Raw genomic sequence first — 60,948 nt, forward strand, 5'->3', positions numbered from 1 at the left:
TCAGCCAGGCATCACTGTTTCCTCACACAGGGAAGTTCATCATGATCTCCTTCACAGAAAAAGGAAGTGGAAGAGGACTCTGCACAATCCTGGAAAGCTGTGAGCAAGGGCTCTTGCCCTTGGTCTTGGAGCAGTCACTGCTGCATTCCCTTGGCATTTTCCCTTTACCAGGCTTGATGTTATATTCTCTAGCCACAGCTCTCAAGAGGCACTGAACACCTTTAGGTGAGTTATTTGGTGAGTTATCTTCAGCCTGTGGAAAATCAGATCATAGATCTTAGGAAATTGGGAAGGGATTTAAGGAGATAAAGTCCCTTTTTTCTCTTCACTGGCTTCCCTGGAAATACAGTGAGAACCTTCAGCATTTTAGCCAGCTGCAAGCCTTTTTATTTTTTCTGTTTCATTCTCTATGGGTACTTCTGGTTTCTGGTCAAGGGACAGACATTCCAATTCACTTTTTCCTCTGAAACAGAACAAAGTATATGCAAACTAATGAGATTGAAAACATGTCAGTCACTTTCAGGGAGGTTGAGCAAAGTTTCCTGAAATCTAACAGGATGTGAAAGCAGCAGCAGCATTTTCAGCAGAATTGTTCGAGCCTTTTCAGCAGCAGCAGTGCATCTTGCTGAAATGCCAGGCTGCCTGGGGAACTACTGTTCATGTAACACACCGCTTCCAGTGACACCTTACTTTGATTCATTGCTTTGAAGTTGTTGCTTCTTTATTGGGTGACCAAACACAAGTGGCTCCCCAGGGCTCAGTGTTGAGACAAGCCCTGTTCCATATCTTTATTAATGTATGAGGGGATTGAGTGCACCCTCAGCAATCTTGCAGACACCAGGCTGGGCAAGGAACGTTGATCTGCCAGAGGGTAGGAAGGCTCTGTGGGGGAATCAGGACAGGCTGGATCAATGGGCCAAGGCTATGACATGTGACAGGGTGAAATGCTGAGTCCTGAACTTGGGTCACAGCAACCCCAGACAGTGTTACAGGCTGAAGGCAAGTGACTGAAAAACTGCCTGGCAGAAAAGGACCTGGTGGTGCTGGTTGACAGCAGCTGAACATGTGCTGTCAGTGTGCCCAGGTGGCCAAGACCAGTGGCAGCTTGGCCAGTGGCAGCAATAATGTAGCTAGTAGGACCAGAACAATGATTGTCCCCCTATGCCTGGCACTGGTAAACCACACTTCTAATCCTGTGTTCAGCTTCAGACTCCTTTCTTCAAGAAAGACATTGAGGTGCTGGAGAGTGTCCAGAGAAGGGCAAAGGAGCTGGGGAAGGGTCTGAAGCACAAGTCTTACAAGGAGTGACTGAAGGAGCTGGGGCTGTTTAGCCTGGACACTCAGAGACTCAGGGAGACCTTATTGATCTCTACAACTGCCTGAAAGGAGGTTGAAACAAAGTACATGTCGGTCTCTTCCCCCAAGTAACAAAGAAAGAGGAAATACCTCACTGGTGGAGGTTTAGATTGGACATTAAGAAATATTTCTTCACCAAAAAGGTTGTGAGGCACTGGAACAGGTTGAGCAGGGAAGTGGCTGAGTCACCACACCTGGAGGTATTTAAAAGACATGTAGATGTGGTACCTGGGGACATGGTTTAGTGGTGGACTTGGCAGCTGGGTTAACCCTTGGACTTGATGATCTTAAAGGTCTTTTCCAACCTAAATGATTCTACATTTCTCTGATGCTCTGACATCCAATCTTTGGCAAGGTAGTCTAAAGTGGAAAAAAACCATCCCATCTGTTTGTTCTTCCGTTCATATTTAGGATATTTGGAAATTTCACAATTGCCAAATTTCATTCACATTTCGCCCACCTTCCTGTCCTGCTAACCTAACTGCAGACCTCAGATACAGTAGATTCAGCTTGCATCCAGATATCCGTTCATCTTAACCTTCTGTTGGTAGCAGTGCTGTGACAGCTGTTCCTAGTGTCAGGACTGATCATCTGGAGAGAGCAGGGGGATATGACCAAAGGGCCGTTGTGACACCAGGTCTGTACAAAGGAAATTAGGGAATATGTTTCAAATACAGTTAAATTCTAACAATTCTCCAACTTGCATACTAACACTTTTCCCTATGATTTCCTACTTGTACTGCTGTGCATTTTTAGAAGTTTTAATCAAGCCCTTGCTACAAGCCTCTAACTGAAAGCAACTTTGCCTTCTCTCTCCAGTGTCAGAAATGACACCTTCCACAAACACAGGCCAACATCCAAAACGTTTGGCCAAGCTGTGGTGCCTTTGTGTGTCTCATAAACACTGATGTTCTGTGGCTTTACTATGTCATTTTATTACAGGAGAGCTCACAAATTTATCTTATTACAGGAGAGCTCACAGATTTAACTGGATGGGCTTTCCATAGAATCTTATCCCAAAAATATAAAAACCTGACATTTTGCCCTCTGAAACACATGATAAATAGAAAAATAAATCACTGACCCATATCAGCACCTGGTTTACTAAAAGCAGGATTTGAACCTCACAGTTTACTTTTGGAACCAACCTGCTTCAGGACACACTGTTTGTTGTTGCTGAAAACAGGTGCCTCCAGCTCTGTGACTTGGGAGGTCGGCGTGCTCCTCAGTGGCCCAAGTGAGGTCAGCCCAGAAAAGTCAAATCCAAAATGTTTCAAAACACTTGAGTGAGAAAACACAGCCCTGGACCCGGATTCCTGTCTTGGCTTAGTCAGGGCTGGGTTGCAGGTTCTGGAAAGCTTATCCACTGACGCCAAGAATGACTTAGCCAGTGATAGTGTGTGGAAACTTGCTGTGCAAGCTGTTGCAACATACAGTAAGAGCTGCAAAGGCAGCAGGAGTATTACCAGTGCTGTGCTACCAGCAGTTTGTGCCAAAGAAAATCCCCATAAAGAGCATTTACATTCTCTGGCAGAGGTTGGTTAATAAGATGGATAGTAAGTGGGGTAAGTGTCAATTCCATAAGACAGCTGTGGTTATTCCCATACTACAGAGATTAAGCAAGATGTGAGCAGTAGCCAGGAAAAGGGGGAAGTGATATAAAAAGGAGAAATATCTGCTTTTGCCATGACGCAGGCACTTTTCTCAGGGCAGGAGAGAACAGAAATCAGAAGCAGGTTTGCTCTTAGGGAAGGGATTAATCAGGAGGCAAAAATGCCTTGTCATGCTGTGACTCAGCAGAAAATGTTACTTGCACTGGAAGCAGATCGAGGACACAGCTGGAACACAGCAGTGAGTCAGGAAAACCTGGGCTTTGGGCTGCTGCCTCATCCTTCCTGCCCACCTTCATTTAGCAATCTGAGCATCTAGGTATACAGTGATTGCTTATCAAGAGATACCTCGTGTCTCCTTGTGTAGCTGGGCTGGATTTAGGTTGCACAGGGGAAATAGAAATACAGATGATGTTGTTCCCCTTTTTGTGAAGTGCTTTTTACTGATCTTTTTATGGGAGATCCTGTGGCATGGTGCTAAGTGGAACAGGATTGTGAACCACAGATGAGCTCTCTAACACATACCATAGTTTAAATTTGTGGTAACATAGACCTGGATCACCTGCTTTTCCACTGGAAAAAAAAAAAATGGGAGGAAAAAGTTCTGCCACCATAGCCTTATACTATGTGGTGTTTATAGGGGTAGATCTCTCCAAAAAGAGGATATACCCTTTAATAAATCATATATTTTTTTCAGGGAAATAAAGCAAGGGAGCCAGAGCAAGGGAGTGTATTTCCAAGATGATTGCTTAATTTGACATTCCATTTCATGGAGTAAAAAAAGAAAGATAGGAATAATATTCATCCCCAATAAAGACATTGTGATAATAGGATGCTATCCAAATGCTCTCTCCCATGTGATTCCCTTAAGTGGTGCTGTAGAGCAATGAATGCCACCTGAGTATCAACTCATAACATGAATTAAGAGATTTTCAGAATTTTAGCCTGTCCTGCTCACATTTTAGGAAATGCTAATTTTGCCAAACCCTTCGAATGAACCTACACCTACAGTGTTTTTGTTTTCACTGTTTGATGTTACACAGCAGTCTGAAGACCCCAACCAGAAGCAAACATCACATCTCCAACTCACTATGAAGTTATGTAACTCACCAGAACTCCCACCCACCCTACTCCCTACCCTGATTTTATAACACAAGATGCAGACAATAGGCAGCAGGTAAATAGGAAAGGGAACCTAAGTAAACTAAAGAGACTAAATAAAACCTAAATATAACTAAATAGCAGAAAAGGGAAAGGCGGCATGCAGTGACATTGAGGCAGCTGTGATAACATGACCTAGTCACAGCAGAGACCTGGCTATTTACAAGATGTTTCTGGATCCTTCGTGTGACATCATGAAAAGGTAGGATTTGGTGAAAACAAAATAATGCTGGCATGCAACTGAAATAGTGTAATTTGCAAAAACTGCAAGGTCTCCTATTGACTGAATGCATTAATGAATTTACTGCAAGTCCATGAACTCTCAAGCTGAGATCTGCAATGTCATTTTCATCAGTCATGGTGAGCAATCACTTCCCTTATTGCTGTATTTCTCTTTCAAGCCTCATTGCTCAGCACTCTGATATTTTCTGAAATTAAAATGGGCAATGCTGGTGGGTTTTTCTCCTGATCATTCTGCTGACAAACCCTGGTGACATCTTAGAACACCCTGTTGATGCTGGGCCACTGACAAACGATGAGCCAAGAAACTGTCTGTGGGAGCGCCAGCAGTCCCTGCAGATGAAATTCGAGGCCTGAGTTAAATTCAGCTTTGCAAGCTAAGTCACATGCGTTCTCACTAAGTCAGGCTCCTGGCTCAGGCTGTGGTGCTCTAATCTTCCTGAGCAACACAGTTTCCAGCTGAGACTGCCAGAGGTCATCCAAGGACCACCATGACTTCACTGGGGTCTCTCCTGGGGACGGCTGTGCACGCAAGCTCAAAGCTGCACGTAGTTTGTCTTACGAGTCCGCTCTGAAAAGTAACCCCTTGAAGCCATCTGAACCCCCCTCCAACAATAGTTACAACACAGGTCCCAGTTTACCATATGTTAAGGACAGATCTGTGTCAAAACAGAAAAGTATGGCAGTAAGTAATTCTTCCAGTACCACATTGCTTAATCCCTATTCATCTTCCCCTGCTCTTTTTCCTCTTCTCCAGCAGCAGCGCACAAACCAGATCTGGAAACTGTTTCATCTGAAATCCATACGTGACCATGTGTTTCTCTGTGTTGGGGGCTTACTGTTGGTTGAACACACATAAAAATTCAGTCTAAGAAAAATGTAAGAGATTATTCACCAGTCTACTGTCTTACTTGCACTGACATTCCTTTGCTTTGGTCTAAAGGTGTGACATTGCTCCCCAAAACTTCAAAATGAACTGCCAGAAAATACCAAAAAAACAAAAAAAAATCCCTGAACAACTCTATACAGACTTTTGTCTGATAGGTAGCTTGGAATTCATGTCCCCTATGTAGTTCCTCTCTGTCACCCAAGGCTGGTATATGTCATATATCTCACAGGCTTGCTGATGGAAGTGGCTATTCATAAACCCAGAAAAACATGCCAGATGGGAAGACTGACAAGGCAACTCAGAGTCTTTTTGAGGATGACATGGAGGTGAGGGTATATGAGTTGTCCTGAGTAGCTCTAGCCTTTTATTTCACAATTTGATGTGAGGGTCAAATCTTTGAGGTCTTTCCTAAGCATGACAGCAACGCCTGTAGAATGAGTTCGTAGTCCAGCTGGGGAAGGACACTGGCAAAAGGGCACAACAGCAAAACAGCCGGTAATAATGCTTAGATGTAAAAAGGACAGTGCTGAGTTTAGGCTCCCAGTCAGCTCCTTGTCTTGCCCAGAGGGCAAATCACCCACATTCCTGGGCGAGAGTTTCACCTCCTCATCTGTGAGGTTTGTGAGATTGTGCCAAGGACAGTGCTCTAAGGAGACCATGGTTCTACCAGAGCCACCACATCAGCCTGAGCATCAGCATGGAGAAGAGCAAAGGAAGCACCTTGTCTTCAGAAATCTAATCAAGATGAGTTGTAAGAACCATGGCAGAGGGCCACATGGCTGTAATTTGTGCTTTTGAAAATGTCTTCTTACTAGTTTATTAATTCTCAAACACACCAGGAACATTACTGAATGGAGAATCCCAGACTCCCTCAGACAGCCAAAGACTCTGAATGCAGCCAAGAAGAATTATATTTTCTTGAGATACTTTCAGTTCTTGAACGTTACATAACTTTCTTAATCCTTACCTTGTATTAGTACTGTGAATGGCAGAAAGGGAAGAGAAACATTTGACATTTTACAGAACAAAACCCAGCTATACCAGGCTAATGCCAGCAAAGATGTTTCCTCAGTTGACGTGGGACCTGAAGTCCTTGCACATGCTTGACAGGATGTTTAACTTTGCTTGGACAGTAATGTTCCCTGCAATTTTATTCTGAAATAAACCAGCAGTTTTAACTGCCTTGTGTTTTCCTCCTTAGGCAATTTATCTTCCAGGAAAATTACTACAAACACGCTGAGGGCAAGCATTTATTTGCAGTCTCGCTCATTTTAGAGCCTCATGAAGTCCCATGATTTTATTGAGGGTTCCAACGTGTTATTAAAGCTATAATATCTTTGGAGTCCTTAAAGTGGACTGGACTTAGTCACTAATAGTAACACTACTGATAGTTATAATAAAGAAGCAATTGTCAAGCCTTGTGTTCATAGACAGGAGTTTAAATAACAGCTAAATATGCCCAGTAAAGCAAAATACATACCCAGTAAAGCAAATATAGGAAATGAAAACCATATTATATATTTAGTGTTCTTGCTCCTTGGGATGTTTGTTTAATGCATGGTGTGAGAGTGACAATACTGCTATTATATCCTCCTGGTAAGGCTCATGCTGTGAAACCACCACCTGCAAGACACAACAGAAGTGGACGAACAGGATTAGCTGATTGAATTCCCTTCTTCCAGAGGCTGAGAAATAAAGCAGAAAGGTGGCAAGTTTGCCTGGGGAGGCTCCAGTGGAGAGGGAAAAACAGAGGTGAGGATGCTCTTGCTCTTCCCATCTCCAGGCAGACTCACCCTGGACCAGATACCCGGCACCCCGGCTGGTGCAGCAGCCTGCACTTCCACTGCCCTATCCTAAGGCATGGGGTGGGGATTTTCTTCCCATCTTAGAGCAGTAGTGAAAAGAGCATTTCTTCATCTAACTTGCAAGGCAGTTCCTGAATGTTATTTGTCTCCTTCTAGTCCAAAGGAGAAGGTGATGAAATTCTTTTTCAAGGTAAGACCCATTCAGTGCAGGGCCTGAGGTGGATCTTTTTTGGAGAGTGAGGGTCAGAGGGATGTGTTTTTGCAACCCCAAGAAATCCCAGGAAATGGTTCCAGTAAACTTGCCTGAAATGATTGAAAATGGATGAAAGATAAAGGGGTTTAAAATGGGAAAGCTTTCACTTCTCCACATGCCAAGATCTTACTTTTTTAAATTACGTAGGCAGCTAGGCCAAAATGAGAATAGGGTTTGACTTAATTGTTGATGGAGTTTTATCTTTTAAATTTCATTTCTAAAATAGGTATTAACTTATATTTTATGTATATATGTGTATGTGTGCATGTGTGTGCGTCTGTGTGTGTATACATATACATAATAAGCAAAATTTGTTCTCTAAAACCATGCATGTAAAAAAACTAATAAGTCTGTTTCAGTTTTTTGCTTCTTTAGGATTTAAGCCTGGAAACTGTGTTTTCTTTTGTCGGAAGACTTAGAAACCAATTCACATTCCAAAAGCAATTACAAATTACAGCTCACCTGGTTTCTTTTTCAACAAAATATGAAGAATACATTTTTAAATGGCAAAAAAGGGTTACCAGCACAAATCATTAATTGTCAGACAAGAGCCACAGGCTGGTAATATTATTGTGAAGTCTGTATAAAGGACGCCATGAAAAATGCAGCATTATGTGGCTCATTTAGCTTACAGCTGTTCTGCATTCTTACCAAGCAGTATCCTGTGTCAAAGAATAACAGTTTTAATTTCCTTTGCTGGTTGCTCTGTTTAGATCACTTTGACGCAAATTATCGCTTTTACAAGAACATAGTCCAGCTGGAGGGCAAACATATCTTCTAATAATTTTTCTTTCTTTTTTTCTCTGCTGCCCCTTCACTACATGCAGCAGCAGTTGAAAGCCAAGTTGTATAACTTGGGTTTGTAATAGCTAATTTGATATTTTTAGACATTCAGGTGTAAAGTTTTGTCCTCAAATTACAGGGCTGTAATTCTAGCTTAATCCAGAGAAAAGGATTAAGCAGTATCAAGAAAACATTTAAAGTACAGACACAGTTTCAATGAATTTTAGTCATATATTGCACCTACTGTGTGTATTTAATTGCTGTCTTGAACAAAGACTAACTGAAACAGAAGTTTCCTGACCTTAGGCCTATACTTCCAACCCAGGTAATTATGTTGAAATGACTGGTGCTTCAACACCTGTCAAGCAGAAATCAAGCAGCTGTAACACTCATTCAGACCTCCACATCTAGCAATGGCATGCTCAGTTTTGGCAATGCTCCCTTTTACAAGAGGATTTTGGTTAAGAACTTCACTCTGTGCCATCTCAGACCTGACAGTCCCAAAAAGGCCCTGTGCAACCAAGTTCCAAGACCTACACTGTTCCCTGCCTTCTTGTGCAGGAAGAGTGCCCTGCATCCTTCATGGATGACAGTGCTTCCCCTAACAAGGGCCCCTCTTTCCAGGAAGAAAGGAAAGACCAGCCTGTCAGAGACCACTGGTGTTTTTCCAACAATTCTAATAAGAGACTAATTTCTCCAATTAGACTAATTTCTCCAACCAGGCAAAACAACAGAAGCATGAGATGACACAATGCAGGACTGATTCATCTGCCACTTGGGGTGATGTAACCGTGCCTCTGCTGTGGTGCATAGGAAGAGCAGGTCCCTGCACTGTGTTCCAAACATATGCAGCATATTCCAATGGTGTGCCTGAGCTATGGGTCCTTCCTGCACTGTGCCCTTGGAAAGCTCTGAGTACCAGCTGTATTCGGCACAACTGGTCAGAAAAACAAAGAAAGGCTGTGGCAGTACGTGGCAAAGGAGGTAAACAGAGATCTGGCTCCAGGTAGTTGCAAGTTAGGATCCAAAGAAGTCATTGTTCAGTGCAGGAGTTTGGTTCAACAGAATTAAAGAATCACAGAATCAATTTAGTTGGAAAATACCTTTGTGATCATAAAGTTCAGTCTTTGACCAAACATCACCATGTCACCTAGATCAGGGCACTGAATGCCACATCTTTCCTTAAACACCTTCAGGGATGGTGGCTCCACCACCTCCCCGGGCAGCCCACTCCAATGCCCAATCACTCTTTCTGTGAAGAAATTCCTCCTGATGTCCACCCTGAACCTCCCCTAGTGCAGTTTAAGGCTCTGTCCTCTTCTCCTTGTCACTGGTTGGGAGAAGAGGCCATCTCTCATCTGCTACAGCCTCCTTTCAGGTACTTGTAGAAAGTGATAACATCTCCCCTGAGTTTCCTTTTCTCCAGGCTAAACAACCCCAGGTCTCTCAGCTGCTCCCCACAGGAGATGTGTTCCAGACCCTTCACCAGCTCCGTTGCCCCTTTCTGGACAAGCTCCTGCACCTCAATGTCCTTCCTGAGTTGAAGGGCTCAGAACTGAACTCAGGATTCAAGGTGTGTCTCAACCAGTGCCAAGTACAGAGGGACAATCACTGCCCTGCTCCTGCTGGCCACTCTTGCTTATACAGGCCAGGATGCCATTGGCCTTCTTGGCCAGCTGGGCACACCCTGGCTCTTTTTCAGCTTCTGTCAACCAGCACCCCGAGGTCCTTTTCGGCTGAGCCACTTTCCAACAACTCTTCTCCCAGCTTGTAAGAACCTCATGTCCAGGATTTCCTGTTTCTTAAGCAGTTTGGACAAGATTTTCTTGCTCTAATTTCAGTGCCAGAGACTTCACTAAATATCTGATGCTTCAACTTTTCTGGTGAATTGTGACTAAAGCCATTCTCAGGCACTAAAGCTTATATTCACATTATTAAAGTATCTCATCTTCCAAACTAAATTGGGTGCTCAAAAACTGACTCTTAGGAGTGGCCATGAATTGGTCTTAACCCCCAAATCATGCCCAAAAAACTGTTTTGGAGAGTGATATTTGTCTTAACCTGAAGTGGAGACACATATATTCTGGAAACACAGAAGTCTGAGTGTCCTTATCCAGAGACACCCTCTGGCAGCCTCCAGCATCTTCACCAGTGGAGATACAGCCCGCCACTGATTAATTTCATTCATTTTCTTCCTTCAGTATTTAAATCTCTCCTTCTCCTGAGCACTATTGACCTCTCCCTATAGTGAGTGAACATCAGGAATACAAAGAAATCTGTAGAAATTATCCCTTCTTGTCATATGTGCCTGAGGTCCCTGAGATCTATCCACCATGCAGCCCACAAGAGGCTGGTTGTGCTGCCAGTGACTGATTCTTCATACAGTTCTTGAACAAAACCTCTCCCTGTCCCTGTGGCCTCTCTTCCAAACAGCTCCGCAGTCACTCCCCATCCTTTGCTGCCTCCATACACACTAAGTTCAAACCAAACACCTCCCTCACTCTTCTCCATAGTGCACCAGCCATGACCCTTACCTCCTGAGGTGATACTGGTCTTTGCAAGGCACTGGTGAGTCAAGTCCAGCACTGAATTCAAGCTCCTGCAGAGGACACCTTGGCATCCTGGAGATAGTACATCTTTCCTTTCACTGTTTTTTTGGGTGTGCTGCAGTAGCACTGCCTTCAAGTGACATCTCCACTGAGACAGCCAAGTCACAGTCAGATTGTCCACCAAAAAAGGTGGATCAGGTAAGGGAAGTCTTTGGGATCCAAAACAGGCACAGAAACCACACTGCAGGAGATAGATCCAAAGAACTGAGTGACTGAGTGCTCCTAAAGCTGAAAGGATGTATTAGAAAGCATAGTAGCAAGGATATATTCAAGAGGTAACTCTCACAGACCAAGAGTTCAGAAGAGGGTGCAGAGCAAATCCTCAGCCACCCAGAGTATCAATCCTACTCACTATAGATGTGATGAGAAAGACAGTATATCCTGAGGAAACATAAAGACACATAAAGACATTGTCAGATGCATGTATCTACAGCTGATTGAGGTTATTGCTTTTGAGACAGTTAGTCCTTTCTTGCCAACCCATTGCATTTCTCTGTTTTCACATCCTCGGGTGCCAGGCAATACATTCAAAAGTGGGTGATGCTTTCCCCAGAATGACGTGATGCTTTCTCCAGTGACACATCTTCTTTCAGCAAATGAGCAACTGCAGTCCTTGAGTCACTGGGGAGAACCTGTCCATCCACTGTTGTCTGCCTCTGGGCAATGAATACAGGGAATTTCCAAACAATTAGAAATGCGGGTTTTTTCCCCCTGGGAAGGTTTTTGTTTCAATTCTCAGACCTGTGTCCCTGCCCATGGCTGTGCTGGGAGAGCAGGGCATCTGGCACCTCAGCAAGCAGCCGCTGCACATGCTCACACACAGGTGATGCATGCAGAGCTCCCAGCTCAGGCTGAACAGCAGTACTGGTGTGTGCTGCCAGCAACCTGCTGAGCCACCGCGTCCCCAGGATGGGCTGCTGAGAGACAGCACACTGCAGGGCACCAGGAGATAGAAAGCCGTGCCCCGGCTCTCGGTGCAAGGATGAAACAATGCAAAATCAGAGAAAAGCTGTGGGGACAGGATGCAGAACCATATATATCTTGCACATAGAGCTGTCCTGCACCTCACAGAGGTGAAGACTTACTTGCCCATACAATGAGAATTGCACCATGACTCAATGAAGGTTTATACTTATATTTTGTGTCCAGAGTTTAGGGTAAGCTGAGCCTTGGCTCAATCCAATTACCGAAAGCATAAGAAATTTTTCCTTTCAGGTACAAAAGAATGCAGTGAATAAGATACCCTTTCACATGAAAATATATTTAAATTACTCATTTCCCCTTCTATGCTTGTTTTTTTGCCTGCTACTTCAATGTTAAAAACAAAATGTAATTTAAAAAAATTCCTGGGCCTCCAATTACAATATTTCCATTTAGCTCAGAAAAGTATCATCCCAGTTCTTGCACATGTGTTTCTATGTTAGTGGTATGTCTAATGGGTTAAAAGCCAAATTGCCCGCATTTATTTCAGTGGAATGATACTGGTAGAAAACTGAGTTACAATCAAGAAATGGATTTTTCTTGCTAGTCCAAGGGATGGATGGGCCTGAAGAAACAATTATCTCTTTCTCCTAGAGATGGTTCTACCACCTCATATAGCATTACTGGGGAAGTTGAGGAGTTGGGAGAGAGGGCTGAGTCAAAATGTTGTTACTGACCCTGTCTAGGCTACAGCCCCATCTTTTGCCAGCTCTGTAATTCCACAATGTAAAAATAAAGGCCAGGTCAATTTGTTTCCCCACTTCATTTCACTTTTTAAATGATTTAGGAGAGGCTAAACTATTGGACCTACCAAGGAAATACAATTTTGCAGAACTCTTTAGCAAATCTGGGCATCTCCTGACCTTGTCGCTCTCCTTCTTCCTTTTAATACTCTTTTGACTATTTCCTTTTCCCTCCATTCTTTTTCTATATCTTAATTCTGCTTTTCCACCCACTCCTTTTCTATACCTGAGTTTTGCTTCAGCTGTACTCTTTTTTTATTGAAAAATAAGATTTTTTTCAGCTCTCATCACCTCTTTTTTTTCATTACTTGGCCATTCTCTGCTCTTCAGTAAAAAACTCTGAATCATGTGGAACCTATATTGAGACCTTTTGCTCCTTTTGCTTCTTACTCATGTGCTGTGAAAGGTACCTGAGAACTTTTTTGTTCTAATGGAGCATGGGGTCATTCAGGTAGGTACATTGACTTATCCAGTCAAGTTTCACACACTTCCAAGGATGGAGATTCAGCAGCCTCTTGGCATTCTTGCCAGGCCAGTCCCACTGTATAACAATTTTCTGGTTAGAAAATTTGTTCCATGGTTAGGAAGCACTTTCCTACTTGAAGGACACATTTCTATTCAAGCCTAGATTAGTCCAATCAGTTTGTTAGCATCCTCTCTGGTACTTACACTGCTAATAAAAAGCAGTCCTGGTCCTCTCCAAGGCTTGCTTTCATTAGACTAAACACAGTATCCACTTCCCACTTCCTTTCCAGCACAAAGCCCTCCATCCCACTGATTGCTATTGGCACCCTTCAGTTAAAAGCCCATGTTTGAAAGTTCATTGCTCTGTGTTTGACATAGAGCAATAAGAAGCATATGTAAAAAATTGAAGTGAAATCTCAAAAATATCTTTGAATTAGAGCTATGTGATTCTCCCTTTTCTGCTGGATATACCTCACCAGACTGCTCTAAGATCACCTTAGCAGCACACCTGCCGTAGACACCAGCATCCTTCCCTTCTACAGTTATTTCCATATAGCATCCTTGCTGCCATTACAGCACCCAGCTCATTAATTCCTTCCTTACCATCTGTTTATTAACACTCAGCAGTGCTCTCTCCCTTTTAGCCAGCTCCATGCAAACTTAATCCCTGTTTCTCTCTGCTCCCTCCTCATGGCATCCCACAAGACTCCATGAAAAGGCTTAATTGAATTTCCCAGGAAAGACATATGTTTCCCTTGTGTAGGAAATAGTGTCTCAATGAGTGTATTGGGCTGACACAATCCAACATTGCAGTCTTGTTTCATTTTATCAACCTCCCAACCTCTATTTGCTTTTCATTCAAAATTTTCCTGGTAGCTTTGCATACTATTGAAGCCAACCACTTAAGACTGCCTGGGTCACCTCCTCTCCCCACATTTTTAACTAAAGGGCCCAGGTTTGCTTTTCTTCATATGTGTGTTAATGTCCTTACCTAAGAGGTCTGGAACTAGGAATACTTGCTTCCAGAGCTGTGCTTTGATGTATTGGTCCCTGTTAAATTCAGAGGCACACTTTGCCTCACAATAATCCAGGTGTTTTCCAGGGGGAAAAAATGATACATTCGCTGCATCTTGAACAGAAGTGCCAGAAACAGAATCACAGAATCAGCTGAGTTGGAAGGGGCCCACAGGGCTCATTGAGTTCATATCCCATCCCTGCACAGCACCATCCCCAAGAGTCACACCACATGCCCATGAGTGTTGTCCAAATGCTTCTTGAGCTCTGTCAGGTTTGTGCTGTGAACACTTCCCTGGGGAGCTGTTCCAGTGCCCAAACACCCTCTGGGTGAAGAACCTTTTCCTGATATTCCACCCAAATCTCCCCTGACACAACTTTGGGCCATTCCTTGTTGCTGGCCACCACAGAGCAGAGATCAGTGCCTGCCCCTCCTCTTCCTCTCACAGGGAAGTTGTAACTGCACTGAGGTCCCTCCTCAGCCTCCTCTTCTCCAGGCTGAACAGACAAAGTGACCTCAGCTGCTCCTCATATGGCTTCTCAGGGCTCTTCACCATCTTTGCTGCCCTCCTTTGGGTACTCTCTAATAATTTATAATCTTTCTTACATTGTGGCACCCAAAGCTGCCCCCAGCACTGGAGGTGAGGCTGCCCCAGCTCAGAGCAGAGCAGGACAATCCCCTCCCTTGCCTGGCTGCTGATGCTGTGCCTGATGAACCCCAGGACAGGGTTGTCCCTCCTGGCTGCCAGGGCACTGCTGGCTCATGTTCACCTTGCCACTGCCCCCCAGGTCCCTTTCCATGACACTGCTCTCCAGCCTCTCATTCTCTAGTCTATATACACATCAAGGGTTGCCCCATCCCAGGTGCAGAATCTGGCACTTTCCCTTGTTGCCCTTCATGTGGTTGGTGATTGCCCAGGCCTCTGAATTGTTGAGGCCTCTCTGCAGGGTCTCCCTGCCTTTGAAGCTCCCCCCAGTTTTGTATCATCCACGAACTTGCAGTCCTGCATCCAGGTCATAAATGAAGATGTTGAAGAGCATAGGGCTAAGGATGGGGCCCAGTGGAACCCCACTGGTGAGAGTTTCCCAGTTTTATGTCACCCCATCCCCTATAACCCTTTGTGCCCGACCCATGAGACAGTTGCTCACCCATCACATGACGTGTTTATCCAGCTGTGTGCTGGACATTCTGTGCAAAAGGATCCTGTGAGAAACAGTATTGAAAGATTTACTGAATTCCGAAAGGATTACATCAGCTGGCTTTCTTTGATCAACTACGTTACCTTGTCATAAAGGAAATCAGCTTTGATAAGAAGGACTTTCCTCTCATGAAGCTGGGTTGGCTGTGATTGATAATGAAATGATTGAGATCCAAATTTACTAATGATTATCCCCAAAGCATGCAACAAACACACAACAGACACAAATTGTGCAATAGTTGGCACCATGTCAATAACTGTGAAGGCAGGAATTTCTTAAACTATATTTCTATTGTCAGAGCTTATCTGTTAATTTATGGAGATCCAAAATGCTGCAATAGCTCTGCAGTTTCATTTCTGGAGGTACTAGCTGGAAAAAAATTTATGAGAAGAGGCAAAATCATGAATGAGGAGTTAACCAGCAAAAGGAGAGACTGCAATTTCCTTCTAATCCCTTTCTTTGCTGTGACATGTCTGATTATCCCCACTGTATTATCCTTTTCAATCACAATTCCCAGCAACATAATTACCAGCAATGCTTTTACAATACCCATAACTAAAATAGTTTTGCAATATGGGGAATGTCAATAAGAGGCATTTTGTTGGCATCCCCTCAATTTTATTGAACAATTCTTGAAGTAGCAAAACTCTATCCTGTGATATTTAAAGAATTTCCATGTAGAAATAGATTTTAAAACAAGATGTAATGTAATATTCCACATTTAAACAGTTTCACTTTCTAAGTTCAGATAGAGTCATGAATGAAATCCCTGATCCTCTGCTCAAAATGTACTACAAGCATCCTAATTCTGAAATTTTATCCTAGTAATTTAAAACAGACCTTACTCTTTCATCTGTTAAGTCCTTTACAAAAACTTTATTAACAAAACACCTAAAACATCACATGAGAAAAAACTGCCAACAACAATATCCTCAACTTCTGTTGCAGCTCAATGATAACAACATTTAGCTTTAAAGCTGAATTTTGTGGGTACCGCTATTTGTTAGGAAAAACACTATATCACATGAATTGTCAAAAATTAAATCTGTCAGTACTGTAAACTAACAGTAATGAATAAAATGTAAAAGACTGGAAAGTTGGACGTCAGCAGAGAGAAATTACACAAACCATGCATAAGTGAATGGTTCTTGGTAATGGGAATGAACTATGTTAGTTATGTAAAACACATAATTTACTATGCCTAAACATGTTGTTATGTGCCAGGATATTGCATGGTTTTTTTCTCCTGGTGCTCTATTGCTTAGTCTTGTGAAGTTCTCATTTCATTTATTTTCAGGAAACATTTAACATAACCCTGCCATGTTGCAGAAAATTCTGCCTGAGAGGAAGGTAATGACATCTGCCAGATCCTTGTGTGCTGAAGTTAAATAGCATCCCTTAAAAAAGCTTTGTTGAAGGACGAAGGGCCAGCGGCCATCCTCACCTGTCCCACTGCAGCCACCAGCGGTGTGCAGGGGCTGGCTCAGAAATGTGGGCTAAGCAGCTGTTTGTGGTTCTTCCACACCTCAGATAACCCTGTGAGAGGAGCTGGGGAGATTGATACACAAACAGGGACGCTTCAACAATCAGGAACAATTCCAGGCCATGGGAAGTGCCCAAGGCCTGCTCTGGCTCCTTCCATAGCCAGCACTGAAACCTACCTTGGAGACCATCCCTCTGCCAGAGCTTCCCCTCTGCAGAGAGGAGTGTGATCACTGTGCTCTCAGTCCCACAGCAGGGAGAGGAGCTGCTTCCCCTTGCTTTGAGGCTGTAAAATGCCACGTGGAATTTTCAGCAGCTTTGCTGTGAATCAGCCCAAGGAAGCTCGAACCCAAGGAGTGGGAATTCTCTCCCCTTCCAGAGCAGGAGCCACCTCTGGCATCAGCTCATTCCTGTTATTCATTACAGCTGACATACGGTACATGTCACTGCACCACAGTGTGGCACAGCGCTGTCTGTAGTGGAGGCATCGGGCATAGCTGAAGAAATCATGCTCCTTTTTCACATCATGAAGAGGACAGCTGTGTCACTGAGGATGACGTTACAGACATCAGGAGCTGTGGTTCAGAAAGTCTGCCCTGTGGCTTCTGAATCATCTGCTTTGTGGCAGCACTTGGTACCAACGAGGCCCTGTGGAAACGCCGGCAGTCCCTTCCCCTGGACATTTGTGTTTGAGGTGTAACATCATCACCGAGCTCCAGAGCAAGTGACATCATGAGCCAATGGTCCCCTGCAGTGATCACTTACATGTCACCTAATATCCATTCAATTTGTAAATAGCCACCTCATTAAATATGCCCCATTTTAGCACCAAAAAACCCCATTCTAGATTCTCATTCCTAATATACTTTGTGGTCAAGACAAAAAATCTGAGCAGCTATCACAGCTTTCCCACAATCTGGAGATGCCAGGAGCCACTCCTGATTTTTTAGAGCGTTCACAGATAAAAGGAAATATTTTCTATTTAGTTTCTATTTCTATTTTCGATTAAATAACCGACAATTTACTAAAAGCATTCCAGATTACTGAAGGGAATAAAATGAAGATGATGAAAACTTGCTGATATTTCCTTTGCAAGGCTGCAGAGTAACCTTGGCTTGTACTTGCTTTCCATGTGACCTTGTACTGGATAAATTCTTGGTGAGAATGACAGGCTTCAAATGCTGAAGCAGGAAGCAAAAGTGAAAAACACAACAGGAAAGAGCAGAAAGTAGACTAGCTGCTCCAAAAGACTTCACCAGTGCTTTATCAGGAAAATAAATATTGTCTGAGGCTATCTGAGGAAATTATATTCCATGGCTTTTTCAGTCCTGATCAAAGCCTAAAATTCTCTATACTTTGTAGCCTGATGCTGTTTTAAGACTGAAAGGAAGCCTATCACATGCAATACAGCAAAAAGGAACAGCCTAGGCGAAAGGAGATTTTGGGGAAAACACATTTGGTGAAGCTTAAACTAGGTGCAGGGGAGAGGGTGAGGATACAAAAATATACATATCAGTAGGGAACTAACAGCAAACTTCAGAAGTATCAAGGGACTGTGGGATTACAGATGTCAGGGGGAGCTATTCCAGGAAAGGCCTTTACTGAACAAATTAGAAGTGTTACAACCTTTTTTTCAAATTAGAAAAAGTAATCAATTTCAAAATCTTTAATAGTAAGCATCACTTCTGGCAAATGGCCACAGAAAATCTATTTCAAAATAAAAAGCTTGTTACTACAGGAAACCTGTGACTTCATTTTGGAATTATGAAATATAATAATCCCATCATGTACTTTGAAAATATTTAATCTTCACACCGTAAGAAGAGTTACTCCAGGCTACACCAAGATTACTTAAGTGACCAACTTGAAGGGAGAAGTAGCAGAACAGGCAGAGTGACTTTATCCCCAGGCAAAGAAGTGTCCTGCGTCAATGGCAAGCAAAGGATTTCAAACAGATGTCATCTAATACTTGCAACTAGTAATTCCTCCTTTTCTGATATAATTTGACTTATTTTCCTCTTTGTGATATTTCAAAATATTAGTATATTTCTTACAATGCTAGCCTTGGTTTAGGTGGTACTGCTTTTAAAAGAGTTTCCTCAAAGCCTGATGAGAAGATCTCTGGCTCTGAAGAGAGTGAACAAATTATACAGATTTTTGGAGGGGTGCTAGAACCTATTTCCCACTTTTTCTGTCTTTCCTTTTAAGGAAATATATATAAGACAGTGCCAGTTTCAGAATGAAATTCAATAGAAATGTTGCCATTGAGCTCACTCTCTTACAGTAAGTTTACATTGTCTTTGAGAAAGTTTTAAAAACAACTTTTCCTCTCTGTGACACTGATCTTCTGAGAAGCAGATATTTTCATTACCCCTGTGACTGATTCCTTGCAATTATTTATTAAAATTTTCTCAATAGGCAACACAATAGGGAAGATATGAAACATGGAGCAAAAAATAATGAAATTCTAGAAATGTCAAAGGAGGCTTCCAACCATTTTTTTCATCATTGTAATAAGCCAGGAAAGTCAGCTTTGTTTTCCTGACTGTTTGCAGGCTTTTTATTCTGCAGATGTTCTCTGTAGACACAGGAGCACTGGGAGCTCTGCTTAAACCGTATGTCCACACATCAATGCTCCTTTCAAAAGCTGTGCTTCCAGGGGTTATGAGCTCATGAAATTTGCTGTCTAAAGGGTCTTGCAACACCATCACATAGCATAAAAATTTGACAGCTGTGGACTTACCCATTCAGATGGCAAAGCATGCACTGACAGTGGTCATGCAGCTGCATGACTCTCTTTGCTCTTTCATCAGGCACCTGAAGTCCAAAATCAATGGAGTTACAACAGTTTAAAACGTGTGCAATGGTTTTCCATGGGCAAGAGGGTAGAGTTGACCAAAAAGACCAGTCAGGGACTAATAATAATGATAAAAACAATTTACCCTAAATATTGTCTGGAGTTGAAGGCAGATGGGGAGACAAAAGTCCCCATGAATTCAAATTTACTTTAGCTACTAGTTTTGCTTGTTAATAAGAAGTGATGACCACATCGTCTTAAAACTTTCTCCTTTTTAAATCTGTTTTCAAACAGGTGCACTGCTTTGGAGGTGTGAGAGGTGAAATTTATTTTGAGATGAGGTATAACATTTTTCATGCTCAACACAAAACCACAGTGATTTTTATTAATTTGTCATTGAGTATCAATACTCAATGTCATTGAGATACTCAGGAGTCAGGCATTGCATCTTGCTCCATTGTACTGACACAACTGTTCAGGCAGGCAGACAGTCATTCAGATCACAGACTGGATCCTAATGAAAACCATTAAATTCCTTTGGTGTCTTATTTTCCATCTAGACCCCCTCCCTAGTCTGACATAACAGCTCAAATACCAGTGCTGAAACACATGGGAAGTGAGAAAAAGTGACTTGTGGCAGAAGTCAGACTATAGACTAGCAGTGACACTATTTTTTGGTAGCACCTTTCCCATCTTTGTACACATTTGGTAGCATGTCCCCACTACCCAGGAGTTAGCAGGGTTCATTGAAAGAGCTTTAAACTAAATTTGAATAATAAATAAGCCTGAGGTCAGCACACTAATGTATGATTCTGTGTTTCTGTATCACTTTATAACAGTTGTGGAACTATTACATGCTAAATGTTATGCAGAAAGCAGCAGATTTCACTAAATAGTTGTATGGTACCCAGTCGTAATTTTGCAAAATGCATAAAACATTGAATTTCCCACAAGAAAAAGTGCATAGACTATTGCAAACAGATAATGAAATAGTATAGAATGAAACACAGGACTTTAATTTACCCTGCCTTAAAAATGGCTATAACTCTGCTCTCTGTTCATGTTTGCCAATTGTTCCTGTATTCATAGGGAATAAAGACAATACCCCTTGTTGCCTTCTTGTAGGCATGTTTTGAAAGTCTAGGCACTTTCAAAATACTGAAAAGTCCAGGCAAGGAGTATCAGAAAAAAGTAGACCATAGAGATCTCAATATTTGAAGATTTGTGAGTAACAATGAAAATCTAAGTAAGAGCAGCAGATGGTTGACGATGCTAAGCTAAAGTACAAAGGGAGATTCCCAACAAGTTCCCTGTCCACATCTAAAACGCCACTGTCACACGTAGCTGCATCCGTAGAGGATGTAGGTCTATGCTACAGCTGTAGGGAAGGGCTGGGGGAAGGGGATGGTTTCGTATCAGAGTGGTTCATCTTGACTGCTTCTGGTTTTTATTTTTAACTTCTGGTCTCGCACGTAACTTTAACATCAGCAGGGGAAGCTGAGTACAGTCGCATTTTTGATGAGCGATACCAGGGGACTTCACAGCGAGGAGCACCTGACCAGAGTGGGCAGAGCTGTGGTGTTCTCCCGCCAGGCAAGGCACACACACATCCCCTGCCAAAGAAGGGCTATGTGAGAGCTGGTGTGTTGCATGAGAAGCTCTTGCACCACTACAAAAAGAAACTCCAGGGAGAGAAGCTTTTTCCCCTCAGGAAGCAGGTGTGACTCCCAGGTAGCCAGGACCCTTTGCTAGGGAGAACCTGCCACCCAATCCTCCTCAGTTTCACCACAGAAACCAGCTCTTCCTTCCAAAAAGCAGCCCATGGAGGAAGTGAGGCCTTCATCTCTGCCCAGGCTTACTCAACAGCTCTTGGGTCAGAGTGTCCCTGGAAATCACTTTCTATTTCTGCCCAAGGTCTGAATTTTTTGTACTACATATTTGAGCAAACTTTCCTTGAAATTCAGGACAACCCACTGAGGTGGCACACAGGCTCCTGATCTTCTCTTTCTGACAAAAAAAATGGTTTACTTTAAGAGGAGGGATAGAAAAACATCTTGGCCAATATTCATCTTGGGAGTTGGGAGACTTTCCTGTAAAGGAGTAAATCTGGGTTCATAATCCATTTAAATAAGGAAGGGATATGATTCAACATCTCCCACATCCTGGTTGAGCAATCTAAACAAAAATGCATCAGACCATCTAACTGGCTATCTGAAGGAAAAAATTAGTTGGACCTAGACCATTCAGATCCTCTGGTGATGGGAGTAAAGTCCTTATAGCTAACCTGGCCCCAGGACACTTTTGCTTCAAGAGCAGCAGTGTAGGAGGAGTAAATATTACAGATCCAGCACAATCTATTAATCCTATTATAGTGTGCTAGCATGCAATTAGAAAGGGCTCCTACCATAGGTTCCCTTTCACAAATTCAGTTTAGAATGATAAAGAAGTTTGCTAGAACTCACCCAGAAAGGAAGAAAGACTCAAATCCCACAATGTGTAAGGCACTTTCTGAGTAGTGATATTCCGATTTCTCAACAAAATGGTGTGACCAAAGTGACAAACTCCACAGCAGCTTCACTGTGTCACTACAGGATAATTAATTTCATAATTGCTTTATGAAAGCATACAACACTTACTGAAGGTGCACTCTGCACTTTGGTTTTCCAGTTATCCATCTGCTAAGAGAAACTTCCAACACATATAAGGTGCTAGTGAAAAGTTATCTCCCAAAAGGAATGTACTGAAGCCTTGCATCTCATTCCAACAATGGAGTTACACTTTAACCAGTGATACCACCCAACAGCTGTTCTCACTACAGAGAGAAACTGCTGCTTTCCAGGAAAAAACATAAAAATTTTGTTAAGTGACTTGGCTTATGTGTAGGTAATTTACAAAGTCACAGAACAGCAATCACCAGGAAAAACAGAATGACAATGCAAGAGAATGCACAGCTAAATGTCTAATCAAGTGAGTCAACAGTCTGATAAGGAAATTATGGGCACAAAAACATTGAGCATGGACAAGGGTAAATATAGTTAGATTTACAGATGTCTCATGGAACGACACATGAGCTTTTATTTCAGAATGAAATGGATCCTCTTTACTGAGGTCAGCTAGACTTAGTATGCATTCATGAGTGCTATTACAAACATTGACACCCTTCAGTTTCTTTTGGCATTGAGCAAATTCCTTGGAGGGAAAACCCCCCTATTGAATGCTTTATAAAACACAATCTACATCTAATGTACCATGTTAAAAATGGCAAACAATAAAAATAAATACTTACACCATTCAGTACCTCTCATACACTCAGGCTCCTCACTGTGTTCCCTTTTCAGCTCTTGTCATCTTCTCTGGTAACTAAGCACCTCACTCTTCTTTATAATATAACTTCTTTGAATTTTCACCTTTCATCCTTAGAAAGGAAACTCAATGGGAACTCAGAAGTTCCTTAAACATAGGTGGAACTTACAGTCAATTAATGTTTGAAAACAGACAGAGTTTTTTTTTAGAAGTACAGCCCCACAATAATTCAAAATACAATGCTGACAAAATGGGATTCCTGTCAAAACAGTGTGTTGTCCTCGTGGGGGATGCTCACAAAGCAAGCCAGATAACAGCATGCTGCTCGTGAAAGACACAAGGCCACCAGTATTTCTGCCTTGGCCAGCTCTCTACTCTGGTGTCCTATTCAGCCCTTAAAGGGGCACCACTGACCCCACCAGGCACACTGTGGTGTGATGGAGACCAACAGCTACCTTCTTTCCAGGTGCCGCAATATTCCCATTCCAGCATTAAAATGTCTGCAATCATTTTGACTTGAAGGACATGTGTCTATTTGGCATTAGATATGTCTTGTAGCATTTAGATATTCCCCAAGAACCATTATATTTAGGACCTCTTTCACCTAGGACTGCCTGGCTGGAAGTTGTTTTCTGCTGGAAGTTGACTAGAGAAGACCACAGTATTAATCTTCTTGACATTAAGTACATAAAGCTGAAAACCAGGACATAAATTAAAGGAAAGTAAAATTTTTCCCCCTAAACCTATGATTCAGCTTAAGACAAGGAAATTCATGGTATTTGCACATGATGCACTCAAGAAAAAAAAAAAATCAAGTCTTACTGCACATCTTACTCTTGTTTAAAAATGATGCAAGTCTTCCTTTAGGAAAGAATAATGAGCAATCCCTAAAATTTTTCAACCAGAAATCCCCAAACAACTTTGCAGTTATCTGGCAAACAACTAAGAGCAAAGCAAAGAACTTGCCAAGCCGCAAAAGTGATGGGCCATTATTCAAATGCACCAGCACTCTTTGGTGACATGCAGCTTGTCAAAGCAATGTTTGCTTATGAGAAACGTGAACACAGGGTATTACTGACCTGTTCAACCTGTCCACTTCAAATACAGCACAGGGCAGCTTGGTTTAACATTACAAAGAACTCTGACACTCTTTACAAGATCTGTAGGAATTCAAGTTCTCTTGTTACAAGCTTTGAGGAATTCAAAAATATGTCACGGGAACCAGACATCAGCTTTCCTTCTCATTCAAAATATTTGGAAGTTACTTGCTTAGAGATTGTCATGATCCCACTTCTGACAATTGGTATTTTCTTTCACGAACAATCTAATGCTTCCATAGAAAACCACATTTTCAATTGTATTTCTTCTCTTACTACCAGTACTATTTTAAGTAATAATCCCCAAATAAATATTACTGTTTTCTTACTACTGTAAAATAGTGGAGATTATTAGAAAGAAGACAGTCAAACCAAACACACAGATCAGAGTGGAACTTATTGCAACCCTAATAATTCTACTTCATTAAAATACCTTATTTTTCCATCTAGGAATGCCATTTATGTTGACTTGCAACACTCAGCAAGCAAGGTCTCCTGCTGCTGCCAGTGGCACTGGGTTTTTCCCCAGCCCATGGTAGGGCTCCTTGTAGATATGTGCCTGATGGCTGACAGAAGAGGGGAGACAAGCTTGGACTGTGACAGCTCTGCAGTGTGTTGAATTCTTCGGTGGCAATAGCATTTCCATGCTGGTGTCACCCACTTCTGAAAACAGGCTCCTCTCTGCAAATCTCCCAGGTTATCAAGAGCAAAAGTGGCACAGGATTGCTCCCAGGCAAAGCAATTCCAGAAGAAAGAGAACCTTTTCCAAAATGGGTCAGTGAGTTGTACTCATTGTATTGGTCTTAGAAAACACACATGGAGTGATCTTGTATTGGCTATAAACTGACCCTTGACTGGAACCAGAAACAATTTTCATGTGTGACAATCAGAGAAGAAGAGACTTTTTTACAATGTTCAGAAATGGTCCCTCTGTTCCTACAGAAATCTCCAGTAGTAGTGTTCATTTCTCAGACAGAAGAAAAAGTTGGTTAAACACTTAGAATTTCTGAAATCCCACCTTAGGAAGTTTTTATATACCAGGATGCAGCCATCTGTTGACAGTTTAAATGAAAAGAAAAAAAAAAGTTTGTACACTGTACAAAAATATAATAAAAATAATAATAACAACTAATAAAATGTTTGTTGTGAAATTAAGTATGATAAAAACAAAAGGATGCAAGAACAGTAATCTGCAGTATTACAAAGATGTTATGTCAGAAAGAAATTCCTTGGCTTCTAGAAACTATGCCTTAGAGTCTCACTAATAATACTCCTACATTTTAAGTACCAGGCAGATCTGTAGGTAACTCATGAGCAAGTGCTGCTTGTTCAGGGTTTACTAATTTTTGAGTAACGTGACTACTGATGAATCAGTGTAATCCAGTGTAGTACAGTGCGGACTAATTAGTAATGCAGTGCAGATCTCCTTTAAGCCCTCCCCAAAATTTAACCATTATTATAGATAGACCCATGCAAAAGTATTTCTTCTATGTACAGTACCAATTAAATAAGCCATTTTCCATAAGAAACTGTCTGTCCAAAGCAATAGAATTATTCTAATGCTATTGTGTAAATTCCAGTTCCTTCTTCCTTTGAATGCTACTCTTTGTCCTAGATTATCAAACAGAGTTTCTAAACCATTAATGAGCACCTTTCACTGGAGCATGTAAGTATACTTTGTACTTCTGAAAAGTCACATGGACATTCATATAAAAAAAGTAAACAAAACCCCAAAATGAGAAAACAATAACTGAAGGCTTGGAGACTTCTAAATGAGGAACTGTTGAAACCTGCTTTTATTTCTCTCTGCAGATGCAACTATACACTGTAGTGTATAGGCTGTGTAACACTATCAGTTATACAGTAGCAAGACTGTGTAACAGTGATCAGCACAAAAATGTTCTCTGAAAACTTCTAAGGAACAGAGACTCCCATGACACAGTGAGAATACAACAACTCATAAAACTTATAAGTTTACAAAATTAAGAATTACAGAGCTACAGACAAGACTAAATTACAGAATGCTTGCTGAGAAGGTATTAAGGAAAAACAACCTTCTACCAAGTTTTCATCCTTTAAAGAACAGTATTTTCACTTGGGTTAGGTAAAGGGAAAGTTTGACTGTCTACAAAGAGCAGCCTATGAGTCGCCTGGCAGTGGAAGGAAATCCCTGAGACATGTACATCCATGTGCTATTGCAAGCGGAAAAAGAGGTAGGCAGGAGTTCCCTCCCTGATGTTATACAAAAGCCTCTGATGGTTATACAAAAGCAAATACCAGGCACGAGTTCATCTGGCCCGTTTTAATCCTTTAGCACATTTCAGTTTGATCTTTTCACTGATAATAGTCAAACATACTGCTTGCTTTCTTCTATGCCTAACACCACAGATCTGACATTACAGCAGATACTGTCCTGGCAATATCCCCCTGTTGCACTTGGGGACCTGGGCAGAGATGGATTGCTGCTGTTGAAAATTGCTCTCTCACACTTGTGTTCCAGTTTGGAACACAATACTTCTCTAATATCGCTAATATCTCTCCACAGGGCAAAATTACCACAGCTGCTTTTCTGCTACTGGCAGAAAGAGATGTTAAATAAAAAACAGTAGTACCCTGCTTCTTTCCTGAGGCTCTTTACAGGCTGTTCTTAGATAATAAAGTAGAAGTATCTGGGGTATTTTTCAGTTTCTGTATTGTCTCTAACACCTCTCTTATGCTCCATGTTCTGTCTGTTCTCCCCACTTTGTACTCTCCTGTTAGCAGTTCCCAATGCAGACTCCAGTCTTCCTTATGTGAGAAAACATAACCGATTTAACACCACAAAAAAGGGGGGGGAAAAAGGAAAGAAAAAAAGAAAATAAGAAGAAAAAAAAGAAAAAAGGCAGTTTGGCCCAAATCAGTTCAAGACATTCCACAAGTTCAATGTCAGCATGCCTTACACAGCTTGACTCAGCCTGCAATGCTGCAAGATTGAGCCGAACCGCACACTTGCCCCGGGTGAAGAGTCCCCCTGAAAGGTTAAAATTCCTGCAATAGCTACCAGGTAGGTAGAAAGAGATAAAGCAGCAGATAACAGGGAACTTCGTGGCATTTCCTGCAGCCACCCTCCCATAGGAGCTCGCTTTGGTCCATTTAAAGCACTTGATGTATTTAATCCCACCCACATGTAGCTCACTCAGAAAGAGGCAACTTGCGACTTGTACTACCCAGCACCTAAACTATTTGTATAGTTTCACATATACAAATAACAAAAATAGCTAAAATACAGAGATAAATCATACACATCATACAAAACCCATGAAACAGCAAACCACATTAAAATATTAAAACACACGGAAGCATATAGCATGTATAACGTATGCGTGTACATAGGTGTGGAGGCTGATAAGCCTGCCCCGGTAGGTGGGCACGTGTGATTTCCGAGAGTTTCTGCGCGGCTGGAGCTGGCCAGTGAGGGTAACCCGCGGTCCCGGGGCAGGTGAGCGGCGGTGGGTGCGGAGGGCAGCCCGGCCCTCGGGGAGTTACGGAGAGCGATTACTTCATGTCGGTGGCCGCTTTCGGCCACCCCCCCCGCCCCGCGCCGGCCCGTTTCACAATCCCGGCTCTCGAGCAGCCCTGTCAAGCCGGGCGCGCTCCGTGAGCACACACCCCCCGTGTTCTCATGCCGGATTTTCCCAGGCCATGAATAATCTCGAAGCCCCCTCAATAAATACACGTTCAGGGATGCCCGGAGCTCACTCAACCCGCCAGCCTCGCCGACGAGAGGGGGCCGGGGCCGAAGCCGAGAAGAAGCCGTACCATGAAGTGTCCCCGGGACCGCAGCTGCGCCCGCCGCCGGCCGCCCGCCCTCCGCGCCGCGTTGCTGCCGCCGCCGCCGCTGCTGCTGCTGCTGCTGCTGGTGCCGCGGGTCGCCGCCGCCCCGCTGCCCCACGGAGACTCCTCGGGAGAGGCCGAGCTGGACGAGGCGGCGGCGCGGCGGGCGGCGCTGCCCGACTGCCTGCGGCTGGCGCAGCTGCTGCACGCCCGGGCCGCACAGCTGCAGGACGAGGTGGGTACGGCCGCACCGCCGGCCCGCGCACGCTCACACGCCCGGCCCGGCCGCGGCTGCCTCCTGACAAAGTGCGACCAAACCTCTCCGTGTCTCTCCCTAGATGTGCGAGAAGTTTAGCGTCTGCCAGAACAGCATGGAAATGCTCCTCCGCAACAACCTCAACCTCCCCAAGGTGACGGAGAAAGATGGGTGTCTGCTCGCCGGTTTCAATGAGGCAAGGAACCGCTCTCCTTTCTGGTCTAATCCTGTATACCTGGGGCAGGTTTTGCCTGCTCAAAAGAACTGTGGAAGTCGACCCAAAGATTTGTGCCGGCTCTGGCCTGACCTCCACACTACATAAGCATCTGCTAACCTGCACATAGCATTGAGATCAAGGCATTTTGAACTCTTTAAGTGACTTTCTCCTCTTTCTCTCATTTCAGGATAAATGCTTGAGAAAAATCTCCAGCGGGCTCTATGCATTTCAGACATACCTCAGATACATACAAGAAACTTTTGTTAGTGAAAACCAAAATGTTGAATCGCTATCCTATAGTACAGAGCACCTGGCACGTACAATAAGAAAGATGGTGAGTTGGTTTTAAATTCACTCTGACAATTTTGTGGCTTAATACTGATGTGAAGTTAGAAATAGAGGATGATATGTTTCAGTTCCTTGAAAAAACAGGTGACAGTTCCTTATGCTCAGATCTTACCCTTATGACTTAGAGGTTTTACAAAGTTTTGCTTTCTCTTCTTGAAGAAACAATTCTTCTTCCTACTTTCTATTGTTATTTATAATTTCCAAACCAACTATATGCATCATTGTTTTAAGAACAAATATATTAAACTGGCTGATAGAAATATTTCTCAGGGAGCTTGTTTCTAATTGCAGAACTGCAATTCAGCCCCTTCTAATGTTGGAACCCACTGAGAAGTAGAAGTCAGCAACTTTTTATAAAAGCCCACATTAAAAAAAAAAAGCCAAGTTTATTTTTACAGTATTATTTTTCTTTAAAACTCTCCAAACTTGTAAGCCAAGCTGTATGGTATACTGAGATATTGCTGTCAATATACCAGACAGCTCCCTAATGAAAAACACATTTTGCTTGTAAAAAAATCTTATTTCATAAAAATACCCATTTCTCTCTTGATTTGGTAAACTAAAATCCTATTAATTTCTGATAGACATTTTTCAGGTTTTGGAGAGCTTTGAAAGATCAAACTTCAAAAATTCACTTGATTCCTGTACTTCTTGCTTATTTTAATTATCCCTAATATGAACACTTCCTTTTGTCTTTGGGGAAACCATTTGCCTGATTAAAAATTACCCAGGTAAGGACTGCAGAAGTCTTGGGGCATTATTTCCTTCCAGGCAATTTTCAGCATGTGAAAAGCCTATTGTGTATTGTGTGTTTGCCATACCTTTCCTAACATATTTACTTATGCCCATCATTCTTTATGTGAAAGGAAGCTGAACTGCCTTTTTCACACAGTGCTAGCTGAGAATAATAGTCCTGTCATAAGACAGTGACTGATTACTGGCTTCCAGCTTGATACACAAGTTTGCAGAAAGTTTGCTTCATAACTGAGAGAGACTAGGTTCTTTGGGTTGCATATGGGGCTTTGGATTTTTTTTTTTTTTTGACCAAGATAATCAAAACAGGCAGAATTAAACACAGTGATCAAAAGCAAAACCTGCACTTGTAGAAACTATGGAGTTTTTGAGAAAAAGCCTTTATCTTCAGGTTGGCAGTTTTTCTTTGTGAGAGAAAAATCTGCTATTTAAGGCAAGAACAGCAAAGCCAGAATCCATCACCTGTGGTTAAACAGATCCACCAGCATGATACCTGCCTGGCTATCCAGATACAGACTTTAACAGAGCACAAGCAGCTGGGCATACCAGGAAAACTGTGTGATCAGAACACACTCCCAAGTAGTCTGGATAGGAAGAATATTTCTCTCTTATATTTCACAAAAACGATGTTCCAGAAGGAGGTTTGAATCTCTTTGTCACTTGTTAAAGGGTAGGAGAGATCCTAAACACAGGATTAAGCAGACCTTGCTGGAACTTCGGACTCCAAATCACCTAAAACAGCTCAATGACTTGGGAGAGGTTCTTCAGAGGCCTTTAGGTACTGGGTGCAAGGGCTGTGAGTCAGCATTAGATAAATAACTCATTAGATAAATAACTTTTACTCATCTTGCAGTTATGCTCTCACATAGTGAAAGTTGGTGACAATTAGTCTCTCACGTGTGACTAAATGCCTGGAAAGAAAGAATTAAGCAGCTAAACAAGTTTGACATCTTTGGAAACTTAATCTGCTACAAAATGTGAGAGTACTCCGATGTCAGCTAATTAACTTATGACTCAGGATGGAGTACAGGTTAGGACAAACTATGATCAGCACCTCCCTACCTAACCAACTACATGACTGCCAGAGAGCAGGAGGGGTGATCAGGAGGCACTGATCTGCTCAGAGCCTGTTGGACCGTGGTGCCAGAGACTGCATTCAAACCAGAACCAACAGTATAGCCCAGAGATTCCTACACAACTGTAGCATCAATATTCCTCACACACCTCTCCACAGAAGCAGGACCGGAGGGAAGCACAGATCCAGGGAGGGTTGTTGTCTGCAGTACAGAAAGAGTGGATATGCAGCAGGCTGGGAACATACAAACAGATGCTCTCCAACAGGCTCAGTGACAATGTTTTAACCAAGGCCCCTCAATATTTTCTTTTTCACAGGTGATCAATCCTGAAGAAGTGATCATCCCAGATGCAGCTACCCAGGAATCTCTCCACACAAAGCTGAAGTCTACTAAGGCTTGGACAGAGAAAATCACCATCCATCTCATCCTCCGAGATTTTACTTCATTTATGGAGAAGACAGTGAGGGCTGTCCGCTATCTGAAAAACACCAGGAGTTTCAGTGTCTGAATGTTTTAGTTCAGGCACAATCCTTTTGTTACAAATCTGTCAGGTGGCAGATAACAGTGTTGTTCTGTTTTAAGAACAAGAAATAGTAACAATGGTTTGCATCTATATACATTCCTATTTCCTTAGAGGAACTTATTTATTGTATTTAAAATATTTATTAGTTTTAATATTTCTTATTTATATTTTCAATATTTAGAAATAATTTAAACAAATTATGTATTTAATTTCCTTTCTAATGGTACTACTCAGATATAAACTTATTTAATATGTATTCAACAAAAAATACTTTCATAACCCAGAAAAATTGTTGTATAGCTTATGGTTTTATATATTTGAGAGATGGTATTTGTGACTTTTTTTTTTAGGACAAATAAAAGCCAATATTGAAAAAAATGCTTGTATAACCTCCGTGAACTTTAAACAAGACTACAGCACTCTAATATATCCAGTTTTTAATACCTGCAATGATCAGAATAACCACTTTCAAGAACCTCTCTGCATAATTGGGCCAGTTCTCTACATAGCACATATGTACACACATACAGACAACTTGATTACCATATAATTCTTAAAATGGGCTATGAAGGAACCAGATGCACTGAATACAGCACTTAAGAATGAACAAGATATCAATGCTCCTGAGAAACAAATGGACAAGTGCCTTATATTTAATAAGGGACACCCAATAAAACTGTAAGGATCTTACAAGTCAAATAGACTCTTTTAAACAAATAAAGTGGTGAGACAACCACCTTAACCACTTTGACATGAATACTATCCTCTGATTAGTTTTATTGCTGTCATCCAGGGGAATTTTCCAAGTTTGGTTAAACATTTTTGGCCCATACCCCAAAGAGAAGAAAAAAGAATTAGGTTATTTCCTTAAGCAATATAAATCAACATATTGCTGCTAAGCAATGCAGCAACATGCATCTGTTTTTTATATTTCACTAGTATGGACAAACCACATACCATGAGTGCATATTCTTGAATACGTGTGTGGGGAAAAAAAAGCCAAAACAGAACAGTACTTAAGCCTGAGTACCAAACCACTGAAACTTCCTTGGCTGCATCATCTGCAGCACTGTAGCTGTGAAGGTACTTCATATACCCAAATTCAGAGGAATTCAGACCACACAGGGGATGCAAGCAGCAGAAGGCCCTCAAGCTTTGCCCCTAAAAATGGTAGATTATTAATTACCCTCACTTTTCCTTCTGGCACAGTGGTGAAGATGCGCAGATGAAAGGCATGCCTTGGAATGCGGATAAGGATGCCAGCAAACTCTCCTCTTCCTCTAAGTGATCTGATTGTCCACATATGCATTTCACCACTGGGGATGCCAAAACAGTGACCAGTCCACCCACTGCTCACATCTCAAGATGCTCAAAAAAAAAAAAAACCAAACCACTGCTTTGCCCAATATGGTAAAACTGTCATCCCAAGTTGAGCAACATCTGGAGAAGGAATGAGGAGATCTCAAAGAAATCTCTGAAGAGGTCTGTGGTGAAGGGTTTTCTAACGGCACATAAGATCCTACTTTAACTGTCCTGGCACATGCTCCAGGAAACATAAGAAAGCCTGGCTCAGCCTTTTCACTGCTTACATTCTCACAGGGCTTTTCTTTTAGTGACCACTTGTCCAGAGACCTTTCTGGCCTTTCTTATGCCAGTAATAGCTATAAGACCCAAAGTGGATCCCACACTGGACCCAACTACTATGTGAAAACAGAGAAGAAAGAAAGGAAAAAAACCCAACAAATAAACAAAAAAACAAAACTGAAAAAAAACCAACCAAACAAAAAAAAAAACTGACCAAAAGAAAAGGCATCTCCTGGTTTCACTTCTCCCAGCAGAGTGGTTGCTGAGATCATCAACAGTTACTATGTACACTGCACCTAAACAAAATCACACTGATGTCCTGAAATGCCAAAAATAGTGCAAGATTCAGTGCTAAAATCCCTTGCAACTGACAGACAAGACACTTCAACCAGCACTGTTCAGCTGATGGCTACCCCAGGCTGACTGCAATTCTAGTAAATATGTAAATGCTGCTACATTTTAGGGTGCAGAAGATGAGCAATTACTTTTGTTGGGTGGGGAGGTCAACTTTCAAGTCCTTCCTGGAGGAAAGTGTTATCCCTGATGGTGCCACTGAGCTGCCATTATTTCACCTGTGGCTCCTCCACAGATCTGAGTGTCCTTCAATGCAGCAGCTGCCTTGCTGGCCATCAATCTCCTGTCACACTGGCAACTTCAAGGACTGCTCCCAGGAGCAGCACCACTTGCTGAAACCAACACTCACTGGTGTTTCTGGTACATAAGTTCTTGCAGTGGGGAATTCAGATGAAATCAGAGAAGACCTAAACATGGCTGAGCATGTTACAGGGCCTCTCAAATGAACCAACTATCATCCTTTTCCCAGTTTGCTGTGTAGAAACTATTTTACATTAGTAAACACACAAAGGCATTTATTTTAGTTGGCAGACCAGCACAGACACATAAAAAACCTAGAACGACAGTCAAAGTGAGCAGTCCTAACTACACTCAGCAACAATGCCTCAACAATTCTATTGAAGAGAGCTCTTCCTAACTGACAGCCCACTCACTGAGCAAAGAAAACTCAAAAAACCAAAACCACAACAACAAAACCTTCCCACTAACACAACCCAAATAATAATAATAAAAAAAGACCTGCTAATAATTACCTAAAAAAATAGGGAATTACCCACCAGAACAGCATTTTGGCTGCTGTTGTACAGGACCAGCCTCGCCCTGCACATCCCAGCTAGCCTTTCCCCACATTTCCATTCATCCTTAATCATTAACCTCACACTGAGATTCTGGAATGCTTCACAGATTACCAGCTCCCTTCATCCTGATTTTGAATTCCCTAAGAAGGAAGGTAAAGCTATGTTGAAAAGCATGCATACATTATACACTACTCAAGAAAAGCCCCCAGTATTCAGAAACAGTGCTTAGGATGAGAAATAAAATATCCCAAAGAGCAGTTGCTGTAACACTGGAATACTGAAATACTGGACGAGAGAGAAAAAACCCCAAAACAACCCCCAAAAAACCAAAAAAGACAGAATGCAACCCAATACTGAAGTAATCTGTAAGAGAAAAAGAGGGGGGGGGAGGTAAGGGATGATCTCTGAAGTACCATTTTTCTATTTTCTAACCATACTTCACTATGTAAGAAACATCTAAGGAAAAAAAAGGTGGACAACATTTCAGCCTGACCAACTTCCCAGGCTGCAGTATTATTTCCTATCCAGTTCTGGTGTAAACACTAAATTTTGGCAGAGAACAACTGCTTGAATGAGATTGCATGCATCTCTAGTGCCTCCATGTATTTTAACAGCTGATGGTGAGATTAGCACAACCAAGCTGATGCTGCAAGAGGTGGAAGAGTTACACCACCAGTAAAGCATGGCAGCAGCATCACTTTCCAGCAGTAACAAGCCATTACGCTGGCTTAGTTTGATGGGAAACTTCCCCCTATGACTGCAATTGTTGTTTGTAACTAATAATGTTTTCCAATTTCAATTTAAAAGATAAAATGATAAAAAGGTAAGCATGCAGTAGTATACATCAAAGTCCTCATGGTTAAGGTACTGGCACAAAAAAAAAGTATATATATAACTACAAACCTTGTGACTAAGTCCTTGCTTTTCAAGTCAAATTTTATTAGACTGAAATAATTTGAGAGATTTCTGATGTCTCTCAGTGAATTTCTTTCCTCTTCTTCATAAGGGGAAAACCAAAACCCACCTACCCCCTTGCTCCCAAAAAAATGCAATGTCTGCAGTCTTCAACCTTGAAGTACCACTTCCTCCATTAATTACTAGCAAAATCAACTGATTTCTGTAATCTAAACATATTTAACCAAATCCTTCTATATTTTCAAGACTAACTTTGGCAGTCATCAGAAAATACTCTGCAGAAATTTTTCAGTCTGGATTTCTATTCAGTGACCAGAATCCAAGATTCTAACTTTCCTGGGAAAATCTTCCCTGAGAAAACCCATCCTCTAATCATGAAATAGCATAAGCACGACCAAGAAACAATGTATGTAACCCACAAGTTTAACCAAGAAATGACTATTGCATCACACCACCATGGCAAAGTATTCAGAAATTGCAATTAAGTCGTTATTTGTAAAAACTTAATTAGTCATATGACATTTAACAGGATGTGGTCTCTCCTCCTGTGGTGAAAACAGATGTAATGAGCTTTAATTTCCAAACATCATCAGTATCATCCTAGCTTAAATTCCAAGCTGGTAACAAAATATTTCCAAAAATATCCAGTGTATATATAGTCTGATTTAGCAATTTTCCTGATGAAGACCATTATGTTAAGATGCCTGCTTCATTTACCGCACAATGCAAGACAATGAGGTCTTAAGCAGCTCTTTTTCACCTACAGCCATTTTGGAAGACAGCTGTACAAAGTAGCAAAAGACAAGTTTTATACTTCCCCAAAATGGGCCTGTTGCAATGAAATTCTGAACACTGACCTGGTCTGCACAGTTTATGTGTTTTGATGTCGTAGTTCATCTAATAGGAGCTTTGCTGATTAATTCATTCAAAGAAAAAAAAAATCACACAGCCTCCGTTTTAGAACTGTGATGAGATACAGTACAGTTACTTTGTACCAGTAATGTCTACACCACGAATTTGTAGCAGAATTAAAAACCTGTTATAAATTCCTGATCAACTTAATTTTGCCTCACAACTGGCCAGGTCTTGAAGAGTTTATGGAGCACATAGATAGGTTTCTTTGTAGATTAAATTATTAAGAACAAAATTATACTGAAAGCAAGATCCTCCCCCCTCCCTCCCCCCAATTAGTGATGACACTAAACTGACCATTCTTTTTCTACCCTGCTACCAGGAGATCCACAGTCCATACACCAAGACCAAGAAAACCACCAAACTCACAAGACTCCCTCTCTGTGCCTTGCACAATTGCTTGTCACCAGGTACAACAGGCTCCAGTGACAGGTGGCATTTCCCTGACACTGAGGCAACCACAAGCACACTCCATCTCCCTCCACTTGGAAGGTACAAAGTAAAAAGCCAAACAATCCCTGTCTCTGGGCTAAGATTAATGGGATACCTCAAAGTCAGTACAATCTCCACCAAACATGGGAAAGCATCAGTGATTTTTTTCACACATCTACACTGTAGCCTTGAGCTTAGCTGTGGTAGCCAGAGCCCATTTTTAAGTAAACGATGCTCAGTGACTTTATTCCAACACTAAGAATTCACAGAACTCCATCACAAACCCCATCACAGAAAATAATCTGCACTTGGCTGCAGAAGGCACTGATTCAGTGACAGAGATCAATAAAGTCAAGCAGGAAAACCCCTATTTGTTCTTTTCTAAGTGTCTCCCACGTGACAGTAGAATTAAATTTTCTCAAATTCTACTGGGAGAAAAACAGAAAGGAAAAAATCATAGATTAAACCACTTGAAATTAGTAACACCTAATTAAAGTCCCCAGCCTGAACCAACATGGGAGTTCTTCCACCTCACTCCATAGACTTGCCCTCTTCCCTAGCACCACCAAAAAACCACCAGTCTTGCTAAAACTAGCATATTTCCTGACCTTTTTTAAGGGAATTAAGATTCTTCGCAGGAATCTGCTCAATGTATAACTTTCCAAACCACTTGCTCTTACAAGTACATCCAAATTTTGCCAAAATGTCAAATACTGCAAAGTAACTTCAAAACATCCATACCAAAGATTCTTCATTTTTAAATTTGAAGAAAAATATCTCAACTTGGTTTTGCTATCTTACAATTAATCACCAAGATTTAATGCTTAATACCTATTCTTTTTTTTTTTTCTTTTTTTTCACCATGGTAACACAGGAAGAATATAAATGTTTATTTAAGGAGAAGTTTCATTCACCTTTTAATTACAGGAAGAGCACTACGGGAATCAAAGCCTGGACATATAAACAAAAAACATTATACTACATACTGGCATTCAACTTAACCCGAATTGAAGGTACTGTAAAAGACTTTCTCCCCTTCAATTTAAAAATCCAAGAGTCCTATGCTAATGACTTACCAGAAACATATTTCAGTAGCAGTGAATTACTAAAAAATTCCTATCCAATGTGCTTCAAGTAAGAATTGCATAAGCAATATTTATCCAGTAATTTCAAGTCCCAAAAAACCTGAAATGCAACTATTTTTAAGGCAAACTTTCAGCATGGAGATGTCACAGAATTTGGCCTATGTGTGACATATGTATGCTTTTGTAAAACTTTTAATGAAAAAAAAAAAAACAAACTTCCCTATTTCTCTACCTCTTGCCAAATATTATCATCCCTGGAAAGCAGCCAAAGCAACCATGTGGCGGTTACAACCCACAAACCACATCCCCAAATGTCAGACACACAACAGAGCACATGAAATACACTTCTGCAGGTGTTTGGGTCCACCCACTGCTGCATTTTGGGTAGTACACCTTTGAAAAATGCAAAATCTGACTGAGAAATATGAGTTACTTCACACCAAATATTGTATCTCCTAGTACTGAATATCTCAGACTACTGCACAAAACTCAACGGAAGAAAAATGTTCTTAAATCATGATTAAAGTCACTACTGAGTACTGAGAGATAATTTCATTACTATTATCATTAGGATCAGTCAAGCAAAAGAAGGAAAAATTTAATTTCTTTCATAATTTAAGACATATGAACAGTTACATTAATCTCAAATTACCACAAGAGAAAAGGCACTAGAAAGGCTGCACTAGCAAAAGGATACACAGTCACGAGAAACTGTTCTGCATTCAGTCCTTGCTCTGTTCCACTGTCAGCAGTCCATCAGCATCAGCATTAGCCATGCCAGGATTTCATGGCATTTGACTGAGTTATGGTGATTAATGGAATTTTAAAGAACATGCTGGTTTGCATTAGCTCTCATAAATGTTTTCACTTTTTTCTTTCCAATTTTTGTCTTCCAATTTGAGTTTTTTTTCCCCCTTGGCTCATTTCTCTCTGTTTTTCCAATCACAGCCCTTAAACACAGTAATGTTTCACCATGAGTTGTCATGGCAGATTAAAAACTGAGGAATCTCCTATTCTTAAACATTTAATTAATATAAAACTGCCTGAAAAATCTGTGGGGTTAAAAAAAAAAAAAGCCATGCCAAAATCTAGAATACCTTTGTTGCAATAATAATTTGGGGCCAATAAACATTATTTTTTAAAACAAATCAGTGCAGAGATACAAACTACCCTGCACAGCTCTGGAAAGGAGAGAGCAATCTACCCAAAACAGCTTCTATTTAACAGAAACCGAACAGTCACCATTTTAGCACCTGAACTTCAGTGTTAAAAGGGACAAAATCAACTGAAACCAAAACAACCATGGTCCAAAGAGCAAGACTTCAGCATCACAATGAAGCACATACCTTGTTTCGTGTACTTTTCTTCCTTCAGTTATACATCAGTACCTGTCTCTTACATTAAGAGCAATTTATACACTGACACATGGAATATTCAACTGTTATGTCCTCCCACCCCATCCTAAATCCCAGAAAACATAGATGGCATTTAAAGGTAAGTTCAGCAGAAAAGTATACTTTTTTAGTATCTGACTGTGCTAGAAAACACAAACATACACATCCCTCAATCCTTACTATATCCACAGACAAAAGAATCAAGAAGGAGATAAAAAACCCGAAGGGGATCAGCACAATAACCAGCCACAGAGGCTTACCAACATTTGGGCAAGGAATCTTTGAAAATAGTGAAGTATTTAAAACATTAGTTCAATTTTCTGGTTACTGTGAAGAGAAAGAGGAATCTTGACCCAAAAGGCAATCATTAACAGGGATAAGTATGGGAGTTAAATATCATCATATTTTGGAAAAAAAAACACAACAAAACAAAAACCCCACCATGAGTTTCTGTAATAAATAAACTACTGCATTATATCATGTAAAGACTTAAAAACAATATGAATCCATTCGAACAGTATTTATTTAATTACACCGTAATGCAAATAAGTTAGGTCCATATAAACTTCATTTTGTTGTATGTACAACCTATGTCATTAGCAAGCTGATTGAGCCAGCTGGTCTAAGTGTCGGCCTCATCCTCTGGAATGTACGTATCTTCTGACACTCTGTCCATCAGCTGCGTCTACAACAGGACCACCACTGCCTTCATCCCCAAAGTAAACTGAAAGGGGAGGGGGAAGGAAATAAAGTCAGATTTGCAGCATGTACTTGTCTTTAAAGTGGTATTTGTAAAACACAAGTCTGGAGGAACAGCCCTACAAAATGTACAGAATAAACACTAGCCCCCAAAATACTGAAATAATGCCACTTTTAAAGTAAAATTTAAGCCTACAGAGCACCAACATGTGTTCACAAAAAACAGCATCTGTAAGCTTCAGATTAAACCAATCTGTTTGTGGTATCTATGTATATATATTCTGGTACAAAACACATCTCTTACACTGAGCAGATGCATACCAAAAAACAAGTCTCAAATCACCAGTGAAGCTAAACATAGAAACACTGTCAGCAAGCAAGCAAACAACTGCAAGCAACTTGGTTATTAAGACGACAGAAGTTTCCACCGAAATTTTAACATGATCTTACTACTTTTTTGCCATATTTTCTACTGTTTCTAGTGAAACACTGAATCCTAAAAATAGGATTTTTATACAATGTAACTATGTAAAGCCACAAGAGTTAAAACTATGACTTTACAAACAATACAGTCCATCAATTATTTGTTTTAGGCATACCTGGTCCCGCACAGTAATCAAAGGCATTTCTTGAAAAACAGAGAACCATGCTTTCTCCAAAACTTTAATTGGTTAGGCCCAAGGAAGTCCTTCAATAAAACTTAAATGCCACTAGAACTTAAGCATTACTAATGCCATAGCACTGTAGCATAACAAAGAGTCCCACAAGAAAGAAGCAACCTGAGCCAAAAAACACTTTGCTTCATGACAGTGACTAATACTGAAGGATATAGCCCTTTATTTCATTCACCTTTTATGCAGTGTTATTCCCTCATTTGCAAAGGCAGAAGGAGATTGGGTTTTGGTTTAAATTTGGGCTAGGAAGCTGAGAAGTTATTCTTCAGTGCAGAAACTTGTATAAACTAGGCTCTACAACAGATTAGAAGGGAAACTGTCAGGCAAAAGACACAGGAAGTTCTGTATCTTAAAAACTAAGCAAGATTAAGGAAGATCTTCCCAACAACTAGAACTTTGCTGACTTGTCATTTGAATTTCCAAAGAAACAAGAACTACAACAATTAAAAACAAGGAATGGAAGCATCATTCATAACTGCTGCTGGCCAGAGGTAACACCCAAACCAGTATCTGCACTGGATTTGTATGTACATTTGGAACCATTACATACCTCCAAATAGTTGGCTCAGGCATTCCAGGATCAGCACCTCTTTTAAAACCTGGAGTGAAACATACATTATATACATATGTAAAAACAAACAAGTATGTGCAGATTCCTGCATAGTTAAATCTCTATAAAGTTATTCCAGCCCATTAAATAGCAAAAAAAAAAAAAAAAACAAAACTACTGAACACAGAATTGTGATTCATGAAGCTGTGCACTAACCTGAATAAAAAACTGCACATTCTTAGGAGGGTTAGAAAGCAAAGAAAATAAATACCAGTGTAGACTTATCTTTTTTCAAAAAGTCTTACCTGAATCTTTACCTGACTTAAAATTCAGGGTCAGCTGTGTGAGATGAAGGAAGTAATCTATCCCAGAGAACAAGACATATGTACTTTTACACACATAAACCTACAGATTTTAAATGTTGTTCAAAAAGCAAGCTTGCAGAGCTTTACCAACAGACACCTAAAACTGGTGTAGAGCAAGCACCTTGAGGCCTAACAGACAATTATCCAGTGATATCTGACATACAATTTAAAAGCAGTATTTCAGCAACAGTTTGCTTCATTTAGCATGACAGAATGCTAAATATTAAATCAATTAAACCTCAAATCTTCTATTCTGATTGGCAATTTTTGGAAAAAGCTGCATACTACTAAAGATTGCAAACAAACAATCTGTTTTCTAATACCCAGGAAAACGAAATGGAAGTTAACTACAAAGAGCTCAATCTCAGTCCCCAATGACTCAAATATACCAATTGACTAAAGTGTACGTATGCTATGGAAGCAACTGCAGGTTTAGTATATTAAATATCTTTCCTCTTTGTACTGAAAAATAAAAGTCTTCAAACAGAATCATGCAATTCAGGCACTGTTCAACACTACACTGGCTATCTAGAAGCGAATGTTTCATAAAAATATATTACTTCCTTTATTTGCAGAAAATAAATAATTAATGTCAAGTTGCCTGAAACACAGGCCACAAAGGTTAATGGAAAAACTTCCATTAACTTCACAGGCACTGGAAAAGCTCTTTGAGGATAACATTGAATTATTTGAGGCTATTAGACATCCTGACCCGAGTTCTTTGGCTGCCATTACTGTCCAGCAACAGAGCTTAGAAATTCATGAATTTTAGTCACACTCTGTGTGTATGAATGTTTCTGGCTCTTCCCCTTACCCCCAGTATTTTCATAAAAGCAAACCAGGTTTAACAAAACTGCATTGGTCTAATTTACTGACTTAAAACCAGGGCAGCCACTTCAAAGCAAGTTTTTACAAATAAAAAAAAAAAAACAAAACAAAAAAACACCAGTGACCTATAACTGCTCATTCTCATACTGGGCTCCTTGTACATGCCCCAAGCTAGAAAGCCTTACAGAGAAAGTTACAGGCTCAAGTTTTCTGACCATTTCCTTGCCTATGTTTAGTTTAGCATGTATTTTATATACACAAGGGTCACATCTTCCCTCCCAGACTCAAGAGTAATCCCAGCAGAGAAGATGTTCTTCCAATCCTGCAGACTTTGGGTACACCTCCAAATATCTATGGTAATCAAGGTGGCATCTGCACTTCCTCTTCCCATCTGCTTATACTTTCATTACTGCAGATAAATTTATAAGAAAGCAATGCCAATTTGGTACAGCACACTTATTTTCTGGAGATATGAACCTAGACTACTACAGCTGAAATTTCTCCCTGCTGATGCCTCAAGTTTTAAGTTTCTGTTCTGCTTGGAAGCACTTTTCTGTTGTGCTTGGGTGGTGAAGACAAAACAGTCCTATTCCAGCTGAGGACTCAGAGATAATCTCTTCAAACTTCAAGCCCTAAGCATAAGCAATGTGAAAAGAGGAGGGCAGGCAAGCAAGCAAGGAGGATGAAACTTCATGATCCGAGGCTATTAACTGGACAATTGACTCCTGCATGCAAATGGACTAAAACCTATAAAAATGAGAGATCTCATGACCAAGCCCTCTTTTGCTTCCATCTCGGAGCCATCAGGGCAGGGGCTACAACTGGTACTGCCAGTGTGTGGCCTTTGAAGGCCTCTCAATAAATATCCATTTTATTCCCCTTAACTCTGTGTAGCCTCTGTTGCAGCTCCTCTAGGCATCACTGCTACATAACAAAAATACACTAGGCACCCTGGTGTTAGTGCAACTGTAAATACAGTAAGGTGGCTTTATACAATTTGAAGTAACATATTTAAAGTCACTAATTTAACTCATTAGTGTCACTAATGTGACATTCTGATGTCACTAAGAAAAGAGAGCATCTTACCCACATCCACAGATGCTGTCATGGAAACAAAAACAAAACTTCAACAACAAATTAGGTCATAAATCACTGCTGAAATTCCCACCCAAAAAAAAACTTACTAATTTAAAATCACTGATAAACTAAAAAGGGAAATCCAAATAAAGTTCAGACTTAATAACTTAAAATAGTTAGTTTTCCCCATAATTTTTGAAGTGATTTCTTTTGCTTGCAGTTCTTGTTAAAGCACTTCTGTAACAGCTGACAACAGGTTGTTATCTATAAACAGTCAAAGCCCTTCAAACTAGGAACAGCATTCCCTTCAAGTATCAAAACAACCTCTCAGATTTGACTGGAAACACATCAAGCTCCTAGCCCTCCATGTTTGCATTCAATTCAAAAATGCCTGCCTGGTTTAGGTGATTTTCCCAACAGTTTGGGCAGAAAGTAAGCCAAATGAATTGCAGGGATTAGCCTTCCTGGGCCCTCTCATCATAAAATAAGTGAACAAAAGTGTCAGGCCTGTGGCACATATGCCTGTTCCAAGTGGGTCAAGCTCTTTAACAAGGGCAGCTGATGAAATAAAACTCTCAGCAGGACAACACCTTGTGGTAGTGATGCCTGGCCAGCCTGAGGGCAGAAGCAAGCAAAATATATCCTGGCACCAGGCACAACATCAAGGCACACCCTCAACATTCAACTGCAGCTTGGAAACAGGAGCCACACCAAGTCTGGTGGGAGAGAGACTGTAACGTCTATTCCTGTTGCTGGAAATGCAACCTCAGCCCTCAGTGCCATGAAGAAGCAGCATTCCCAGCATTCTCCTCACCACAGACTCCCTAAAGCACAAAGCACAGCCTTAACTACTACAGCAGGCAGTCACTGACACAGGGTTAAATCGCAGCCCCATTTGCTGCTTCTGTGCTCTGCCCATTCTCCAGAGGGAATCCTCACACGGGACTGACCTCCAGGGAGGAAAAGGAGCAAACAACTCATTATTACAGAATCAGAGAATTGTTAGGGTTGGAAGGGACCTCTGGAGACCCCCCAGTCCAACCCCCTACCAAGGCAGGGTCATCCTCAGCAGGTGACACAGGAACGTGTCCAGGTGGGTTTGGAAGGTCTCCAGAGAGGGAGACTCCACGGCCAGCCAGTTCCAGTGCTCTGCCACCCTCAACGCAAAGAATTTCTTCCTCATGTTGAGGTCGAACTTCTTGTGTTATAACTCATGGCCACTGCTCTCCATCCTGTACCTGGGCACCACTAAAGAATCTGGCTCTAATCTCTTGGCACTTGCCTTTAAGATATTTTTATGCTTTATTGAGATTCCCTCCCTGACTTCTCTCCTCTGAACTAAACCGGCCCAGCACCCGTAATCTGGCCTCATAACTGAGATGCTTCAGTCCCGTAATCATCTTCATGGCCTGCGCTGGACCCTCTCCAGCAGCTCCTCGTCTTTCCTGCACTGAGGAGCCCAGAACTCGATACAGCACTACAGATGTGGCCCCGCAAGGGCCGAGTAGAGTGCGAGGATCGCATACTTCTCTACAAAGACGGGGAAAAAAACCAAACAAACACCATACAAACCCACAAATAAAAAAACCCAGCAGTAGCAAGAAGCCTCCCGGCCTCATATTTCTGCCAAGGGCAACCCCGCCCTCCCCTCCGCACATGCGCGGTGATGGCCGCGGGGCAGCACGGCCCTGGGCCCCCGGGCCCTTCCCTCGGCCCCGCCGCTCCCCGGCAGCGTCCGCACGGGCCGGGGGGCGGAGAGCGGCCATCGGAGCCGGCCGCCCCAGACCCGGCCTCGGCAATGGCCGCCGAGGGCCCCCGCGCTTCCCCGCCCGGCACTGACCGAGATAGAGCACTACGGGGATGAAGCCCCAGCGGATGGCGAACTGGCCGCCCTTGAAGAGCTGCTGTAGCCGCTGCTTGGCCTCCTTGCTAAGCTTCGGCATGCCGGCGGCGGGGCAGAGAGGAGGAAGAGGAGGAGAAGGAGGAGGAGCGCAGCCGCTCTCGTAACAGTGCCGTGCGCTGGGCGGGACCCATCGCTGGGCTGCGGGGCGGGGACCGGGGCTAGCCGTGTCCCCGGGCGGGCGAGGAAATGGCGACTGTCCGCCGGGTGCCCTCTGCCTGCTGCGGGCCCGGCGGGCTTGTCCCGGCCGCCCTCCAGCGCCGCAGGCTGAGGGAGCGGCAGCGGGCTCGGGCTCGGGCTCGGCCCAGCGGGGCCGTGCGGCTGTGAGGGGGCGCGGGGGCTGCAAGCGCTGTGGGTCTTCCTGCCCGCCTCGGGTCCCGCCGCGCCCCTGTGCTTGTTCTTCCCGGAGATCTCGAGGTGTTGCGCACACGCCTCCTCTGGAGGGTAGGAAGTGCCTTGGGTAAGTGAGGGGTAGAGATGGAGCGGTAAGAGAAAGCGTTCCTGGAGGAAACTGGAGATGCCTCTCCATGAAGCTGTCCGTGAGGCTGTGTCAAGGAAGGTTTAGGATTGTTATGAGAAAAAGGTTCTTCGCCCAGGGGTTGGTTGGACATTGGTACAGGCTCCCCGGAGAAGTGGTTACAACACCAGGCCTGACAGAATTCAATAAGTGGACACTCCCAGGCGCACAGTGTGACTCTCGGCATATCCTGTACAGGGCCGGCAGTTGGACTTCAGTGATCCTTGTGGGTCTCTTCCAGCTTAGGATATTCTGTGATCTTTGATAAGGCTGTGTGATGTATCCAGTCCATGGAAAGAAGAAGTTCAGAGAGTGAAAACTTGACTAGAAATACGGGGAGAGAGACCTGATACCTAAAAACTGCCAGTACAGCACTTGGAGCTTGTTGTCTTTACAAACCTTGGAACCCAGATAAGCCCAGATGCATTTTCTTTTTTAATTTATAGATGACTGCTCTCTGTCCTTGCAGTGCCCAAACCATCATGCTACTGTTTGTTTGACACAACTTAGGTGACATCTTGCTGCATTGTGTCTATGCCTTTGACTCAACCAGTTAATGTCTTTACCATGTTTTCATTCTTTCTCAGGTAGCCTCCTGCCTTTTGCTGTAATGCCATATTCAAGCCAGATGCAGGTCTTCAGGTTCCTGCTGTTACTAATGCAGCTGCAACAGTTAACACCACCTGGCTGTATCATGTCTGCTACCTATAGCAAAGTTCTGCATGTTATATATTGGTTTGCCTACAGCAGTTACTTGAACTTCTGTAGCCATTTTGTCACATTAAGATTAACAGCGTGTCAGTGCTTTTTAGAGACAAAAAAGAATCCAGGCATATAATAAATATTACTTATTCAGATTATACCATTTACTCTTCCAATGTATGGATGCCTGTTCTGCCATTTCATGCTAAAATTAGGAGCTTTTAGCTCACTACTTGCTCTCCAGGTACAGGCAGGTAACAAACTGGGGGCCACATGAGGAGCTCTGGCAGCCCACAGTTTGCTTTTGCCATGGTCTGTGACTTATCAAAAGAATATTTTGGTGAGGTCATGGCACAAGCGTGCAGTCATGTTACAGAATGCACAGCCTTTCGTGTTACACACCAGTCCTAGAGCCCTGTGCTTCCACACACGTTAAACGTGGGATACACCAGTATTTCCAGTCGTATGACTGACACACATTTAATGATACCTATCAAGTAATGGTAGAGGCACAGAGTTTGTGAGTGTCTCCTTTACAAACTCAATATCTTATTACTATGGAGAGGTTAGGCACCAGTGCTGTTTTCATCATGAACATCAATATGAGGTTCATAGGACTATGAGCCTACACCTTTCACAAGAGAATATGGCTTTGGAGGGGGAATTCTGGGAATTCTAACTGAAAATTGAGAGAACAAGTCTTTATAAGTTTGTGTTGGATTTCAGTTTTTTTGGTATATCACTGTTGTCAAACTTTTCAAATTAGTATGCATAAGAAACATTCAAAAATACAAATGTACTCTTCTTCTGAAGTAGTGTAATGCAAGAGGCACATTCATTAATTGGTAATGGCTCATCATACTCAAGAGAGAACTCAAACCATTGAACCTGTTTTTTTGACTTGCAGGACCTATTTTTCAGCAGTTTGTATTAAATTGGTTTTCCTTTGTAAATGAGGCCAAGTAAGATCTGTTTTCACACTGTGGTTACTGTTACAGCTCGTTCTTTCTAAACACGCAAATCCATCTGTTCATTACAGTGCACAGCTTGTTAATAATCTCTTACAAAATATTGCAATAAAATATGACCCACTGTAGTGGAATTAAATTCAAAAGCTACTGTAATTTTAGTGCAAGTGGGATTCAGAAGGTCGAATGTACAGATCACCTGATATGAAGGGTTGAACAGTTGCTCTGTCTCCTTTGAGAATTGGTTTAACAGTGTCATGTGTGACACAGTGCATATAATGTTATTGTGGGTATTCTTGAGAAAGAATACTCACCCAAGTGTGCCACGTGTACCAGATCTTCTTTTCTTCCCTTCACACATTGAGTCAAGGAATAATTTTCAGAGGACAGAAACTTGTTAGCCTTCATTTCTCATGTGTGCCAATTTAAATGTTTGACTAAAAGCTTGTAGGTTATTTCATTGATTTAACTACAGAAGCCAGGAAATTAATAGCTAGAAAGTTAGTATTACTTTGCCAGTTTTCACAAAAGCAGAATCAGTGCTAGAAGAGCACAGGGGTGTGTGTTTGGTGTGCAAATGAACCAGTGTTGGTTCTGTAAAGTTACTGAAGTAGATTTGCATAGTCTTACATACTGAAGCTGTGGAAGGATGCTTGTAAACTAAGAATTTTGACTGGAGAAGAGCACTTATTTCATTGTAACACACATCCATAGTCTCAAACTGTCCAGCGTATCATATTTGAAGTAAAACACCTCAACTAGCCTACCAATCAACAAACCTGCAAAACCTCCACAACAATATAAAACCAGTAAATGGTTGTGCTGACTCCAGAAGTTTTCCATGCCTTTATTTGGCTCCTGTGTCACCTAGGATGTTAGAGGGTCTAAGAGCTCAGCAGTCCTTTGGTGGTCTGCTGACTCAGACAAAGGGGAAGGAGCAGCAGTCATCCCTCCTGCAAGTTCATGGGACAGCACTAGTCATATAATTTAAGTATTGACAATTAGCCTCTAAAAGCAAATGTGCCTGTGATGGGGCATGAAACAATGAGCTGTTTTGAAGGGAGAAAACCTAATACCCAAAGAAATGGGTAGTGTACAATGGAAGTGACTCTGCCTGGAGAAGACAGAAGTAGGATTTTGTGGGTGTGCTATGAGTGTTTGTAATTTATGTTTGTAATTTATTGTGGTGACACTTCCATGAAAGATTTTCATTTAATTTGATTTTTTTCTTCTTGTGTCTGATAATAAAGACAAAATCACTTGGAATGGTGTATCCATTAACTAGGAAGAACAAGAGCCCCAGTTGCTGGAGTGATGAAAGAAAATTAGTGATGCTGCAGATGTTCAAAGAATTTTGTTGCAAAAAAAAATAAATCTCTTTTAATTTCTTTTGCCTTGTAGCCTCATGTGATCAGCAATAACAATAAAAACAGAAACAGAATTGCAGAGGTTTCAGCTGGGACAGCAAGAACGTGAATCCCTACTGTTTTATTAACCTCTTTAGCAGTAATTCCACAAGTGTTTTCACAGCAAATAAATATCACTAATACTCATGGTAAAGTGGCCAGGTATTTCCATTTTTATTAATATTAGGGAATTGAGATTCTTACAGACATGACTGAATCGCTGAATTGTGAGGTTCAAGGAAATAATGTCAAATGGTTTTAACTTGTCTTTTTGAATGCAAAAGGTACATTTCAGAATTCCAAACCTCTAAAGCTTTATCTCAACAAACCAGAAAGTAAAGTCATACAATAGTACATGCAACTCAGAGGCTGATGAAGGAGACAAAGTGCTCCTTCACACTGAAGTCTGTAAAAAATCACTGTAAACTTCATAGGAAAAGTCTGCTGGCCTCCATTATGCACTTAGCAATCTCACTTTCAAGATTTCCCTTATTTACTGAGAAGAAGCTGCATTAAATTAATCTGCTTGGAAACAAAGTTTAAGTTTGACCCTATTTAGGAGTAACTTAGATTTCGAAGACACTATGGAGGATATTTCTTACTTTGGCATTATACCATAAATCAGTATAAATGGCACAAGAACATAAGGAAGAGCTCTTCAATAGGTTTGCAGTGCAGGCTGAATCTTTATGATGTCAGTAAAAACAGTAGTATATTATGACTAGGCATTCTATTTCACTTCATTGTTACGACTAAACTTCCTATTTCTATTGTGCCCTAATAACGATGTTCCTTCTATTCCATTTTAGCATTCCTATTCATTTAGTCTAATAAATCCCTGCTTCTCTGCAGTACCACTGATATAGGAAATGCTCCTTTCCATTTCACAAAGACAAGAAAAAACGGAGACAAAGAGAAATGGTAAGTACAACAGTAAAAATAACAAAGACTTAGGCTGTCCAATTAGGTCATGTGCAAAATAACCAGAATTCTAAAATGTCTCCTGAATGTTACTGAGACCTAGATTACTCTGGGGTGAGTATATTTGAGTTCTTGCATTTAGCATAGTCTCAAAACATGCTTGGAATGCAGAGCTATAATGCATATAAAAAATGCCTGTCCAGATGAGAATCTTATTTGTATGATTTTCTGTATGATATTTGTTGGATATACTCTCGTCATTGTCTGATATGGGATATTTCCAAGAAAAGTGATATTGCCAGATGCTGTGCTGGTTTCAGCTGAGGTAGAGTTAATTTTCTTCACAGTGGTTGGTGTGGGGCTGTGTTTTGGATTTGTGCTGAACACATGGTTGATAATACAGAGATATTTTTGTTATTGCTGAGCAGAACTTGTACAGAGCCAAGGCCTTTTCTGCTTTTTGTACTGTAATGCTGGTGAGGGGACTGGGAGTGCATGAGGGGCTGGGAGGAGACACAGCCAGGACAGGTGACTGCAGCTGTCCACAGGGATATTCCAGACCATGTGACATCATGCTCTGTGTATAGAGTGGGGGGAAGAAGGAGCAAGGGGGGACATTGGGGGTGATGGTGTTTGTCTTCCCAAGGAACTGTTAGATGTCATGGGGCCCTGCTCTCCTGGGGATGGCTGAACACCTGCCTGCCCATGGGCAGCAGTGAATTAATTCCTTGTTTTTTGCTTTGCTTGTGTGCACAGCTTTTAATTTGCCTGTTAAACTGTCTTTTTCCAAACCCATGAATTTTCTGGGTTTTACAGTTCTGATTCTCTCCCTGATCCCAGTGTTTGTGAGGCACAGTGAGGAGGTGGCTGTGTGGGGCTTGGCTGCTGGCTGAAAATTATTGAAAATTAGCAGAATTATCAGTGTGGCAGGAACAAACAGCAAAATTTAGTAATTTTGTATATTTAATGCAGTGACTGTACAATTTAATTACTTAAAAATAAAACAAAACTGAGTGATGACATGGAATTATAGTCTCATTATTTTTATTACAGCTTCTGAGGCCAGGGAAGGAGAAACAGCAGTCTGAGGTGAGACAGCATTGGAAGAACCTCATCAGATGCTTTTAGAGACCTCTGAGAAGAACTGTGCATGTGCTTAAAAATTGAATATTACCTGCTTCCTAACTGTAGTGTTGTTTGAAGCATGACTTTCCCATTCTGCCCATCTTTACTAAACAATGAAAATTAAGTGTTAGACTTAGAGATACTGCTACCTGTTACCATAGATAGTTTTTTTGGTTTTTTTTAAATATAACAGTTCTTCAATGCATGTTTTTATGATTGCAGTACTTGGCCAAGGATGAAAACAATAATCTGATTCCTTACATAGTTTCAGTGATACGCAAAAATCTGATGGATAAAAGGATTTTCTGAGGCCAAAACTAATACCCATATTTAGTAATTCGCTGTTTTTAAGTTAAGCTCTTTTTTAGCAGCTGAGCAGAAAGTTTTGCTTACTCTACGAGGATTTTCCTCTGAAGGTATTTTGTTAATGTAAACCTTTTCTTTGTCTACAGACCTCAAATGGATTTTTGTTGCTGAAGAATATGTTGTTTTAACAGCACATATCTATAAAGATTTTAAAGGACTTCAAAAAAGTTTATTTTTGGCAAATTTTTACTATGATTTAAACAAGGTGAGGAAAACAAATAATATATTCTGATTTTCCAAAGTCTTTGCTTGTATACTTGCCTTTATACCAATTCCAACCTTAGTAAATTGTATTGTGGTGAAACAACCATGAAACTGATAATGTAATTCTTTGCAGAGAAAAATCAATTTCTCTCTGATACAGGACATAGAATTGCAGCATTTGAAAAATAATTCTAACGGTAAGTTATATTCTGCTTTCTCTCTTCAATGAGTGTTGTAATAGTCTTTCTTAGCATCCAACTAAAAAAAAAATGCTGCTGGAACAACTTTTTCTGACAATGAAATATTTGAAAATGTAACTGATGCACAGCACTCGCTTTACTGATTTACAATAGAGCTTTTGGATGCACTCTCAGATTTTGCAAGATAACGTTATACAACAAGCTGCTAATTAACTCTGGTTATGTGCTAAGAGAAAACATGTAGTAAAACAAAAAGAAGAACTTTTGAGTTGAAATATGCCAGGTAGATCTGAAACAGGTCTGTGTGGTTTTTTTGCCAGTTTGTTCTGGGTTTTGTCTTAAGTCCCAGTGAAACAAATTATATGTAATTTCAGTTACTATATATCCTTAAGTAGCCTTTTTTGTTGTAACTTCCAAAACAAGAAGGGTGTTTGATGAAACTAATATTTTTTTAAGTGTAAATTAAAGTTTAATTCAGTATAGCTTTAATTTCAATAGAATTTAAAGCATAGCACAGTCGAGGTTTTAGTGTAGTCATTATAATAGTTTTTAACAACTTGTAATGCAAATTACAGAGTCCAGAGCATAAAAGGAAAAGTAAAAATATGTGTATTTTCAGATCATAAATAAGATTGCCCAGTCAACAAAGGAAATATGTAATGTATATGTGCAAACTGAATAATTCGTGGTAAATCTAAATGTTGAACTAATTATTTAATTAACATAGGTATTAATTTGTCTTTATTATTCACTTCAGTGAATTTACTTCAGTGACTTAAGGACAAACCTATTGTCATATTCCTAATTCAGCAGGGCCTAACCATGACCAACAAGGTGAGGAGCAGTTCACACCACCTCTGGGCAAGCCCCATCAGGGTGTGTTGCCTGAGCTCCCTGCTGAAGGTGACACACCAGCAAGAGCTGCCTTTCAGAATTTGGAAATTCAGCCATTATGGACAAAAGTATCAAAGTTTATGTCTGTCTTTAGTTTTTGCATTTCAGTAGTTAAGATTTCACTGAAAATTCTTTGAGATCTTCAGCACATGGAAGATTAGAATCGGTATCATAATGAGGAGTAATTAAGGCCTTTCCTAGATACCAGAAGGCAATCAAAGAAAGCTCTTTTCTTTCTTTCAAGTCTCATCTGGTGCTATCAAGATTAAATGAAACACAACTCATTATTAATGAGGTTTTTACTATTGTACTAAATTAAAATTTAGTCTCTTAAAATGCTTTCCTTTTGCCTTTCATACACAATTTCTGTCCGTACTTTGTCTGTTTTAGTGGAGTCATATGCCATATTTAGCCCAGACAAATGCTTTTAGACTTTACTAATTCCAAAACATTGACAAGCAGACACACTAGTGTGTCTTCTCTATGTATTGTCAGCTTGATTCAGATGCCTGTAAATTCATCTAAGACTCTACTCTTGCATGGAAGACAAATGACTCCTTTCAAGGAAATACCTATCAGTGTTGCAATCACTGCTGCTGCTTTTCCATTAGGATTATTAAAAATCTCAAACTTTATTCTCCTAGAAGTGCAGAACAACTGCATTTTAGTCATTTCAGATGCTGGAGTCCAGTTTAAGAGGGTGATTTGTAGCACTAGGTATTACAGTGATTAATGAGATTTCAGTAGCTTTTCCATGGCTTCCTGCCTAGAGAAAAAAAAAAAAAAGAGAGAAAATTCAACAAACAAAAAGACCTACCCCAAACCCATAATGGCAGATTAGTTGTGTGCTTGTAAAATATTAATGGACTTCTAAAGGTTTCATTTTTGAATGAGAACCATTTCAGCAAGAGCTTTAGAAGATGCAGAGAACATTCAAGGAACTTGTGAACATTCCTTATGTTCTGCTTTATAAAGTCTGTTAGGCACACCTGATTACCAAGCATTTAAACGATCCAAATAAAATGCCATTTCTGTAATACTTTTATATTTTCGCTTTTTTTTTTCAAGTGTATATTAAGTACACATCTGAAGAAATAATATTGTACTCCTTTATTTTAGATTTAGGTAGCAGTCAAAAGAGATTAAATGCTGTTGTGTGTAACGAAGCATGAAGATGACAAGATATATGAACCAGAGGCTTTTCAGTTCAATCACATCATCCAGGACATAATTATACAGATTTTGTATTTCAGACACCAATGTCACCTTGGGGTTGAAATCATTCTAGATGAATCTGTGTGAGTATAAATAAGATAGTTCCCCACACCCCAGTTACCTTCCTGTTTTAAAAATAGAAAGGAATATGAGTTGTCCTGGGTTTAGAGATGAGTTATTTGTGTGTGATATTTGTGATGGAAAATTTTTTCTAAAATACAGTAACAAATGGTCTTCTTTTTTCCTCTCTTATTTTAAGGGGATAGACTGCTTCTAGTGTCAGAGTACTAGACTAGACTGATCCTGGTCTCTTGTAGGGCATTTGACTAACAGGTACAGAACTATTGATTAGAGTCATTAATTGTACCAAGAAAAATATTTTTCTGTAGTTTTTCTATTAAATTTCTTTAAAGCTACATGCAGAATGTTACTTCCCATGTTGTATTTTAGTTTTTGCAGCGCTAGTATGGATGATATGCTGATGGACTTTTGAAATCCTAAAAAACATGAATCTGACAGGGAGCCTAGATGGAACTTCAAAAAATTTTATATATAATTTAACTACTATTACAAAAATTTTATAAATGCTGAATAAGGATGTCAATAAATGTATGACCCTCTATTAATTTAGTTCCTTCGTTACAGAAAGACAAAATTTATTAGTAGTGTTCTGCTAAAGCCAGAGGAGGGCAGACTTGAATTGGAAACTTTTGCTACTGCAGGTACTTGAAATTAAAATACCAGGTAGTGCCTTGAGCTCAAAGCCTCATCACTTCTCTACTATTCTAATTACACTTGTGCTGGATAAAAGCTTCTTTGCAGTTGCTGTTTGACAAAATGAGTGTTTTGCAAATGTTTAAATAAAGATGCTAATATGAAAGTGAGTAAGTCAGTGTATTAGCAGCTGTGTGTTACTCATCAGGCATAATCCACACTGCTTAATCCTTAACCATGTGTATCTTGAAATGTTTTTTAAAAGCTGGTGAATATAGTTATCCCCATTTTACAGATGAAGAAACTGGGGAATAGGGTGGTTCTGGGTGGCCTGCAGAAACAAGACCAAAATCCAGTTTTTTGAGATCTAATTCAGTGCTTTGCCCACATAAACTATTTTAACTCTTGCAAACATTATGGAAATGATTGCTAGCAGCCCAGATTGTGGAGACTGAGGAGCTTACACTGATGAAATAGCAGGCAGCCTGACAGTCAGGTTGTAGATCTTAAGAAGAATATTCTTCCCAAGAAGATGGGTGGCAGTCAGATCAAATGCCTAAAGATCCACTTTAAAGTAGTATTTTATTATTAAAACGAGTACTTCACATTTTTAGGCATATTTGTTATTCGTTAAGTTAGGTTGCAGTCTTTCCAAAAACCTTTATGATAGCCTGTGTCTGACTCTTGTTACGCTTAATGTGTTATGACTTCACACATTTTTAAGTGTTGTTTGAAGGTTTGTAAGAATATAAAAGAAGCTACTTTAAGCTTCTTGGTGATTTCTCCTTGTACCTCATGTAATTGTACACCTCACAAAGAGTTGTCATCACTTTCCATAATTCACAGAGGCCTGAATATGCAATTATCTCAAAAGGGAAAAGATTCATTTGCTCATTCACTTATGCAGAACATAAACTCTCCTCGAAATAGCCACTAATTGAAGGCATTTGTATACGGGCTTATTTTATAGTAAACCACTGGATGCCTTAGCTCAAGAAGCAGCAAGAAAGATAACGATTCAATTAATGGAAACTGCTGCATTGAGAAATGTGGTTTCCAGTGTCAAAGTTATTTTATTAATCCCTAATTATACATTGCTCAAAACTGTTAACCATTATGAGGGGCAAATAAGTCTGAGGTTTGAGCATATGGCCAGTTTTGCCTGCTGTAAGCTTCACAGGTTTACACCTCTACCTCCATAAGGACCTTTTCTTTCACTAATCCTAGATGGTGTATATTTTGTTCATACCCAACTTTCCCTTTTGTTTGTAAAATATGAGTGAAATGTTCAAAACATTAGTGATTTAAGAGCAGTTAAGATATTACAGCCTAAGAAACACGTCATTGTTCTGTAGAGTTGTGTTTGTTGTGCTGAGCAGGCCCAGCTGAGTTACCGAGGGAATTTCAGATAATGCAAGATAACTGTATTAGAGCAGTAGCTGTTGCTATAGGCAGACTGGCCAAAAGCTTGTCCCTGTATTTTTTACATGGAAAATGAAAGATAGATGTATGTTCTGTCTGAATAGTGAACATGATGTGTGCCTGTGCCAAAATAAATACAATACTACTTTACTGGAAAAGTAAACTTAGTTTTGCATTTTAAAAAGTTGGAATGTGCCTTGTATAAAGTACATATTTGATTAAGGTCAGTTCCTCTGGTAATGTTCCTTCAGAGGTGAGAGTTTTAATGACAGGAAAAGATACTTCTGCATCTATGGAATTTAAAGCCTGCCGCTGTCAAGTGGCCAGGAGCCTTAAACGTGTATTGAAGTGTCATTCTCTTAGTAAATCAAAAATGTTTATACTTGCTGTCCCAAGCAGTAGAAACAACACCAGCAACTGCTTCCATGTTTAGAAATCTGTGGAGTCTGCTACCTGTGAGAAGACTCCACTTAAATATTGCTAATTGCTAACCTCATTCTTGACATACTTCAGCCTCCAACAGCCTGCTGCAAGTTCTGTTGCACCTTCTGGGATTCTATCTATAGCAGTTGCTTTCTCTCCCCAGCTGGCCCCAAGCCAAAAATATATCCATTTGTACAAATGCTTCTTAACCTTGTTCAAACTGGGGGGAGGAGTCATATGTTTTCCTTTTTGCTTCTCTGGTTAGTGGATACTTTTATAGTAAATTCAGGACTTGCCATGTTTGCTGTGTAATGGACCAGTGGTTACAATGCCTTTTCTAAACTGCTGTTTGTATCACTTTAAGTGCACTGAATAAAACTATTTCTCCATGGTCATTTCATGGGCATCTTACTGTAACATGGCAGTCCTAAACAAACACATTTAATCAATTTTCTGATAAGGTTGTATTCTTCCTTCTCAACAGGGCTTTCTCAGTTGACAGAAATCTGTTGGAGCGTGTCCAGAGGAAGCCATGAAGATAATTGGAGGGATAGAACCATCTCTTACAAGGAAATATTGAGAAAATTGGGATTGTTCAGCCTAGAGAAGAGCAGGCTTCATGGTGACCTAATTGTGGCTTTTCAGCACTTGAAGGGAGCCTACAGGAAAGATGGAGAGGGCTTACTACAGGAGCATGTAGTGACAGGACAAGAGGAAATGGATTCAAACTGACCAAGTGGGCTTACATTAGGTATTAGGAAAAAAATTCTTTGCTGTGATGGTGGTGAGACACTGGAACAGGTTGCCCAGAAAAGTGGTGGATGCCCCATCCCTGGAAGTGTTTAAGGCCAGGTTGGACAGGGCTCTGAGTAACCTGGTCCAGTGAAAAGTGTCTCTGCCCATGGCAGGGGAGTTGGAATGAGATGGTCTTTAAGGTCCCTTCCTACCCAGGCAATTCTATGATTCTATGATACATTATTTGTATATAAATGTATATGTATATAAATATACACAGAACTGCAGGTTTATCAGAATTAATTGAAAATTAGCCAGCTTGGATATCAATACCAGCACCATTTCTGAGGATATATGTATAGACACATATAGCAAAGTTCAGCTGCAGCTTGGAAATCCTCAGTGTTTCAGCTACCTAGAACTACCTGTGCAAATACTTGACATTAGAAAATTAGGAGCGCTTTGATTGGAGCAATTAGGTTGATACGTAGGAGTTCTATAGTAGAGACAGGAACAGATAGTCCTGATTTTTCTCACTCCAATTTCCACAACAAATGTAAACGAAAAATGTTTTCATGCACTTCTGTACAACTGTGGTGAGTGCTGTACCAGAGTCCAGTCCAAGCTCTGAAAAAGACAGAAAGTGTGTGATTACAAAAATATTCACAGACCCTTGCTCTGTTTGCATGCTAGATCATGAGCAAGGATTCTGCATTAAGATTGTACATAGGACAGTGTGTGGCATCTCCTGCTGCATTCTTCTCCTGTGGCATCTTAACCACATTTAACTTCTATTTTTATTAGACCCCAGTGCTAAGGGGAAAAAAATGCAAGTTCTAGCTTGTGCAAAATTTGATTTGTTTCCAACTCTAATAAATCCAGCCTTGCAACTTCCAGTCCTCTCAGGTGTCCAAATACCCATCCCTAGAAGACATTCCTGTGCATTAGAACTCATAGAGTGAACTGCTGGATCAAAGACTGTAAAGTTCTGTTCTCTCTAAGATGCTTTATCATAAGGTACTGTAATTTCACTGTGCTGTGCTACATTTCAAAGTGTCTAATGCTGTCATGTAGCTGAACACCTGACACTGCTAACTCCATACCCAGCACTGGTCAGCACTAGGAAACCTTAGCTTCAAGATTTAAGGTAGAGTCAGCATTTTACCACCTGTCAGTAATAATCTATAACTTCGACTGCTGGGAACAAGTGAAAAGATATAAACCAGGAGTGGTTGGGTTTTCACCTACTAACAGTAAATCTAGAGCAGTAACTTCATGACATCAGTGGGAGCAGTGTGTTCAAATCTTCCAGCACATCATGGGAAATACAGACTATCAGTTTTCCATTACTATTTTGGCAGGCATAATTTTGTTATTTTAAAAGCTGTTTGTACTGGCCACCTCAGTGCTTTCATTATTTCACACATATTTCAGCATTTCAAGAAGTCTGTGGTTCAGCAAATATAGGGGATATAGTGTGTGTGTCCCCAAATTTTAGTTTCTTTCACCAAGTATGATATATTACATTTACAAGCTTCATTTACATTTCAACAGAGCATTCATCTGTGTGCTGTCAAAGATTGGGGGAGGGGGGGTCATTAAATTAGATATTTTAGAGAGATTATGAATTCTAATAAAAGGGCATCAGGAGTTGTAGTGATCTGTAACAGCAAAACAAAAGATGATGGGAATTTAGAAGGAATGAAACTGTGTGAAAGCACCACTAGGTGCAGCAGAACAGATAGTTAAAAGGATGGACACTTGTTAACACAGAAAACTATTCCCAGCAGAAAAGTTAAGGAATTGCTCTGTTTATGTCAAGGCCAGGAACCTGCACTTTGAAAACAGCCACAACACAGATGACCTGTCAGCAAAAGGCTCAGGATCGTGATCCCAGGAGGATGGTACCAAGGCTGCAGCATCAGATACGCCTTGCCTTTCCTGTTATCCTGCCTGGAAAACACACGTGTTGAAAACAGGGAAAAACAGGCAATGGGCAGCATCCTGGCCTATCATTTGTGGAGGACATAGCAAACAGGATTCTGAGGTAAAAGATACCAGCTGGTGCCTCCTAAGGGAAATGACACATCTGTCCAGAAACCACTTTGTTGTCCCTAGTCAAGGGCATGTGAGGGTGTGGCAGCAGCATCCCCATTCCTTTGTGTCAAGCTCAAGGGATCCTGGCCAGGCCACTGGGACTCTGTGAGTTGGTTATCAAGAATATACAAGTGTCAGAATGTCAGAGAATTAACACTACAGCAGAATGAGTGTGCGTGCATAAAATCAACTTGCTTAAAAGATTTTATAAATAAATAAGATTTAACCCTTTCATAAGATCTCAGACTGAACTTTCTCACAATGATTCCTATGTTACAGCAACTTCCCACTGTTACACAAATGAGCAGTAATGCTTGTTGAGGACCATATCATAATTTCCCAAGAGACAGAGGGATAGAGATGCTCATGACTTGCTCTAATTCTTGCATTCCTTGTTAGATGTGGCATAGTAATAAACTCTGTGGCAATTTATCTACAAGTACATGGATGATAATTTCCTCCAACAGCTTTTCCAGAAGGTTGGTTTGCCCAACACAGATGGATTTTGCACAGCATTTCATGACTTGGAATTTAAGCTTCTTTGACGAAACCTATGCACTACTGAGGTAAAATAATCATCAAAACATTGTTGAGTAGTTATAGATAAAAAAAAATTACTCCATGGAAAGCCACACGAAAAACAAAGGGTTGGAAAGAAAGTGAAGGAGGAAGGCTGAAAAATTGTGCTGTAAGTCCTGGAACAATAAAAATGAGGAAATAATGTGTTGGCCTGATGCAAGGACAATATGGACTTAGCCAGAGTCACAGTATTACTCGAAGTTGGTAGGACACATGAATACTGCCTTCCAACACCCCACACTATTCTGGATCTGTAGTGCCAGAGAAGGACACTGCTAGAAGGGCTCAGTTACAACAAGGCTGGGCTGTAGCATGCAGAAAGGGAGATTTGGATGTGTTTTCTTTCACAAGTTTTGGTAGGGTTCACATACTAACTTCTGTAAACTACAAGATTAGGGCAGCTAACTGTACGGCCCTTTGCACGTCCCAGTATAAACATGAAGAAATAAATATATTTGTCCTTCTCCCTCACCACAGTAACATTAAATAAGCTACAATATGTATGTCCACTTACCTTGTCAGCCAGATGGCAGTGAAGCTCAAAGTCCTTGTGTTAAGTACTGCAAAAGCCTTTTCTCAGAGGTCTAATCAGATGTTACCTAAGAGCTGGCTGTAGTTGATCTTAGACATGCATCATGTTTGTTCTGACACAATTATATATTTATTCTATCCAATTTAGGTCAGACTTTTGCAGAAAGTAGAAAGTTTGCTGGTAGCTTACCAGCCAGTTGGCCTCTGATGTAACCTTGAGCTGGGTCTTTCTAAATGTATTGAGAATGTTACACCTGCTAATTTAGCAAGGACTGGTGACATGCTCAGTGCTGCATAAAAGTGCTGCTCCCTCGCAGCAACTGAAGGGAAAGAGTGCAGATGCTGTAAGGAATTGATGCCACTTAGAGATCAATGCCTGGCAGTGCTAACCTGGTAAGTGTGAAATTTTTGAGGCACTAAGTTTGTGTCCAAACATTCGAATGTTTTATCATTATTGACATCACAAACTGGATTTTCTACCCACGTAAAATGTCTTAAATCCAGCACAGTCTCATAATTGTCCTCTCTGGAGTACCTCTAGATCTATAGAGCTCAATAACAGAAATTTGCCCTGTATTTCTTCTCTTAAAATTGATCCTAGAAGGCTTGTCAAGCTTCTGCTAAGAGGCAGAACAAGGCTAAGAACTGTGTCTGCCACACAATAAACTATGTATTTGAGGGGTGAAAAATATGATGTGCAAAAATAGGTTTAAACCAAATTTGCTCCCTTACATGGCTGACCAGGGTAGGTGACCTGAGGGATACTCTCAGCTGACTACCAAGACCTGCTGGAGGAAGGAGATGACCTTATTGGAAGATGTCCAGCCTAGTCTGTGGTGACAACAAAAGCTGCTCCACTGGGGGTGCTCAGGACTTCCATGTTCACAGACAACATCAACTGCTGACTTGTCAGGCAAGACAGTTCACTGGAGCCCAGCACAATAAATAATCCACTTGCTAGATCATCTTCAAGGATAAAGAATCTTAATTCAGGCATTATTAAATTACAGAGCTTCAAAATTGCACTGCTGAAGTTTAACTGAGCTGTGAAAGCAGCCAGGCACTGGGTACTGACAGTAATTCAGCCATGGCACAAGCGCTCGGTCTCAGCTGTGCTGCAGCTCCACAGTAGGCAGCAAGGCAATAACCAGGAGCTCAAAAACAGAGGTGCATGAGTCACTGCCAAAATGTAATGAGCTCTCATTCAGCTGTGTAACAGCTGTTTTGAAGCCATCACATAAGCATTTTCATTAAAATATAAAGAAGCTCATTGGAAAACCATAAAAATAAGCCTCATGAACCTGCCTGCATAGGAGCACAATGCAAAGAGGCCAGCCCAGGCACCACTTGCAAATGAAGCTCAGACTATCAAATCTCCAAGAAGATGAGGCACATGCTGAGGGAAAGGTTTGGTGTGTTACTCTGGCTACAGAGGGAAAGGGTGCTCTACCATCTGCTGATAGGTACATGGTAAATACCTCTTTGGTTAACTAACTGCAAGAGAGAAATCTGAGGGGAGCTGACTGAAAGGCTGGCACCTCCAACAGTTATCTTGTGAAGTTTATGACAGTAATACAAAAACAGTCATG

General features: G+C 41.0%; 2 protein-coding genes, 1 long non-coding RNA gene and 1 other non-coding gene across 9 annotated transcripts; 3 read left to right on the forward strand and 1 right to left on the reverse strand.

Annotated features, from left to right (window-relative positions):
• The first annotated feature begins 27,587 nt into the window (after window positions 1–27,587).
• IL6 (interleukin 6) lies at window positions 27,588–30,759 on the forward strand. The gene is made up of 4 exons (XM_062501816.1): window positions 27,588–27,836; window positions 27,940–28,053; window positions 28,262–28,408; window positions 30,568–30,759. The coding sequence occupies exons 1-4, from the start codon at window positions 27,588–27,590 to the stop codon at window positions 30,757–30,759; spliced, it is 702 nt and encodes a 233-aa protein (XP_062357800.1).
• Window positions 30,760–38,666: 7,907 nt separating this feature from the next.
• On the reverse strand, window positions 38,667–44,923 carry TOMM7 (translocase of outer mitochondrial membrane 7). The gene is made up of 3 exons (XM_062508245.1): window positions 44,281–44,923; window positions 40,171–40,219; window positions 38,667–38,971 (listed from the first exon to the last, which is right to left on the reverse strand). Exons 1-3 carry the CDS (start codon window positions 44,867–44,869, stop codon window positions 38,956–38,958), a joined length of 654 nt encoding a protein of 217 aa, XP_062364229.1. The 5' UTR covers window positions 44,870–44,923; the 3' UTR covers window positions 38,667–38,955.
• Window positions 44,701–58,512, forward strand: LOC134053307 (uncharacterized). Of its 6 annotated transcripts, none has more exons than XR_009933936.1 (6): window positions 44,701–44,800; window positions 48,743–48,854; window positions 49,908–49,943; window positions 50,432–50,746; window positions 51,560–53,580; window positions 55,902–58,512. It is a non-coding gene; the product is annotated as an uncharacterized LOC134053307 (long non-coding RNA). The 6 variants fall into 6 exon arrangements; XR_009933939.1 differs by lacking the exon at window positions 44,701–44,800 and having other exon boundaries at window positions 48,380–48,854; window positions 51,560–52,941; window positions 53,504–53,580; XR_009933935.1 differs by lacking the exon at window positions 44,701–44,800 and having other exon boundaries at window positions 48,380–48,854; window positions 50,432–50,550; window positions 50,683–50,746.
• LOC134054485 (small nucleolar RNA SNORD93) lies at window positions 50,206–50,293 on the forward strand. Its single transcript, XR_009934039.1, has one exon. It is a non-coding gene; the product is annotated as a small nucleolar RNA SNORD93 (small nucleolar RNA).
• Window positions 58,513–60,948: the final 2,436 nt, after the last annotated feature.

Source organism: Cinclus cinclus, chromosome 1 (genome assembly GCF_963662255.1).
Source record: "Cinclus cinclus chromosome 1, bCinCin1.1, whole genome shotgun sequence".
NCBI classification, from domain to species: domain Eukaryota; kingdom Metazoa; phylum Chordata; class Aves; order Passeriformes; family Cinclidae; genus Cinclus; species Cinclus cinclus.

What these genes read in the sequence shown, in the direction of transcription:
- IL6 (XM_062501816.1), top strand. Translation starts at nt 27,588, where the DNA reads ATGAAGTGTCCCCGGGACCGCAGCTGCGCCCGCCGCCGGCCGCCCGCC. An exon ending in CCGCACAGCTGCAGGACGAG is followed by an intron (nt 27,837 to 27,939) that starts GTGGGTACGGCC and finishes GTCTCTCCCTAG; the next exon opens with ATGTGCGAGAAGTTTAGCGT. An exon ending in TGCTCGCCGGTTTCAATGAG is followed by an intron (nt 28,054 to 28,261) that starts GCAAGGAACCGC and finishes CTCTCATTTCAG; the next exon opens with GATAAATGCTTGAGAAAAAT.
- TOMM7 (XM_062508245.1), bottom strand. Translation starts at nt 44,869, where the DNA reads ATGGAGAGGCATCTCCAGTTTCCTCCAGGAACGCTTTCTCTTACCGCT. An exon ending in CCCCGTAGTGCTCTATCTCG is followed by an intron (nt 40,220 to 44,280) that starts GTCAGTGCCGGG and finishes GTTTCACTCCAG; the next exon opens with GTTTTAAAAGAGGTGCTGAT.